The sequence below is a fragment of the Sceloporus undulatus genome, chromosome 2 (genome assembly GCF_019175285.1).
Source record: "Sceloporus undulatus isolate JIND9_A2432 ecotype Alabama chromosome 2, SceUnd_v1.1, whole genome shotgun sequence".
In the NCBI taxonomy this organism is placed as follows: Eukaryota; Metazoa; Chordata; class Lepidosauria; order Squamata; family Phrynosomatidae; genus Sceloporus; species Sceloporus undulatus.
The window spans coordinates 168,091,501-168,162,376 of NC_056523.1; the positions used below are offsets into that span (position 1 = coordinate 168,091,501).

Below are 70,876 nucleotides of genomic sequence, written 5' to 3' on the forward strand. Positions count from 1 at the left end.
TTATCAAAATAAATGTTTTGTCATGAAGATGCGAGCTGGTACAGATAACAGAAGCAGAACAGAGCATTCAGATCGGGGCTCAAGGAAAAGGAAAGACCAAATCTTCACTGTAGCCACAGTGCAGACAGATGTTTTCCACCACCACCACCATGACCCTTTGCTAGCAACTAGTCCTAGAAAGTGTGTAAAGTAGTTCTCACCTCCCTCTTAAATAATAACAATCATCAGCTTAATCTGATATATGTTTGTTCAGGAATGCTTCACGCAGGGGACCTGCCTTGATCATTGCATTTAAAGAAGGGTTCAGGCATCTTTCTCTTCCACCAGATGCTTCATTCGTATGTTGCAGCTTGAATTTGTAATATCCCCACCTTGTTCTTACTGCAGAAAATCTATAGGGAAAGCTAAAATAGCAGAATGTCTTATGACTGGAAGCACGTGGAGTCCTCTATCCTGTGACCAGTGAGACTCCTTATCAGCATGCACAAGATTGCATCCATACTCACACACATCTGGGATTACAGAAGGAAGGAATAAAAGGATAGTCAGAGCAGACAGGATTCAGAAAAACTTAGATCTTTAGTTTATTTTCTAAGTTTTCCCACACTTTAGTTATTCTTGCGGTTAAATGTGCAAGTTTCACCGACAGAATACTTTTAGCTTCATCTTCTCTCTCTCGACCCAACCCCTTTGTAGCATAGGTTCCCTGAGGTATTTTCCACCAACAAATGTTCTTCTAGAGCTGAACATGGACAGATGATGGCTTACACCAGCAATGCTAATAAGAGAGAGAGAGAGAGAGCGCAATAGACACACACATTTGGGCTCATGCCATCTCAAGCCAATTTACATGAGGGATTTTGGGGTTTTTTTTAATTCCTAACCCTTAGCAGCTATCTTTGTGTGAGAAGTCACCTGCCAAGGGGAGAGACAGCTCTATGGAAAAGCCCCATCTAGAAAGAGCCAAGCATAATGGGAAAGGCATTCAGAGAGAGAGATGACACTTCTCCATTCCGGGGTTTTCTTGGGGAAGGACTTGGCAGACACACTAGACCAGTGGAATAATAACGAGGTCTGCATTTAGCAGTGCCCTTGACTGTAAAAAGAACAGGCAAGTAACCCATACCATAAATGTCCAGACACAAAGTCATTTTGGACCACAGACAAGACATATGATGCAGTCACTTTGCTCAAACTTAACCACACCTCTCTCTGAACTCCGGTCAAGTTCAGCCTGTCATCAACAAGGAGCAAGCACATGCCTTGGCATGTTCAGGAGTGGGAAGGGCAATCTGTAGCACATGACCCATCATCCCACCTTTGGAGGAACAGCAAAGGTTTGTCAGTTGATGTCACTGAGATACCATTAACAGTGCAAACCTATGTCTACTTGGAGGTAAGCTGTTGCATTCAGTGGTACTAATTTCCAGGTAAATAAAAATAAGGTTGCAGCCTAATTGTCCCAGAAGGTGAAATTAGCTATTTTGAGACTGGTCAGTTATCAGCTATCTTATGTAATGGGACAGAGCAAGAGACTCGATAGTTTATTTTAAGGTAGAGAAAGAGAGAAGGTAACAAACCATCTCACACCAGGAAAAGTTGACCAGGATGTAAAATGAAGAAGTCCAGTTAATTAAGACCCTAGTAACAAGAAAAAAGACAGAGATGCTTATTCACAGCCGGCCTCATAGCTCATGGCTTCTCACGGAGCCATGGAAACTGTAGTTTTTTGAATAGCCATAGGAATACTGGGTGCCAAATTACAGTTCTCAAGATTATTTAGGGAAAGCTGACACAGTTAAAGCTATCTAAAATGCAATTGGCACTTGTAGTATAAAATAGGACCAGGTGTCTAATGCTACATCCACTTCTCTCTTCCTATCCCTTATTCTTTGTGTTTTATGATTCATTTAGATTGTAAACCTGAGGCCAGGGGGGAATCAAATTATCAATTTGCAAACCACTCTGGAAGTTGTTTTGGATAAAAAGCAGGACATAAAGGCCTTAAATAGAAATCAATATACTCCCTGACTGCAAAACAGAGAGAGAGAGAAAGAGAGAGTGAGAGAGAGAGAGATATTTCGGGTTTGAGCTGTGTTCAGTTTTGTTTACCTGAGACAAGACAAACATCATGCAGGAAAAGTACAAAGTATGTCTGTCATTTTACCCTTCATAATCTCTAACGTATTTCTCAAATAGAATATAATTTACTGTCTTCTAGAGAAAGAAAGTTATTCTATCCACAATGTTCAAAAGAACTTTTGCAAGTGGTGGCACAATCTCCACTACAATGTTTAAATGGCTAAATAATTCAGGCTTTTGGCACCAAAATGTATGCACACTTACTCAGAAGGAAATTTATCAGACTGTATTTTCCAGTAAACATACATAAAACTGCAGCCAAAGACACAGCACAATCCCTACATTAAAGTATGGCAACTCTAATATCAAACCACTCTTTGTAGCACTTTGCTGTTTATAAAGAGAAAGGACGAGAAAGAACTTTTAGTTTTCATATTACTAGAATCTAAGAGTGGGGATTTTGTAGGGTCTTTCACATTTGGTTGGGCTGCAGCTCCCCTCATCTTTCATCATTGACTATGCTAGGTAAGGCTAACGGGAGCTACAGTCCATCTGGAGGGTCACACTAATAGTTTTGCTCTTTTAAAGCAATGCCATACAACTACAGAATCTATTAGGTGCCTGGCATCCTCCTAACCTTTTGCATGCTTATGTCTTGGCCACATGGCACGTGATTCCAGCAGCTGAGGAAAGGCCCTTCCTCCATCCCAATAGCCATTATGCTAGCTTCTGAAGGAGAGAACAGAAGACAGCATTTACCAGACAACCATCTCCCTGCACCGCTACCCTCTTTTCCTTGTGTTTCTTGGGGTTTTTTAAGATTGTAAGCCTGAAGGCATGGAACTTGTCAAATTAACAATTTTAAAGCCAAATAAATATATAAATAAGTGTTCTCTGGCTCCTGTCAACTTGGCTATCCCCCTTTTGCTCCAGGGGCACTCAGATCTGGGTAGGAGCTGTGCTTTTTTACTTCAACCACCCATGTCCTGACCTCTTACAGTCAATAGTTTCAAGTTAGAAAGCCCGCTGTAGTTTACTCCATTTATCATCACAGTCAATTATGATGGTTTAGAGAAAAGGAACATTCTGCACCTCATGCATTTCTCTAGCTCCTGCTAATCTTCCTGTTTAGCCTTGCATCAGTGGCAGATTAATCAGTGTATAGTACACTGCTATGTAAGGACTATTCCTAAAGGACTTTTGGAAAACAATAAATCCAATTGGCCTTAGGTTGAGCCCAATGAATGGGGCTTTTTTGTGGCTGTTAAGGGGCAGCTCTGCTTAGACAACTACGTACCTACAGTTGGCCTACAACTCCCATTAGTTCCACCTAGCATGGCCAATTATAAATCATTGAGGCAGTTGTAGTCTAAAATACCAGGAGGGCCAAAGGCTCCTTGGCTATTCTCTAGACCAGGCACAGGCAATTGCATGGCAGGCCTGAGCTAATTTTTATCCTGGTGCCCCACCGCAATGCAACAGAAATTATGTGGCATCATTTCTAGTCACCATTTTCAGCCAATTTGCAGCCTAAAAACAAGTTTGGAGCTGAAAAGTTCTAGTATAGGAAGAAAACAATTCACCATGCATGCAGATAGTTTTCATGTTTTTGCTGGTTTTAGAGTAAAAAAAAATCATCTGGCAGCTACCCAAATACTGAACAGCAATGTTGGGGGCTGCATGTGGCCCTTGGGCTGCACATTTCCCACCTCTGTTTTATACCCAAACATAATATAGGGTGCTGCCTCAAAATGCTAGCTCCTATTAGACAAGAGCCAGCATGGTGTAGTGGTTTTTGTTAGACTAGGATACTGGGAGAACAGGGTTTGAATCCCTGCTCAGTCACGGAAAGCACTGGGTAACCTTGGGCAAGTCATATTTTTACAGCTCAGAGGAAGGCAAGGGCAAACCCCCTCTGAACAAACCATGCCAAGAAAAATATGTGATAAGTTCGCCTTATGATTTGAAGGCATAACAAAATTACAGGAAGTTTGCAGAAGTTTCTCCAAAAAATGTATTTCGTATATTCCAACTGTCCTAATTTAGCAGCGAGAGACAGCCCTGATTCATCCTGTTATCCCACTTTCTCAGCTGTTTTTAAAGTGTCCCAGTTTCTCTTCCCTATTCCTTCATCCTTCAAATGCTGCAAACTGAGTTAAAAGGGCAAAAATAGCTTGCACTCATTAACTCAGTGGGGCAGGGGAGAGGTATAGTATTGTCCTTCCCAGAAGGCTCAAGCAAAAAAGGATACTGCTCTAGCCTCTTCTAGTTCTAGCTTGGTGTGTTCTTCCTCACTAATAACCTTTGCCATCTTAGACACACTCCGAGGTTGTCTGGCCACACATGTTCCAGGTCCTATCTGTGAAACGTTAGTGGGTATGATATTCCATCTGCAATTTGTTTGGAGGAGGGCTGCTCAGAATACTGCTACTGGTTTAGAAGGAGGGAGGCTGTTTTCTCTCCTTCACAAATCCCACCACCATCTATCACCTCACGCCGTTTCGGAAGCGTTCCAAACCCTCCAGAGTAAGTTTTTGGGAAACACAAGAAATGGCAGAAGAATCAGCCAACATTTCTTTTCCCCTGCTCAGCCAGCAGAAGAGTTCGGCTGAATTGAAAGCCTGCTGCTGACAGGAGGAATCCTTCTCTCCACAGGAGACTTTCCCTAGATCCAACCCAGCAGACTCAAGTGACGCAGCGCTTGCAGATTCATGTCTGTGTGTATCTGTTGCCTCGGAAAGTGAGGTATTCAAAGAGTGTCAAGTTGTAAAATCCTGTCACTTGGCACAAAGGCTTACTTGAATAATGAAGAGTTGTGAAACTGTATTATTATTCCACATCAGAAATATTTACAAGTGTCTAATCATGGAGTATGTTTTTGCTTATCAATTACTGAAGGGAACACACTGCATAAGAGAGGAACAAACAAAATGTAATTATCCTGTAAAATTTATACTGGGCTGTTAGGAATAAGTCCCACTAAAGTATTGCACCCAAATCTAAACATAAATTCAAGCCTTTCAGACTTTTAAAGCCAATTTACCAGAGAACTGGTAAAACATGAAAATGACTGAGGAGTAAACCTCAAATTGACTTCTGGGGAGAAGGGGACAGATATTGTTCTCTCAGGAAGAGTAATTCTTCCTAGGGGAAACCTTTTAATCCTTTGCAGATGACCCAAGGAAAAAGTCCCAGTCCACTCTCCGTCAGTTTTTAAAATCTGTAAACCACATTTGAAGGCTCTTTGTTTTATCATTGTAAGTATAAATAACATTATTATTTATTTTAAGCCTAGTACTGCTAGTTTTCAAAACAGCAGGAAGGGAAAAGTGAGACTCATGACACGCAAGGCTGATAAGCAGGAAGCAAATACGAACATTATTGTTGTTGTTGTTGTTGTTTATATATCTACGCGACGCTTTACAGGCATCATAAAACCAACATGTAACAACTGCCTGTGGTGCACAATCTAAAAAGTCTTGTTGTAGCTAAACACCACCTGAAAGTATGCATTTCAGTTAAGTGTGAAGCGGAAGGCTTTCACAGGCAGCATCCATGGGTTTTTGTTAACCATTAACAGTGCACAGACTGCTGTCTTCATGAAGGGCCCTCGCCCAAAAGCGTTTCGCTTGGTCTGTATACAAAGAACCACCTTCTCTCTTGTAAAAAGCAACACCTGCCAGCCTCATAACAAGGGGCAAGCTTTCTATGGTAAAATACCCGAAAGGCACCAGGTTCCCGTCTGTTCTTGGAAGCTAAGCAGGGTCAGCCCCGGATAGCCCTTGGATGGGAGTCCGACAGCGAGCCCCAGGTGCTGTGGGCTCTATTTCAGAGGGCAGGACCTGGCAAAACCACCTCTGAGGATGCCTTGCCCGAGAAAACCCTCTGAAGTTCATGGGGGAGCCATAAGTCGGCAGGGGACTTGAAGGGAGGCTGCTGCGCGTGCGCACACACGCTTATACTCAGGGTCACCTGGCAGCAGCCGAGCTCGATGACGTCATTAACACGGAGCCCCGGCTCTCCGCCTGCTCACCTTCCCCGCGTGACAAGAACGTTCGCTCGCGCGCACGGATGACGTATTACGTAGGCGAAGTTTTTGTCTTCTTGGGGGCTGGTGGAGACTAGAGGGCGTTGCGCATGCGCACCCGGTGGTGATCGACGTCTTTGCTTCCGTGGAAGCGAGGGCGAGCAGCATCAGGCTTATAAATAGGAATAGGATGGAAATGCGATCTTTGTATGCTGTGTAAATGTATATGCTATATATATACATATATACATATATATATAGCATATACATCAGATCTCCATCCTCTCTCTCTATATATATATATATATCCATCATGTATAATGCTAGTCCCACCTCTTTTATGTAACAGGAACCTTCCCCCAGAAAAGAATAAAAACGAACTAATGAATGTATCTATATCTGTATTATATAATGTGTGTATGTGTATATATCTATATAGACATGATATCCATAGATTATATATGTGTGTGTGTGCATTTATTATATATAATACTATATAGAGCCAGTGTGGCATAGTGGTTTGAGTGTTGGACTAGGACTCTGGAGACAAGGGTTTGAATCCCAGCTCAGTCACTGGGTGACCCTTGGGCAATAAGTCACACTCTCTCAGCCTCCTCAGGGGAAGGCAAGGGCAAACTTCCTCTGGACAAACCTTGCCCCTCAAAAAGGACGATAGGTTGCCATAAATGGGAGATAACTTGAAGGCACACAGAAAAACAAAAGCACCCTAGTTTCACCGGAGAAACTGCTGAAGGAATACACATACACATTATATAGCGTAATATATACATATACTGTACGTATGCGACCCGAGGACCTCGCTGCCACCGTCCATGCTTGTCAAGGCCTCAGCAGACGAACCTCTGGTTTAAAGGGTGAGGCTAGTTCTGTGCACGCTGCACTCCACCAGAAAAATCCATTGCACAGGCTGGAAGGACACATCGAATATAGTGTGTGTGTGTAAAATATTATGTTTTGTTTGTTGTGTGCCTTCAACCCATTTCCGGTTCATGGTCAGCAGCTTTGTCCAGAGGAGGCCTGCCCTTGCTTGCCTTCCCCTGAGGAGGAGGAAGAGGAGGAGGCTGAGAGAGTGTGGTTTTGCCCAGGGTTCACCCAGCGGCGGGTTACATAATTATCTATCACAACGCAACTACGCCCTCAGCCGACAGGAGGCAGCAGAGAGCTAAACGCCTCCGTCTGAGACCCGGAAGTCTGCGTGTCGTGACGTTCGGCTGCGGTTTGTTTTCTTGGAACGTACTAAGAATAAGAGTGGAGGGGGGGAGGAGGAAGAAGAAGGCAAAGAAGGGCGGAGCCTCTCCATAAACAATCCCTAAAGAGGAGTACGTGGAGCCGTCGTACTTTAATTGGGTGCGGCGGGGGGGAGAGTAATCTTGGTTTGCTCCGAGAGTGTGGTCTTTGGAGTGTCCCCCCCTTTGGTCCTCAGTTGGTCCGGTCCGAGGATGAAGGTGTTCGCCAGGAGACGCCAGGTGAGCCTCGTTCTATTCCAAAACGGGGGGCGCTGTTAGATGTTGCCCCCCTCGCAAAGGGCGGTGCGCGCGGCCCCTTCTCCGTTGCCATGGTTACCAACGGCCTTTCTCTCTCCCCCCCCCCCCCCCCTGACCTTTTTAAGGCTGAGTGGCCTGGACTAGGCGCCTGAAGGAGGCAGGCAGAGCCATGGCTGTCACCACTCTTATGTCAGCCTTCCAGCACCTGGGTGACACGGAGCCCTCTCGCCCAGGGTTTTGTGTCAGTTGTGCTGGAGGGCTTTGAGTGTTGGACTCTGACTCTGAAGGTTCAGGGTTCAAATCCTGCCTCAGCCACGTAAACCCAATGGGTGACCCAGGGCAAGTCACACTCTCTCAGCCTCAGGCCATGGCAAACCCCCCTCTGAAGAAACTTGCCAAGAAAACTTGCCTTAGGGTTGCTGCAAGTCGGAAAGGACTTGAAAAGTACACAACAACAACATGCACAACAGCAAATAAGTTTTGTGCTGCTGCTGCTGCTGTTGTTGTTTTAACCGCCTTCCAGTCAGCCCTGACTCACTTCGGCCCTCTGGATGAGACATCTCTCAAGTCTCCCTGTCCTCTGGCCTGTAAAACAAAACAAAATGTGAATATGTTAGTCAGAATCCACCATACATTAAAAACATAAAGGAATATATATGTCGCTTACTGATAACAGACTTTGGTTCAGTTGTGCTTCTCACCTTTAGGAGTTTATCACACGAAGGAGATCGGGCGTTTATCCCATGAAAATCCTGGGAAAATCACGTAATTACACATAACAATTTCACAAAACCTGCCATTAAAGGGGTGACAAAGAAGCATTAATGCACATCTTTTTACTTTCGGGATTTCAGCAATAATGCATTTCCAGTATCGCTTTATTTGCGCAATTGCATGTGGTAATCATCCCCACAATTACTCACCATTTCTGCTTCATTTGTGGGATGCTTCAAATGCCCTTTAATCTCTCCTTAATGCCAAAATCAGCCCCAGTGTGATCAACTCTTAGACTATACTGGTTGTTCTGTTTATGTCACATCTTTATTACATCCAACCACTTCTTTGACATGTATATATATACCTCTTATCCTAACCCTGAATTTAAGACAATTTACTTTAAGCATCTGAAACAAAAGCAGCTAAAATCTACACACAATCTGAAATTTGTGTACCAGATTCAGATAGAAATTCAAGAACACAGAAGCTAAACGCACGTATCAAAAGACTCTGTTTCATAATGTGTTTCTTCAGATAAGTTTCAGCGATATGCCTTTATGTTCTTGCATTTGATATGCCCTATGCATGCTTAAGCAAAGGCGTGCTATGTCCAGTGAGGTTCCTGTATGATTAGAATTGCTGCCCAACTGTGTTCATTGAATTTGGGGCGGGTGGGGAGGAATCAGTGCAAAGAGTATCGGCCGTTAGAAAATACTTTCAGCTATGTATAAAGCACATGTAGCACTTGTAAGATAAGTTTTTAGTTATGTTGATTAAATATAAGCAGTATGTACTAAATCAGATTCAGATCAGTGTAGGATACTATATATTTTTCCTCCACTACTGAAAATGAACAGATTTTTCCAGATTTTTAAAATTTCCCCCATAAAACCACACTGAATACAGCAGCAGTAATATATATGTATGTGTGTGTGTGTGCGCACACACACACACACAGCCAAGTTGGAGAACTAGGGAAACTATACTCTGAAACAAAACAGAGGGCATTTCTGCAGCACTTCTAATATTTGAATAGAATATTTTGAATTCTGTACAGCTTTTCCTGTCATAGCAATACTGGGGTGAGAAATGTTGCTTCTTCCAAAATCCCCTCCTTTATGTCCTATACAGATAGACAGATAGATAGATAGATAGATAGATAGATAGATAGATAGATAGATAGATGTTATGTCCTTCCTATAAAAAGGACGAACTGGGCAACACTTCTCATGACTTTCCAGAAAATTCTGGGATATTGATATGTAAAACTTTCAGGGCTGGTTTTTTTTTTAATGTTGTACTATGTAAATTTTAATGGTTCGTATTTTAACATGTTATATTTTAATTTTTACTGTTTTAACTCTTAAAATTGTTTAATTGGTTTTTAAATTTTATATTTATATATTTTAATATTGTTGTGCTGTTTTTAAATTGTATTGTTTTGTATTTGTTGTTTGCAGTCTTGAGTCCCTATGTTGGGAGAAAGGCGGGATATAAGATGATAACAACAACAACAACAACAACAACAACAACAACTTTAAGCCCTTCTTAGTTTTGCATATTTTAATTGGTGCCAGTAGAGTATTTGTTTTAATTGTACTGTTATCTGTCCTTAGGTGTTGGTGAGGAGCAGCTTGGAAATGTGAAATAAATCCCTGTACAGTTTTTGTGACAACCTCTAAGGCTGCTATACCTCTGGCTTAAGGTTTGCCACCTTTTCCGTATTTCATAGATTCATAAGAGTCTTAGAGCTGGAAGGAGCCACAAGGGCCATCTTGTCAAACCCCTGCCATGCAAGAGTACATAATCACAGCAGTCCTGAAAGATGCCCATCCAGCCTCTGCTTAAACATCTCCAAAATAGAGAGTCCACCCCACTCCCAAAGCTGTCTGTTCCACGGTTGAACAATGCTACAGTAAAGAAGTTTTTTCCTAATGTTAAGGTAGAATCTCTTCTTGAAATCTTAATCTAATGTTCTATTCTCTGGGGTGGCAGAATAAATCTGTCTTCTGCGTTACATCTCTTCAGATATTTAAAGATAGCTATCATGCCACCTCTCATTCTTCTGTTAACCAAATTAAACCCTAATTCGGTCCTCATGGGGCTTGGTTTCCAGACCTTTGATCATCAAGATCCTGCTTCTCTGGACATGTTCCAGCTTGTCAATATTCTTCTTATACTATGGTCCTCAAAACTGGACACAGTATTGCAGGTGAGGTCTGACCAAAGCAGAATAGAGAGACACTACTATTTCCCTTGATTTGGACACTATCCTATTGATGCATTACAAAAAAATTTCATCATAGCATTACAAAAATATTTCTGTTTTGCCAGTTTATTTGAATAATGTCCAGGACCCAACAGGATACTTTAATATCTAATACCAGTAGAATTGGAATTTACCTTCTTTCCCACTTCTGCTGTAGCCTTCTGTAGCTTAAGAACCTGCTCCATAGGGACCCCTACCCCTGTGGAGCTGTGTTATAGATTGGATGGGGTAGGGATTGCTGGAAGGAGGGCATTGCCAATTCTGGAAGAAGCAGGGAGATCTATCAGAAAATACACCATTGAATCCTGGCAAGTAGCTCAATTACAAGGTGCCCGTCATCTACTATCTGATGTTAACTGAGTGTTGAGTAATCTATGCAAATAAATGAATAAATATGCAGTGTATTCAAATTTTCCAACCTGAATCCACATTGGAAACCACTAGGGGGCAATCTAAAAGCTTGTTTGAAACTTACTACAGTACTTATTAAATCTCTGTCAGTTACAGGTATTAAAAGAAGGCACTATCTCTTACTTTCTTCTAAGACAGTAGTAACCAGGCAGTGTTTTAGCTGTGGTCAATGACATGCCTGTAGAAGACACGTTCTGGTTGCATGTGTCCCACCACTGCCATCACACCTGTTGAATTCAGAGACATAGCCTTGTTAGTCTGGAAAATCCCAGTCTGCACACACCACATTCCAAAACTCCCTCCACCATTCATATGGTCATCCCCTCATCCTGGCATTAGGCAACACTTTTCCTCCTGCTTTTGTCCCTCAATGACCATAGTTAAAGCTGAACTCAGTCTCAAAGGTAGTACAAGTGATTCCTTTGTAAACCATCATACCTTTTCTTGATTAGAACTCTTCTTTATACAAGTCAAAGGAGTGAATACCACTCAGTTGACTGCTTAATTCCTGCAATCCCATAAAACCCATAGAGTCCATCCATCTAGCATGTGGCCTTCCTCTCCTCCTACTTCCCTCCACCTCTCCCAGCGTTATATTGTCTTTTTCAGTGAGTCCTTCCTTCTCATGATGGTACAACAGCCTCAGTTTGGTCATCTTGGCTTCCAGTGAAGTTTCCCACTTGATCTGCTCTAGGACCCATTTGTTTGTCCTTTTGGCTGTCCGTGGGATCCTCAGCACTCTTCTTCATACCACATCTCAAATGAATGGATTTTCTTCCTATCTTCTTTCTTAACTGTCCAGCTCTTACATCCATACATGGTAATAGGGAATACAATAGCTTGTATGATTCTAACTTTTGTGCACAGTTGTATATCTTTGCATTTTAGAATCTTTTCTAGTTCTTTTATAGCCACCCTCCCCGTTCTCAATCTTTTTCTGATTTCCTGACTGCATTTCTATCAATGTTTGAGCCCAAGTATGGGAATTCTTTTACTATTTCTATTTCTTCATCGTCTAGGTTGAACTTGTGAAGGGCCTCGGTGGTCATTATTTTCCCTGGAATTCCCTGGTGCACTCCATTAGCCATTTTATGTTTGCAATGTGGTCCCTAGTGCCTCTTCCTTTCCTGAATCCTGCTTGAACCTCTGGAATTTCTCTCTCCATGGTTGGAGTCTATGTTGCAAAATTTTGAGTATGATTTTGCTTGCATGGCAGATCAGTGCTATGGTCCTACAGTTGCTGCAGTCTCTTGTGTATCCCTTTCTGTGGATGAGGATGGTCACTTGCAATCTGTTGGCCATCGCTTTGTTTTCCATATCTGTTGACATATGTTGGGTAGCACTAGAGTTGATTTTGTCAATGTAGATTGCAGCAGTTCAATTGAAATATCATTTGTTCCTGGTGATTTGTTTTTCGCTATTTCTCTTATTACAGTTTTCACCTCACTTTGTAGAATTTGGGGTTCATCTTCATATGTCACTTTGTTCCATGTGTCTTTCATTTTGTCATCTCTTTTGTATAATTCTTCTGTGTATTGCATCCAACATCTTTTTATTCCCTCCTGGTCTTGGATTATGTTATTTTTATTGTTGTAGATTGTCCTCCTTTGATTTCCCAGATCTTGTAAAACAGATCTCTTGTTCTTCCCTTTTTGTTGTTGTCTTCTATTTCTTTGCATTGTCCATTGTAGTAATTTTCTTTATCTTTCTGCACAAGCCATTGCACTGTTGCATTCATAATTCTTAGTTTGTTCCTATCTCTATCTTGTTTTTCTTCTCTTCTTTTCTTTATTGCTTGTAGTTTTTTTCTGTCATTCATGTTTTTTCTCTACAGTACACCCTGAAAATCAGGGGGGTGAGCTAAATCCTTCAACCCTTTGAAGCAGATTTTGAGCTGCAGAAAGGAAAATCATCCTCTAAGTTCTGCTAGTAGAAACAGTTCTAGTAGTGTGGAGTCTAGCGCTTGATGCTCCCAATGTCCCAGGCAAGGGATATGTGGCCCCACTTTTCCCCCCTGTTTGTTCTAACTTGTCTTAAAGACTTCTTCTATGTAAGATGCAAAAAAAGGAACATTGTTCCTAAGCCATTAGCATTTGTGTAGAAAAGGGAGGTTTCTTTTGGCTTTTGTGCCTTTCTGCTGCATTAATGCAAAATCAACAGTCTTCTAGAGCAGAGCTACTCAAAATGATGGTCTATGGACTGGTGTTGGTCCACATGTACTAGCTACTAGTTCCTGGAGAGAAAGTTTCCAGGAAAGAAAGGAAGAGTTCAAGCCATTGAGCCTAAATATAGTACCAAATATAGTCCCTGGCACGTTAGAGAAAAAATGCCAGTCCCCCACATTAGATAGGCTGAAAAGCACTGTTCTAAAGTTAGTCTTGAAGACTAACAGCTTTATTATAACATACATTTTCATGGACTACAGTCTACTTTATCATATACATAAAATGTGTGCCCAATAATTTACACATACACGCACATGCACATATACGTATACACGTTAGAAAGGGAATTATAATCAGCGAGATCAGAAAGTAGTAAAATATAGGAAGTATAGAGAGTAATCATTATCTTGTGAGAACCAGCCATTCCCACAATAGTTGTTAGGTTGATAGCACAGATAATGTTCCTTTGTTGATCTGAATATGTGGTATGATTTCAAAAATATAAACACTTTTTCCCTATTCAAGCCATAATTTGATTTTCTCACATAACTGAATAAGTGATGAATGAAAAAATGGGGGGGGATCCAATGTTGCTGTTTAATTTTGATCTCCCAAATTTTCCTCTTTTCCCTTAATCACACAGCCAAAGCCCATTCTTCCTTGATTATTTTCCTTTTAAAACAACTATGTATATAGATTTTACTTTCCTTTAAAACTTGTGTGTGTGTGTGTAGCAGTTAATATTGGATATTCCTGTCCTCCATTTATCTGTTTTGCTTTCACTCTTGTTTTCATTAGAGAGCAGCTTAGCTGTTTACCTTTGCAAAAGCCAAGATGAACTGTCGTTCAGAGGTGCTGGAGATATCAGTCGAGGGTCGCCAAATTGAAGAGGCTATGCTGGCTGTGTTACACACAATACTGCTCCATCGCAGCACAGGGAAGTTCCATTACAAGAAGGAAGGAACCTATTCTATTGGAACAGTCGGCACACAAGATGTTGACTGTGACTTCATTGATTTCACTTACGTCAGGGTCTCTTCAGAAGAGCTCGACCGGGCATTGAGAAAGGCTGTTGGGGAGTTCAAGGTAAAGGTTCTTGGTGCTATGATTATTTGATGAGCAGTTTTTTATATCTGTGCGGGGCTGTTCAGGAAGATAAAGGTCTGTTGTTTCAGAATTCAGCCCCAAGAGTCTTGCCTGGTGCCAGAAAACTGATTACACTGGTTAGCTGGTTGTTTCTAGGCTCAAAGTGCTGGTTTTAACTTACGGTATAAAGCCAAGCCCTAGAAAGTATAAAAATTGGTTATTTTTGGAATCTGTTCCTCCTTTAAAAATCTATCCAAGAATTCCATTCCTCTTCTGTGTCTTTTTACTAACTTAGATACAAAGGTGAATGTGAAAGCGGTTTTCTTAGTTGCACCATCCACATTTTGGAACATGTATATGTAGCTACAATACTACCTTCATTTTGTTGAGCTGTAGAAACAGGATTTTGTTCTAGTGTATTTTTAATTAATTATTTCTTCTTTTAAGATGATGTCAACTACTGGTGGTTTCCTATGTTGCTATGTTCTAATTGTTATTATATTTCATTTGATTTTGAATTTCATTGAATACCTTTGGCTTAGGACAGGATGTAATAAATGGATTGCAGTCATAAGTAGAATGCCTTTATATGGCAACAGCTCTGCACAGGGAATTATTATTCTTAGTACAGTACAGGTAACATTGATTTCTGTATGTTGTGATGGAAACTTGAGGAACCAATGGTCATTGTTCTTTTCTCTTTTCCCAGGATGCGCTGCGGAACTCAGGCAGTGATGGCATGGGACAGATCTCTCTGGAGTTCTATCAGAAGAAAAAATCACGATGGCCATTCTCTGATGAGTGCATCCCTTGGGAAGTTTGGACAGTCAAAGTGAATGTGGTGAGCCTGGCTAATGAACAGGAGCGGCAGATCTGTCGGGAGAAGGTGGGTGAGAAACTCTGTGAAAAAATCATCAATATTGTGGAAGTGATGAATCGACATGAGTACTTGCCCAAGATGCCTACACAGTCTGAGGTGGACAATGTCTTTGATATAGGGCTGCGGGATGTCCAGCCCTACCTCTACAAGATTTCTTACCAGATCACTGACTCACTTGGAACCTCTGTCACTACCACCATGCGGCGCCTCATCAAAGACACCCTGGCACTTTGATGTCAATGCAATGCTGAATCTGACATTATTGGGAAGCAATATGAACAATTGGCTTTCTGCCCTCACCAAGTCCCTAAATTAAACCAGCTATTCTCCTAGAAAATCCAGGAGTATTTATATCCCGGTGCCCTATTCTGTTTCATGAGCTCCACGGTCCTTTCCAGACAAAGATGAAACTAGCCTTATGCATCAGCTCTCTACATCTCAGCTTTTCTCACTTATAATAGGAAATTAAAACTAGGAAGCCTTCTTGAGTCTTCTTTTCCATTAGTCTTAGCTCCATTAAATGAATTCCAGTATGTATCTTTATAGGAAAAATGGGGTGCATGTTTCATGAGTCTTTTCCTAATGTAATCGCTGATCATTCCAAGGCTGGTGCTCTTTGTGAGCCCTAAAACTTAGTTTAGACCAAATGCCTTGATTTTATGATTATGGGATCTTTTGCATATGGAAATCTGATAAATTCGGATTATCTTCCATGGTAAAATGTACGCCTTTCTTGCTGATAACATACCCTTTTTCTTTGATCCGCTGTTGGCTTTAGGACAGTTAATCTGATTAAAAGACCACTGTCTCTTGTTTGCATGAATTCCAGGGCAGCCACATGTAAACGACTCAGAGCCCATATTATTATTGTGACTCAGTTTCAGGAAGGAGCCATTTCAGCACATCTCAAAGCCACAGTTTCTGTTTCTTAATAGAGTTTGGAAGGGGGAGCTTGCATTTCTAGAGGATCTAAAGATTCTCCGTGTCTTGTGTATGTTTTTCCTTTGTAGATTATATATTAAAATAATTTGAGAATTAAACAAAAATCTAAAAACATTGCCGTTCCTGTAATAATTTTATTCAGTACAAAAGTAGCTTTCAGAGAACATACACTAAAGATGTTCCCAATTATCCCAAGCCATTCAGTTTCTATCTGACTGGTTCATATGCATATAAAACAGTTTTACTTCTCTGGATGACAGCTGTTTAGTTTCAGCTGCTCTCAATTGTAGAACATAAAAAGAGCCATGCTGGATCACTCCAAAGGCCTATCTCAGGGGTAGGCAACATGCGGCCCGGCGAGGCCTTGGGACCGGCCCCAGCCCAGTTCTGCCGCCGATTGCCGCCGGGGCCTTTGGGGGGCAATTGTCTATAGAAGCCTCAGAAACATGCATTTATATTAACATTTTTTTTTAAAATCAGCAAAAAAATTTTTGCGTGTCCTCCATTTTTTTTAAAAAAAGTGTCTTCCATTTGAAAATTTTGTCCTACATTTGTCCTGGTTTATTTATGTATTTAATTTTTTTAAATTATTTAATTATTTATTTTTTGGCTTCGGCCCCCCAGTTGTCTGAGGGACAGCAACCCGGCCCCCGGCTCAAAAAGGTTGCCTACCCCTGGCCTATCTAGTTCAACATTTGTTCACACAGAGGTCCATCAGATGCCTGTAGGAAACCAAGACATGAGGGCAACACCACCTTTCTGCCTGTGCTCCCCAGTAACTGATGTTGGAAAGCATCCTGCCTCTGGTAAGCTACGGGGATATATATCCCTTATAATGAATAAGATAACTGGGTCTAATGATAGTGCACTCTAAAACTGTGTCTAATGATAATGAATTCCACAGTTTTAGCTATGTCCTCTTAATCTCTTTCCATTTGCTTTCAATGGATGATCCTGGATTCTAGTATTATGAAAGAGGAAGAATATACAGTGGTACCCCGGGATACGAATGCGCCGCGTTACGAAATTTCCGGGATATGAAAAAGCTCCATTGAAAAAAACTGTTCCGGGATACGAAGGTTTTTTCGGGTTACGAAATTTTTTTCGGCGCGAAATTCAAACGCGACCGCTAGCCGCGCTTTGGAAAAGCCTTTTTCGGCTTGCGAAATGCATCGGGTTACGAACGCCGCGGCGGAACGAATTAATTTCGTAACCCGAGGCACCACTGTACTGCAAAATGCATTATGTTAAACGCTTCATATTACCTTTTTTCTAAAAGCCTCAAAAGCCATTTTTATGAACCTTTTATGACAGCCTTTCTTCCAAGTGCATTGGTCAAAATTGTGCTCACAGTGGTCACACAGTAGACTTATATACAGGCAAATTTGTATTTGCAGCTCCCTTTCTAATTGTGTCCAGCTTGAAATTTGCCTTTTTTGAAACATCAGCTTCACACTTCAGCCAACATTTTCATTGAAAATAGTTCTGCAGAACTGAAAGTTAGGAAAGTCTTTGCCAAAGTGAACCTGAACTGCTGAAATCTATGTTCAACTCAATCTGTCTATTAAGTTCATAAAGTGACTTTGGGACACATCCTAGGTTACCTTATAGAGCTGTGAGAATTAAAAGTGTGTGTGCAGGCGAATTATGTGTGACATTGTGAAGTCTTTCAGAAAGTACAGAATGCAAAGATGACAAACAATAAATAGTTGGTTATGGGGCATCACTGAACACTAGAAGAATGAGAAGGAAAAAATTGTATCTCTATGGCATTTTCTGCAAATAAATTAAGATTTAACATTAAATTACGTTAAGTCTGTCCTCTCCAGTCTAATCAAGATGTAATCAAAATCTCTAGGATAGATCCTGAAACTAATAATAATAATTTTTAATAATAATTTTTATTTATAGACCGCTATTCCGCAATGATCATAGCGGTGTACAGTAAAATTGCAAAACAATACAAAAAATAAATAAATTGCAAGGCCTCTCTCCTCCTCAGGATGGTGGTTGGAGGAGGGCTCTTTTTCTTCCAGGCCAGGCCTCTCTCCCCCTCAAGATGGTGGTTGGAGGAGGGCTCTTTGTCTTCCAGGCCAGGCCTCTCTCCCCCTCAAGATGGTGGTTGGAGGAGGGCTCTTTGTCTTCCAGGCCAGGCCTCTCTCCCCCTCAAGATGGTGGTTGGAGGAGGGCTCTTTGTCTTCCAGGCCAGGCCTCTCTCCCTTCACGATGGTGGTTGGAGGAGGGCTCTTTTTCTTCCAGGCCAGGCCTCTCTCCCCTCAAGATGGTGGTGAGGGGCTCTTTTTCTTCCAGGCCAGGCCTCTCTTCAACATCAAGATGGTGGTTGGAGGGGCTCTTTGTCTTCCAGGCCGGCTCTCTCCCCTCACTATGGTGGTTGGAGGAGGGCTTTTGTCTCTTCCAGGCCAGGCCTCTCTCCCCTCTCAAGATGGTGGTTGGAGGAGGGCTCTTTTTCTTCCAGGCCGAGGCCTCTCTCCCTTCAAGAGGTGGTTGGAGGAGGGCTCTTTTTCTTCCAGGCCAGCCTCTCTCCCCCTCAGATGTGGTGTTGGAGGAGGGCTCTTTGTCTTCCGGCCAGGCCTCCTCCCTTCAAGATGTGGTTGGAGGAGGGCTCTTTGTCTTCCAGGCCAGGCCTCTCTCCCCCTCAAGATGGTGGTTGGAGAGGCTCTTTTTCTTCCAGGCCAGGCCTCTCTCCCCCTCAAGATGGTTGTTGGAGGAGGGCTCTTTTTCTTCCAGGCCAGGGCTCTCTCCCCTCAAGATGGTGGTTGGAGGAGGGCTCTTTTTCTTCCAGGCCAGGCCTCTCTCCCCCTCAAGATGGTGGTTGGAGGAGGGCTCTTTTTTCCAGCCAGGCGCTCTCTCCCCTTCAGATGGTGGTTGAGGAGGGCTCTTTTCTTCCAGGCCAGGCTCTCTCCCCCTCGAGCTGGTGGTTGGAGGAGGGCTCTGTCTTCCAGGGCCAGGCCTCTCTCCCCCTCAAGATGGTGTTGGAGGGGGCTCTTGTTTCCAGCCAGCCTCTCTCCCTCAAGATGGTGGTTGGAGAGGCTCTTTTTCTTCCAGGCCAGGCCTCTCTCCCCCTCAAGATGGTGGTGGAGGAGGGCTCTTTGTCTTCCAGGCCAGGCTCTCATCCCTCAAGATGGTGTGGAGGAGGGCTCTTTTCTTCCAGGCCAGGCCTCTCTCCCCTCCCAAGATGGTGGTTGGAGGAGGGCTCTTTCTTCCAGGCCAGGCCTCTCTCCCCTCAAGATGGTGGTTGGAGGGGGCTCTTTGTTCTTCCAGGCAGGCCTCTCTCCCCTCAAGATGGTGGTTGGAGGGAGGGCTCTTTTGTCTTCTCCAGGCCAGGCCTCTCTCCCCTCAAGATGGTGGTTGGAGGAGGGCTCTTTGTCTTCCAGGCCAGGCCTCTCTCCCCTCAAGTGGTGGTTGGAGGAGGGCTCTTTTTCTTCCAGGCCAGGCCTCTCTCCCCTCAAGATGGTGGTTGGAGGAGGGCTCTTTGTCTTCCAGGCAGGCCTCTCTCCCCCTCAAGATGTGGTGGAGGAGGCTCTTTGTCTTCCAGGCCAGGCCTCTCTCCCCTCAAGATGGTGGTTGGAGGAGGGCTCTTTGTCTTCCAGGCCAGGCCTCTCTCTCCCCCTCAAGATGGTGGTTGGAGGAGGGCTCTTTGTCTTCAGGCCAGGCCCTCTCTCCCCCTCAAGATGGTGGTTGGAGGAGGGCTCTTTTCTTCCAGGCCAGGCCTCTCTCCCCCTCAAGATGGTGGTTGAGGAGGGCTCTTTGTCTTCCAGGCCAGGCCTCTCTCCCCCTCAAGATGGTGGTTGGAGGAGGGCTCTTTTCTTCCAGGCCAGGCCTCTCTCCCCCTCAGATGGTGGTTGGAGAGGGGCTCTTTTTCTTCCAGGCCCAGGCCCTCTCCCCCCTCAAGATGGTGGTTGGAGGAGGGCTCTTTTTCTTCCAGGCCAGGCCTCTCTCCCCCTCAAGATGGTGGTTGGAGGAGGGCTCTTTTTCTTCCAGGCCAGGCCTCTCTCCCCCTCAAGATGGTGGTTGGAGGAGGCTCTTTTCTTCCAGGCCAGGCCTCTCTCCCCCTCAAGATGGTGGTGGAGGAGGGCTCTTTTTCTTCCAGCCAGGCTCTCTCCCCCCTCAAGATGGTGGTTGGAGGAGGGCTCTTTTTCTTTCCAGCCGGCTCTCTCCCCCTCAAGATGTGGTTGGAGGAGGGCTCTTTTCTTCCAGGCAGGCCTCTTCCCCTCAAGATGGTGGTTGGAGGAGGGCTCTTTTCTTTCCAGGCCAGGCCTCTCTCCCCCTCAAGATGGGTGGTTGGGGAGCTCTTTTTCTTCCAGGCCAGGCCTCTCTCTCCCCCTCAGATGGTGGTTGGAGGAGGGCTCTTTTTCTTCCAGGCCAGGCCTCTCTCCCCCTCAGATGGTGGTTGGGGAGGGTCTTTTTCTTCCAGGCCAGGCCTCTCTCCCCCTCATGATGGTTGGAGGAGGCTCTTTGTTCTCCAGGCCAGGCCTCTCTCCCCCTCAAGATGGTGGTTGAGGAGGGCTCTTTTGTCTTCCAGGCCAGGCTCTCCTCCACTTCAAGATGGTGGTTGGAGGAGGTCTCTTTGTCTTCCAGCCAGGCCTCTCTCCCCCTCAGATGGTGTTGGAGGAGGGCTCTTTGTCTTTCCAGGCCAGGCCTCTCTCCCCCTCAAGATGGTGGTTGGAGGAGGGCTCTTTTTTCCAGGCCAGGCCTCTCTCCCTCAAGATGTGTGGTTGGAGGAGGGCTCTTTTTCTTCCACGGCCAGGCCTCTCTCCCCTCAAGATGGGGTTGGAGGAGGGCTCTTTTTCTTCCAGGCCAGGCCTCTCTCCCCTTCAAGATGGTGGTTGGAGGAGGGCTCTTTTTCTTCCAGGCCAGGCCTCTCTCCCCTCAAGATGGTGGTTGGAGGAGGGCTTTTTTCTTCCAGGCCAGGCTCTCTCCCCTTCAAGATGGTGGTTGGAGAGGGCTCTTTTTCTTCCAGGCCAGCCTCTCTCCCTCAAGATGGTGGTGAGGAGGGGCTCTTTTTCCAGGCCTGGCCTCTCTCCCCCTCAAGATGGTGTTTGGTGGGGGAGTGGCTCCTTTGTTTCTTCCAGGCCAGGCCTCTTCCTCCCTCAGATGGTGTGTGGAGGAGGGTCTTTTTCTTCCAGGCCGGCTCTCTCCCCCTCAAGATGTGTGGTTGGAGGAGGGCTCTTTTGTCTTCCAGGCCTGGCTCTCTCTCCCTCAAGATGGGTTGTTGGCGGAGGCTCTTTTTCTTCCGGCCAGGCTCTCTCCCCCTCAAGATGGTGGTTGGAGGAGGGCTCTTTTGTCTTCAGGCCAGGCCTCTCTCCCCTCAGATGGTGGTTGGAGGAGGGCTCTTTTCTTCCAGCCAGGCCTCTCTCCCCTCAAGATGGTGGTTGGAGGAGGGCTCTTTGTCTTCCAGGCCAGGCCTCTCTCCCCTCCCGATGGTGGTTGGAGGAGGGCTCTTTTTTTCTCCAGGCCAGGCCTCTCTCCCCTCAAGATGGTGTTGGAGGAGGGCTCTTTGTCTTCCAGGCTCCAGGCCCTCTCCCCCTTAGATGGTGGTTGGAGGAGGCTCTTTTTCTTCCAGGCCTGGCTTCTCCCCCTCAAGATGGTGGTTGGAGGGGCCTCTTTTTCTTCCAGGCCAGGGCCTCTCTCCCCCTAGATGGTTGTTGGAGGAGGGCATCTTTTTCTTCCAGGCCAGGCCTCTCTCCCCTCAGATGGTGGTTGGCGGAGGGCTCTTTTTCTTTCCAGGGCCATGGCCTCTCTCCCTCTTAAAGATGGTGGTTGGAGAGAGGAGGTGCTCTTTTTCTTCCAGTCTAGGCTCTCTCCCTCAAGATGGTGGTTGGAGGGGAGCGGTGCGGGGGGGGGTTCCTCCTTTTTTCCATGGCCTGGCCTCTCTCCCTTCAAGATGGCGTGTTTTGGAGGAGGGCTCTTTTCCAGGCCAGGCCTCTCTCCCCCTCAAGATGGTGGTTGGAGGAGGGCTCTTTTTCTTCCAGGCCTGGCCTCTCTCCCCCTCAAGATGGTGGTTGGATATGCTTGCAGATCCATGTAGTGGTCTGCCCTGATTGAAACAAAATGGCACCATGTTCTTCTGTTCTGGCATTTAATTTAGTATATTTCATATAATGTAAATGAAATGTTCCTTGAAAAATTAAGCCATCACATTATACACATTTCCTGGCTCTTTGCCTGTTGGAGTGGGGAGCCTCTTGAAACATTAATTCCTTCTTCCCACACTACTGCTAATATGTGGGCAGTAATATTGTTCATACCAAAAAGGGAATAAGAACCCATCACGACTCTGTAACATAGCCCACACTATAGCTGCAAATGCAGGAGAATCGCCTGGCAGAGCATAACCCTGCTCTTGAAAATTAGCTGTGCAAAAGGCAAGGCAGGATACAGATGGCAACAGCTGGAAGTGGCTGCTGACAATACCTCTGTTAAGTACTTTTAAAGCAGTCATGGAAGGAGTGCCACAGCTTTTCCCTGCAGGAGAACAAGAGCTGCCAGAGGCCACTCCATCCCCCTTGGCTATTGGTTGGCAGCCAGGGTCTGCCCAAAGCTGTCCAAGTTTTCTTGAGCACCTGTGATTAAAGAATCTGCTTGCAGCCTTGTCCAGTGGGGCAATAGCTGCCATTGCTTCTCCTCTAAGTGTGCAAGAGCAGCCATAGGGCTCCCAGGCATAAGCACATGACCAGCAAGTGACCTGGGGATGGGGCAGAGATTAATCTAAGAACCTCCAGCTGCCCTTGAATGCCTGAGAGGACAAGCCCCCCCTCACTTCCTCTCACACACACTCAGCATAGCTATGCCAACAGTTAAACTCCATCAGCATCATTATTAGATGTTGGCCAATGAATGCTTCTACATGAGGCATGCAAACATGGAATTGGATTAGAATTCAGAGGCATAGGTGTGCTACTCTGGAATATCAGTATGCAAGGGATCTTGCAGCACCTTTGAAACTGTGCAAAAGAAGTTGTAGACTTTCATAGACTTAGTCTACTTCCTCAGACATGCATTTGAAAAAGACCAAATCTAAGAATGACTATGCTACAACTTCTTTTGCACCATTAGTCTCAAATGTGCTTCAATATTCCTTTGCATAATGGAATTGGAATATGTAACACAAATCAAGCAGGCATGGGATTACATTGTGTTGAATCCACTCAAATCAACAAGGCTGAGCCTGGCTATAAAATGAAAGCCCTTTTGCTAGGTAAAACTACACTGGAGAATTACACTCGTCCCTCCACATTGGCAAGGTTTAGGGGCACAGGACCCCCGCAAATGGAAAACCACAAACAACAAAAAAACTCCATGTTTTTACCTGAGAAGACACCTCTCTAGGAATCTCTAGGTCCTCCAGTGCAACTCTGTGGTCAACATCTGCCAGACATTGTCCATAGAATTGCACTGGAGGAGCTACAAAGGCCTAGGGGAGTTTTTTGGTTAAAGTTGACCATAGAGTTGCGTTGGAGGACCTAGATATTCCTAAAGAGAATGTATTAATAAAATCCATGAATAATCAAATCTGCAAAATCCAAAGCCGCAGATACGAGGGATAAGTATAATGCAGTTTGACTACTGCTTTGACTGTCAGGTTTCCAGACTCTGGAATTCTGGGATTTGTAGTTTTTGTGAAATATTTAACCTTCTAAGATAGCTCTGGTGCCACAACAAGCTACAAATCCCAGGATTCTGTAGGATGGAGCCATGGCCGTTAAAGCAGTATCAAAGTGCACTAATTCTCCAGTGCGGATGCGACATTGCATTCATTCATTCCATAGTTGACTTTTCAGTGAACACTGGAATCGGAGGCCCCTTCGCAAACCCTTTCAATGGTGGGCGAACACTATAGAAATACCTCCACATTTCCAGCAAGGGCAAACCTAGGACACGTGCCCAATGCCTCCCTTCCTTCCTACAAGCAGAATGACCTTAGACATTGTCCCCACCTACTTTCTACCCATTGGCTAATCGTGTCCGTCAGGGGGCGGGGAGTGAACGTTGTCCAATCAGCGAGCGTAACGTTGATGACAGACATGGTGTCTAACCAATAGCCAAGGCGCAGGTTCTGAAAAGCACACCCAGAGCCGAATAAGGTAACGCGAGAGGCGGGGACAACCCTATCTCCCGCCCCTTTTACGTCCAAGCGTCCTGAGCGGACCTCAACCCTTTTCCAACCAGCGACCGCTTCGTCATATGAGTGACAAGGCGTTTACCCAATAGGCGTGAGAAAGTCGAGTCTCCCAACCAATAAGAGAACAAGGGCCCACCCTCTTCCCCACCCGCAGTGATCGAGGCTGCTCAGCCTCCGCTCTCCCAGTCAGCAAGTGGGCGCCATGTTGGGCTTCGCGGGTCGGTGCTGCGCCTCCTCGGCCGCCTCCCTCCTGCGCGGGGCGCGGAGCGGGGCCACTCCCTTCCAGGACCTCCTCCGGCTCCGCAATGGCGCCACCGCTGCCGCCGCCACCGAGGCCCGTAAGTCCGGCGCCGAGGAGGGAGGCGAGAAGGGGTCACCTTGGGGCCTAGCGGGCCAGAGGGGCAGCTTGGGCGAAGGGGAGCGGTATCTGGTTTGGGGCCGCTGTAGCTGCCCTGGCTGAATGCGAGGGGGCTTCTGGGCCTGTAGCGTCATGAAGCACGGAGCCTTCTCTGTCAGAGAGCGCTCTGGGGCCACGATGAACCCCAGTTCTCCCCAGGATGCCCTAGCGCTGAGCCAGGGCAGCTAGAGTCCTCTCAAACGGGGTTCCTTCTGCAGTGCGTGCTTCGACCCGAGGAGCCCCGCGAAGGGATGCATCCGTCGCAAGGCGCGGCTCAGTGGGGATGCTCCCCTTTTTCGGTTGGGCCTCCATTTTGCAGAGGATGGCGCGGGGGATCATTGCCAGAAAGGGGGGCCTGGGAGCCTCTCCCGGTGGCCCTTGTGCCGGTCAGGGAAGGCGAAGGCAAGCCCCATGGGAGGGCGCCCAAGGGCCCTTGGCCTCTGCCCTCCCTGATCTCGCAAGTGATCTTCCCCGCTTCCTACTGCCTTTCCTGTCGCCATTGCCTTTTCCGATGACACCTGTCCCTCCATATTCGCTAGGGTTAGGGGCACAAGAGCCCAAACAACAAAAACACCGCGCTTTTACCTGAGAGGAGACCTCTCTAGGGATCTCTAGGTCCTCCAGGGCAACTCTGTGGTCAACCTCCAACAGACCCCGGAGGAGCTACAGAGGCCTAGCAGAGTCTTCCCTCTAGGAATCTCTGGGTCTTTCAGTGCAATGCTTAGTTAAAGTTGGCCATAGAGTTGCCCTGGAGGACCTAGATATTCCTAGAGAGGACGTATTAATCAAACCCATGGATAACCAAAGCCACAAGTGCAGAGGGATGGCCAAAGTACCACAGCCTCAGTTTAGTCACCTTGGCTTCCAGGGAGAGTTCAGGCCGCATCTGTTTTAAAACCCATTTGTTTGCCACCTTCTTCTTATCATATTTATTTATATCCCGCTCTTTTCCCAGAACGGGGGCTCAGAGCAGCTTAACAACGTTAAAAAACATAGGGAAAAGTACATTAAAAAGGAATTAAATTATTACAGTACTAAAACATTTTAAAATGGTACAACGTTCTTGGCCTCCTTGGCACACAAACACCTAAATAAACCCATCGTCTTAATCCAGTGATTCCCAAGCTCTGGCCTTCCAGGTGTTTCTGGATTTCAGCTCCCAGAATCCCAGAGCGTTGGCCAAGATGGCTGAGGCTTCTGGGAGCTAAAGTCCAAAACATCTGGAGAACTAACCTTTGGGGATTGCTGCTTTAAGCATCCCCGCCTCCATTTTGCAGGGGTGCCCAGCTGGCAGGGTTTCCCTTTATACAGCTGGGAAGAAAGCTATTCTGGAGGAGGTTGTTGCCAAGGTGAGCTCTTGCACAGCGTGCAGCAGGTCGAGAGGCCTTGGGAATCTGCCCTGGGACCCTTCCAAGCCTCCCTGGCCTCAGCTGCTCTGCTCAGGTCCAGAGCCCTGTCCTCCCTGACCTAGTCTAGCCATGTGGCATGTGGCCTTCCTCTCTTCCTACTGCCTTCCCCCTTTCCTAGCATCATTGTCTTTTCTGATGATTCATTTTTCCTCACAATGTGGCCGAAATATGACAGCCTCAATTTAGTCACCTTGCCTTCCAGGAATAGTTGGGGCTCCATCTGTTCTAGGGCCCATTTGTTTGTCTTCTTGGCTGTTCACAGTATCCTCAGCGCACAAAGACCTAAATCCATCAGCTTAGTCCCAAATAGAGGAGAACTGCTGAATGAATCCCTTGCAATGTGGATTCACTGGCAATTGGATTTAGGCTAGGTGTTTTGGTCTCCATTTTGTAGGGGTGCCTGCTTAGCAGGGTTCCCTTTTACACAACAAGGAAAGAATTATCTGTTCTGCAAGAAGTTGTTGCCGAGGTGAGCTCTTACCACTATAGTGCCACTATATTCTTCTCTGGTCAGGCCCCACCTGGAATACTGTGTCCAGTTCTGGGCGCCACAATTCAAAAAGGACATTGAGAAACTGGAGTGTGTCCAAAGGAGGGCGACTAAAATGGTGAAAGGGCTGGAAACCATGCCCTATGAGGAACGACTCAGGGAGCTGGGGATGTTTAGCCTGGAAAAGAGAAGGTTAAGAGGTGATTTGATAGCCCTGTTTAAATATTTGAAGGGATGTCATATTGAGGAGGGAGCAAGCTTGTTTTCTGCTGCTCCGGAGACTAGGACCCGGAGCAATGGATGCAAGCTACGTACAGGAAAAGAGATTCCACCTCAACATTAGGAGGAACTTCCTGACAGTAAGGGCTGTTCGACAGTGGAACACACTTCCTAGGAGTGCAGTGGAGTCTCCCTCCTTGGAGGTCTTCAAATGGAGGCTGGATGACCATCTGTCGGGGATGCTTTGATTTGGATTTCCTGCATGGCAGGGGGTTGGACTGGATGGCCCTTGTGGTCTCTTCCAATTTTATGATTCTTACGTGGGTGGTGTAGAACGAGGCCTGGAGTGGTCTCCTGTGGCTGCAAGTACTTTGCAGTTTCCATGTGCACAAACCAAGAAGTGCCCCCTTCTTGCTAGAGGGAACCTGGTGGGTGTGAGGAAGAGGCTGGGTCTTTGTGGGAGCCTTTTGTGTAATGGGATGAGGGTAGTGGTGGACAGTGCAGAGGGACAGTTGCTATCAATATTATGAGGAACATGGGGGAGCAGGTTATGATTTTACTAGCTTGGCAGGATTTATCACCTTTGATGGGTCAATGTGGAGTAGGTGAATGCATAAAAGCACAAAAAGCAAATTGGATGAAAACCACTGTTTTAGTATATCGTTAGGATGCATCTACACCATAGAGATAATTTATGCCATGGTTTCATGTTATAGAATCTTGGGATTTGTAGTTTTGTGAAGAGGCACCAGCATGGTTTGACAAAGAAGGCTAAAGACCTTGTAAATCTACAAATCCCAGGATTCCATAGGATAGAGCAGCAACACTTAAAACCGCATTATTTCTATAGTGTAGATGCACCCTTAGACTATGATTCTGAGTTTGCATTCATTCAGAACTAAAGGCCCAATGGCTGGAAACCATTTGTGGAGGAAGCGCATAAACGTAAGCATAGGGCTGTATATAAGGGAGAGAAGCATTTCCCAATTCTATTTCCTGGAGTTTTTGAACTATATGTCCCATCATTGATAATGATGGGTAATGCCAACTGGATCTGATGGGAGGTAGAATTGAAAACATCTGGAGGAGCCTAGGTTCAGGACAGCTGTGGTTTGTCATTTTAAGTTTAGACCTACACACTGCTGGACCAAAGGCTAATACTGATGCCAGGGGTACAAGATGGCATGTCCAGCATAACAGATCCCCACACACACAATCCACTGAAAGCTGGGTGTTTAAGGGCTCTGCCTTTTGAACCTAACAAATCATGAGTGTCAAGAATTCTCTGCAGCATGAAGGGGATTCTTGATACTTGAGGCTTAAGAGGTTGGGAAAGCTTACACATTGATGTAGTGATAAGGTCAGTGCCCCCACCTCTATGCTATACACTGAAGGAATGACACTTAGTCTCATCTTGAAAGCAGTCTGTTCTGCATCCTGGTCACTGCACCATTGAGAATTTTAGGAAAAGGTCACAGGTCATGCCCTTAAGAAGCTAGGGGGAGGATACAATCAGAATCTTTGTTCTGAGACTATTTGGGTCAAAAGGGAGGAAGTCTTGAGCTTGACTCCCTGGAAATATTTTTTTCCTTTGTTGGTTGTTAGAAGTGTAAAAGAAAATGAAGATTCCTCATGCAGATTAATTGACTTACCTTATTTTTGTGATTCTGTAGGCCGAAACTATGCTGCACAAACAGCTCCTGCTGCTAAAGCTGGAGCTGCTACAGGGCGCATTGTTGCAGTCATTGGTGCTGTGGTGGACGTCCAGTTTGATGAGGCCTTGCCACCAATCCTCAATGCTCTTGAAGTACAAGGCAGAGACACACGACTGGTGTTGGAAGTGGCACAACACTTAGGTAAGTGTCACTGGTGTACTTGCCCTCTCTGGTCATTATTAAGTCTTCCTTCCTTGATGATCAATAAAAGATGACTTTCGTTCTTCTGAACTTGCTGAAGCCATATTTATGATCTGAGAAGGAAACTGAATCCACAGCTAACCAAATGACAAATGAGCACAAGACCATGTGAGCTAGCAACATTGATCTGTGTTTTAAGTTATTAGTCTCCAGCTTGTACTGTTTTAATGCACAAGTGAGTGCTTATGGCTGATGGCAGTGGCATTTATGACCTGGCAGTTTTCTTGATAAGAAATACTTTATCCCTTTGGGATTTTTGAACCTAGAGCCTTGGGATACTAAAAATTCTTGCTTCTCTACTTATTCCTGCAGCCTAGGTCTTGACATCCAGTAGGAATGAATTTTGGAGTCTGATTTATTTTGTTGAAACAGTTGTTTTACTGAAGTCCTGTTTTTTCTCTGAGCTGCAGCAGTGTTGCATGAGATGTTGAATGGTAGCTTTTGGTCTCTGTTGTCTGTGAACCTTAAAAGATAGAAACACATATTTTTTTGTGTGTGACAGGTCTTATCCTTTAATTAGAAGCTCAATTTCTTTTAATGCATAGATGCAAACTTCAGTAAAAAAAAAAAAGGGACTCCAGTAAAACCACTGTTTCAACATAATAATTCAGACTCCGGAGCAAAGTTTCTCTTTGCAAATATGAGACTCTAAGTCATCAGCTCTAGTTAGCAGCATTGAGGAATGATGGGAGTTGCAGTCAAATATCTGAAATGTCCTGCATTCTTCAGCCCTGGTCTAATAGCTTTATTGTTGAAGATAAGCACCAGGGAGTATTTCTTCGAATACTGGCCAGTATTTCCACTGTTTACATGGTACCATAGTGGGAAGGCCATCTTCTGTAATGTTTCTCTTCCACTGCAGGTGAGAATACTGTTCGTACCATTGCTATGGATGGTACTGAAGGTCTGGTGAGAGGCCAGAAAGTTTTGGATTCTGGTGCACCCATTAGAATTCCTGTAGGACCTGAGACTCTGGGCAGAATCATGAATGTCATTGGAGAACCAATTGATGAGAGGGGCCCAATAACAACAAAACAGTAAGTGGGAATCTACAAAATTAATGATAAAGCAGTTTATTGTCCAGTAATTAAAACATTCATTGAGTAATCGTAACATTTTAGAGAATCTCTTTTACAATTTTAGTATGTGACTATTGAGACTAGATAGCAGAGCCCACAGTTCATACGGTTGTGAAGAGTATGTCGGTATAAGGATTTCAGCTTTCATTTTGCACTTTTTTTCTTTTTCTTCTTTTTTTAATTTTTAAGATCACTTCTGAACATTATATTTGCAACAAAATTATGCTAAATTCTAAATAACTAATATGAGCTCTCTCCATGCATAGATGATGGCATGCTTAATATTGTTAAAAGTGTAAACTAACAATGACCACAAAGAATAACAAAAAACATAAAAGGAGCCATATTATTGCCTAGCTTAGGAGAATTGCAGGGTTACACTGAATACTAGGACTCCATTGTCTCTAAGTATTGTGTGAACATACAGACAAAATATAAGTTCCTTGAAATGAGGTTAACTGTCTCCTCTAGATTTGCTGCTATTCATGCTGAGGCACCAACATTTGTTGAGATGAGTGTTGAACAGGAAATCCTTGTCACCGGCATTAAAGTTGTGGATCTCCTCGCTCCTTATGCCAAAGGTGGTAAAATTGGTAAGTTACTCAAGCCAGTCCATCCATGTGAGATAAGTCCTGTAAGGGGATGTGACAGTTCCTGACTTGACAGTCTCAAGTTCCTTCACTAAAAACTAGACTACAGTTAAATTTTGATATACTGTGGCTGAATTTTAGCTTTGCTTCCTTCACTGATGAGTAAATTCAAGACTTTCGTTCTCCTGAGATTGCTGAAGCAACTCTTCTTTCTGAGAAGGAAAAGCAGGGTAATATGGAGATATTGGGGAAAATATAGAGATGCTAAACAAGCTTTCTTTCACAGGTCTGTTCGGTGGTGCTGGTGTAGGCAAGACAGTATTGATCATGGAGCTGATCAACAATGTTGCTAAAGCCCATGGTGGCTACTCAGTGTTTGCTGGTGTCGGAGAGAGGACCCGTGAAGGAAATGATTTGTACCATGAAATGATTGAATCTGGAGTCATCAACCTGAAGGACACCACATCCAAGGTGAGTTTAACTAGTCAGGAGATCCAGGTGAGAAAGGACTTGAGTTGGATCCAGAGTTAGTCCTACTAGGAGCAAACCCATTGAAACAATGGGACTAGTTGGGTAAGACTGCCAGAAGTTCATCTGACTCTAATTTGCCTATTCTTAATATGAATGTATCAATGTCGTCCACACTGCTTCTAGCTCTTAAAAATGTATTATTGTTTCGCTTCATGTGCCTTGAAGATGAAGAATGCTTACCTTGGTCTTGAACCAACAATGGCAGCAAAGTGGCAACATTACTAAAGTGTAAAGATTGAAAATTAATTCTTGTTAGAATTTTAAGAGGCATAATCAGGAATCTGTGTTCAACAATAATACTTTTATAAGCCAGAATTCAATGGATAAACTTATGTGAACATGTGGAGAAAGAGTGGATTGGGTTCCCTTAGTTTCATTATTCATACAGAAATGAGTTGCTGCATTGTAAGCAAAGGACTACACTGTTTCTGGGTGTTTCCATTGCATTCATTATAATGCAGTTGGAAATCTACAGTCACATAATGATGTGCCAGAGGCTGGTTCACTATTAATTTGATTCTCCTTTCATGTCTCAGGTTGCACTTGTTTACGGACAGATGAATGAGCCACCTGGTGCTCGGGCAAGAGTTGCTCTAACTGGATTGACTGTGGCTGAATATTTCAGAGACCAGGAGGGCCAAGATGTGTTGCTTTTCATTGACAATATCTTCCGATTCACACAGGCTGGATCTGAGGTAAGCTTGGATAGACTGATGTAGGGTTTTCAAACCCTTATCCCATCTCTGGGTGCATCAAATGTGCACTTTCCACCTTTAACCAACCAAATGTGGACACTGCCACCACAGATGCCTTGTCTGAAACCAAGCTGTCAGAATGACAGCAATTCCAGAGGACAAAATGTATTTTTTAAAACTTTAGAACAACAGATTTATAAAACTTCCACACTCTTATCTCAAGTAAAAACAGACCTTTAACAGTCACTCTACTCAAACTCATTTCTTTCACTCCAGCCCCAGTTTAACCCCTCTCAACCTTTTTTCCTTGTTGCATTCTGCTCAAACCCCAGGCTCAGGCTAACTGCCATGCAAATCTTAAGCATTCCACCAAACAGCATCCCCTTCAATACTCTATTCTTTTCCCTTGCCCAACAGCTAATCCTCATATGCAATAAATGAAATAGTATTTTATATACAAATCCATGACATCACAACTGTCCTTGATCACAGGTGTAAACTAATCTGCTATTCTGAATGTACTGGACTAGTAGTGACTAATAAAAATATACGGCTCCAGTTTCTGATTAGAATCTGGAAGGTGTCTCTGGTCTCTCAAGAGTGTTTGCTCAAGTTGTAAGATGCTAAGTTAAGGAAGCATGTCAGAGAATATAATTTGGTTGATTTAGAATCAGTCCTGAGTTTCTTGGATCATAAGACTTTGGCTTTAGAGAGAAGAGGGGATCTTGTATTTTCCAGCTATGCTGCATATGCAGGACTAGAAAAATGACCTATTCGTTTTCTCCCAGGTGTCAGCTTTGCTGGGCAGAATTCCTTCAGCTGTGGGATACCAGCCTACTCTAGCAACTGATATGGGTACCATGCAGGAGAGGATCACAACAACTCAGAAAGGCTCTATCACTTCTGTGCAGGTAGCAACTATTCTGCTCTAAATAGGGTTAACAGTTCCACAAAATTATGCACATGATTAGTTTTCTTCTGTTCCAAAAATCACGTCTTCATTTCCCCTCACTCCAGCACAGCTACTTCCAGTGCAAGCAACATTATTAAAATGGCTTGTTTCCTCGGTATGTATCTTTACTAAGTTTATTCTCTCCTTCCTTATTCCACACTCCATAGGCCATCTATGTACCTGCTGATGACTTGACTGATCCAGCACCTGCAACCACATTTGCCCACTTGGATGCCACCACTGTCCTGTCCCGTGCCATTGCTGAACTGGGTATTTATCCAGCTGTGGACCCTCTGGATTCCACCTCACGTATCATGGATCCTAATATTGTGGGGCAAGAGCATTATGATGTCGCCCGTGGAGTGCAAAAAATCTTGCAGGTGAGGAGCAGGTGGACAAAGGATTGAATATTATTCTATCTCCAGAAAAATTACTGCTCAGCATTGAGGGTAGGGTAGGTTAAGGTGGAAGAGAGATTTTGTAGCAAGAACCTTTATCTGTCTTAATCAACTTTTAAACTTAATAAACTTTTAAACTATGACAGTTTAAAAGTCAGAATGTAAAAAGAACTGATGCATAATTTTGACCACTCCAGAACACCTCTGTTGGCTCCATCCATGTTCTTGTTTGCTCTTTCTAGGACTACAAGTCTCTCCAGGATATCATTGCTATTTTGGGTATGGATGAGTTATCTGAAGAGGATAAATTGACAGTGGCCCGTGCACGTAAGATCCAGAGATTTCTGTCCCAGCCTTTCCAGGTAGCTGAAGTCTTCACTGGCCATGCAGGCAAGCTGGTACCCCTGAAGGAAACCATCAAAGGTTTCCAGCAGATCCTGACAGGTAAGAATTTTTTTGATAGCTTATAAAACATGGGTGGGCAAATTTTGTGGACCAGTTTTCTGTCCTTAGGATCCTCTGGGGGCTGCATAGTCTGCAAAAATGCCAGCATAAAAACAAGAGGCTGGAAGCCCCTTCTTTCCTTGGAAAAATGAGTATTTTTGATATAGAACTTTGGAGGGGGGTTGCAATCTGTTTAAAAGATGAATCACAGTTTCAAAAGGCTTTCAGGAGAAGCAGAAAATAAGGGGCCAGAGACTACAAAAATACCTTGCAAGACAACTTTTTGTCCAGTAATACAATAAAGCAGAAGCGGGCAAAGTCAGCCCAGTCACCACATATTACCTCTGGAACCTCTAAATGCACCATTTTAAAAAAACTGGTTAATTTTCACCTGAAAACTGGCCAAAGGCTCCGAAGTGCCCACAAATGTAGCAGTGTGCTTTTCCCAATCTATAGGAGTCCACCCCACCCACCCCCACCCCCGAGGAAAAAAATAGATTAAAATAAGAGCTGGATGTGACATTGCATCAGCTCAGGCAACCTGTCAGGCAAGCACAGGTGCAGCAAATGGCTCCAGCTCTTCCACATTGGTTGCCTATAGATAGTAACTTTGGAAGCTTTTCAATAGCTGCTAGTTGATTCATATCACAATTCATCTAACGGCCAGAAGGCAAGCAAGACACACCCAAATAGCAGCAAAACCTATTCCGCTTAAATCAGTCCACTGCTTTTTCTGAACAATCCCAGCTGAATCTATTGTTTGACTGTACATCTTTCTTGTCCCTTGCAGGAGAGTATGACCATCTCCCTGAGCAGGCTTTCTACATGGTTGGACCCATTGAGGAAGCTGTGGCAAAGGCTGATAAGCTGGCTGAGGAGCATTCATGAGTCGCTTGCTAAGTTAAATCCTGTTATCAAATTTCCATTGGTTCATATTGTTGAGGTTCCCATCTGGAAAGCTGTGTAACATGTCTGCAGAATATTTAAACATTTCCAATAAAATATCTGGTGAGATCACAGAAGTGGCTTTTGTCTTGGTGCGAGTGGCACACAGGGCTAGAGGGGGAGAACATGCAACATACCTGCTGCACCCTGCTGACTCTTTGTTTGACTGACAGTCTGATGGTAAGGAATTTTTGTTGAACAGGATTAGAAATCGGTACTGCACTGTTAATTTCAGTGTGCTGGTGGTCTACCGCTGCACAGTAGATAGCTATTCTGCAACTTTGTAGGAAGGAGACATGCAAGTGCCGATTCCTCCTGATGTCGCTGTTCACTTTTCAAATGTGACATGACGGGCCTGCTTGTGCATAAGGTTAATTAATAATGCTGTCTTATAGTCAGGTGTTCATCTGCTCAAGTACCATTCATGTGTAACCTCACACTCCACCAAACCTCACCCCTGCAATCTTCAATTCAGGATGGTAGTTGGAGCACTTTCTTTAGAACTACAACATCCCTAAAACACCGTGTATTGGGTGTGTTACAAACTGCAGTGTGTTCTAAATAAACATGGTATCAGGAGCAGTTAGGAATGCATTGGGTTTAATTGCTGTCTTCTCTGTAAGGACCAGACAAGCAAAAGAGGGCACTTCTCGTAAATAAATACACTGTATGGATACATCTCTCTCATAGAACCTGAGCCACATAGTCTTTAAAAGGCATAATTAAAATAGTGCTGGGCTACCATACAATCCCTAGTCTTGTGCAGCATTAACAAAATTCTGTGATTATTTAAATTCCAGAGGCTTCCTATTAACCCTTGTGTGAAAAGAAGCCCTCGTGGCACAGTGGTTAAAAAAACGTGTACTGCAGCCACTAACAAACCACAAGTTGTGAGTTTAATACCAGCTAGGGGTTCAGGGGCAGCTCAGCCTGGCATCCTTTCAAGGTCGCTAAAATCGGTACCCAGCTTGTTGGTGGCAATTAGCTTACAAATTGTAAACCACTTAGGGAGTGCTGTGCATCTAAATGGAGTCATCTCCAGGTAGTATTAGATAGGTGGGTTAAGGGAATAATTTATGTCTGCCATGGCCATACTTTGTAAACTTGATCCTAGCAGGGGATGTGGTGGGGCTAGGGCATTGGGCTCTACTTTTAAGGGCTTTTGGCCAGGTGCAAGTAGAGTGAGTGATAATTCTCTTAGCATGAAGGTTGGTGATAAGATGCCTGTACAGTTGAGATTGAAATTCTTTAATAATCCTTGCTGCATTGTAAAAAGGAATCAATACTACTTCGTCTGGTAGCCGTGAACTGCAAGTAATGTGAGATTAATTTAGCCGAAGCCTTTGAAAGATCAATAAAAATTCCAGTGTCAATTTCTTAAGCTTCCTGCTGCATTTTGGCCCAAAAGACGGAAGCACCAAGTTTCACATCCTCTTGATACCATTTCAGAAGCACAGAACAAGTCATTTAGCTGAGGATTCCCTTTTCAATAACGAGTTCATGTGCAAATGGGACTCCTTGTTTGAATGAGCCTGCTTCAAGGTGCCTTTTGTGGCTAAAAAGAATCACTACAATAAATGTTGCTTGCTCTGGCATTTACAAGGGCCATAGCTAGCCTTATTGAGGGCTGTTTCTGCACAGCATTGCATCATGACAGAGTAGGTTTTTCATACAATTTACAGCAGGAGTGGGGAACATTTCAGTTTCCACGTATTTTTGGACTCCCAACACCCACCATCAGTTAGCATTGGCCATGCTGGCTTGGATTTCTGGGAGTTGTCGAACAAAATACAGTATTTGAAGGGCCAAGTGTTCTCCATTCTTCAGTGTTCTCCATTCTTCATAGACAAGCTAGTCCTATGGAGGTTTACTCAAGGATCAAGTATTCATTTTTGTTGTGCACGTTCCAAGTCATCTCTGACTTATGGCAACCGTAAGGCAAACACATCACAGGAGTTTCTTGGCAAGGTGTGTTCAGAGGGGCTTGTCATTGCCTTCCTTTGAGGCTGAAAGAGTGTGCCTTGACCAAGGTCACCCAGTAGATTTTCGTGGCTGAGCAGGGATTCAAGCTCTGATTGTCAGAGTCACACTCCAACAAACTACTGCGCCATGCTGGCTTCTCCAAATATTCATGCTTGAAAGAAAATATGCTTAGACTTGAAGCCTGAAATATACCCTTTATAGGGAAAGGGGAATTAGCTATCTAATTAAGACTAGGCTCATAATCCCAGGATTTTTGTTTTTATTCATAATTTAACAGATCAAGCAATTTTCATGCATTCCTTAATGCTGGCCTACACAGTCAACAACAGAACTAACAGTCATAATTAAGTTTATCCTTCTGTAGTATTACTTACGTTACAATACTTGCATTGTTTTACAGTATTTTTGGGTTGATACAGTATTTTCATATCAGAGACAGCATACTCTTAGTCAAAGACGATCAGAAACCCCCTCTGAACAAATCTTGTCAGTAAAAAACCATGAGAGGTTCAGCATAAGTCAGCAATAACTTTTGAAGGTACACAACGTACATATGCACACATTGCCTCAATATCCTATAGATGCCAGATCCTGTGTGATCGGAGAAGCTAAACAGAGCCAGTCCTGGTTAGTGCTAGAAAGGGAGACTGCCTAGAAGTCCCAGGTGCTGTAGGTTGTATTTCAGAGAAAAGCAATGGTAAACTGCCACCTCTGAGTCTTCCTTCATATTTTACAGTCTCCACACACACACATCAATTCATCCACCTAAGAGCTGGTTATAAGAAAGAAAACCTTGCATTGAAATATGTTGCTTTCTTCCCTTAAAAAATGGATTGGAAGGTTTATGCATCTGAAAAACTCTTTGCTGCGTGGGAAGCTGATGACGACACAGACAACACAGCCAGTGTTAAATCTCCAGCCCTGCTGCCTCAGAGATCCTTCATTGGAAACGTCTGCTGTTGCTGCCTAGCAGCTTTTTTCCTGCTTGGCCAGCAGAAGCTGCTGACTGTCAGCAACACTCCACCACACCGGGGGCTGCAACCAATGGACAGCAATTGCATGTACATTTCTATACCACTTAGTGAACTCGGCACTCTCTAAGCAGTTTACAGTCTGTAAGCCAATTGCCCCCAACCAGCTAGGTACTCATTTTACCTACCTATGGAAGGCTGAAGTGTCCTGGCTGGCAGGGGGTCTTGGGTTAGACTGGTGCAACCACCCCACTGGGTGTTCACACACACACCCTGAGTTGTCATGCCATGTGGTGTGCTGTCCCACTAGTGACACCACTGCCTGTAGCCTCACCAGTTCAGGGTCTGCACTAAATACTGTTTTGCCCCAGGTTGCTGCAGTAGAACTTCATCTCTGGTGACCTATTGATTATGGCTGGAATTCACAACTGCAGTTACAAATGGGTAGTTGATTTACATTCATGGCCCCTATGTATTCATAATGTTGGAATTACTGCCACAATTGTAAAAGCCCCCCCCCCCATCCTGCTTTCCCTGGCAACAGCCCCTGTGAGCATTGGTGATCTGTTTTCCTATTAGACAGAGCAAAGCATACCGACATTTACAGTACATCCCTCTCCTGCCAGTGATCACAGTGTGAGGAGGAACTGCAAGCGTTCCTGCTTCTGACTGAAATGTGTGCAGTTAGACTAGGGCTGCTGCCACACTGCAGAAATAAAGCAGTTTGACCCCACTTTAACTCCCATGGATGAATGCTATGGAATTCTTGGATTTGTAGTTTATTGTGGGTGGCTCCAGATATGTCACAAAACTACAAATGCTAGAATTCCATAGCATTGTATCATGACAGTTAAAGTGAAGTCAAATTGCTTTATTTCTGCAGTGTGACAGCAACTTAAGACTTCAGAGGCCTGGTTTTTAATCCCGTCTTAGCAATGGAAACCCACTGGGTGACCTTGGGCAAGTCACACTCTTCCAGCCTGAGAGGAAGGCAATCTGAAACCCTCTTCTGAATGAATCTTGCAGAGAAAGCCCCGTGAGAGGGTCATCTTAGGGTCGCTATAAATCACAAACAACTAGAAGACACAAAAAAACCCATGCGCACACACACACACACACACACAGAGTGTAAATATCCTGAAGATGCCAGATCCTGTTTGATCTGAAAAGCTAACCTAAGCCAGTTCTTGCTTATATTGGAAGAGGGACTGCCCAGGAATCCCAGGTACCTTAGGCTGTATTTCAGAGAAAGGTAATGGTAAACCACCTCTGAGTCTTCCTTCTCTAAGAAAAAACTATGAAATTAATGGGGTTGCCATAAGTCGACAGGCAATGGAAGGCACATATGTTATAATCTCTCGCTCTACACACCTCCATATTCATTCATTCTCCCAAGAGCTGGCTATAAGATAACCTTGCACTGAAATACGTCACTGTTTCTCCTTTATTCAAAAAAGGAAGGTTTGTGCATCTCTGAAAAACACCTCCTTTCTGTGTGGGAAGTTGCTGATTTGCTTGCGCGCTTGCTTGGCAAGCTGTGAACCACCAGGGCAACAGTGCCAGCAGCATTGCATCTCCCTGGAAATGTCTGCTCTCTTGCTGCAGAAGCAGCCTTGCCACGTGGGCCCTTCCATTCCACCTCCACTCCCCTTTAATTAGCAAGATGAGGAGGCCTGTGTTCCGCCGATCAATGGGAAGAGGTCAGAGTACTCAGTCTCCAGCACAGTAGAAGAACAGAAAAAGCCAGCCTCTGAGTTTTTCCCTTTTGAGTTCCAGCTTCCAAAGTCTTCTCTGCTGAGTGCTAAGAGAAGAGAATACTGTTCCCAGTCATCCACTAATTACCCTCTGCCCACCAACACCTTTCAACTGGGAGATGGCATGGGAGAGAGAGTTGGCACTGGGCTCCTGGCAGCTAGGCCTGGCTCAAACTAATCTCTCTGCTCGAGTTGAAAAGCTCCCCCCAAAAACACACAATCATGGAGGAAGGAGACCATGGACCTTATCACACATGGGGGGGGGCCTTGCAGCTACGATCCGCAGTCACTCCTGTTCTAGCAATGCAAAGCGTGATGTTTTTCCACACCAGATCCAGAGTCACTCCTCTCTAGCAATTCGGATTGAGGTTAAAACGTGATGTTTTTCCACATCTGGTTGCCTTTCTGTTGTCCTTCCGAAGTGAGGGAGAAGAGAAGTCAGTTCGATTCCAAGCCAATCACGTGATGCGGACTCAAGCAAAGGGGAGCGAGAGCACATTGTATTACCACACCAGAGCATACTGTAAGGGGTCAACGATTCGAATCGGCACCCTTGCACATGCTCAGTGGGGCTCTGGACGCTGCCCTCCTTCCCTGCCCCCTCCTTAGCTGTCATCCTTCATCGGGGTCTAGGAGCAGTCAGGGGATGATGGGATAGGTCGCTGGGGGTTGCTGGTGCCAGGATCAGGATGCAGGAACAGTCAGGGGATGATGGGATAGGTCACTGGGGGTTGCTGGGGCTAGGATCAGGATGCAGGAGCAGTCAGGGGATGATGGGATAGGTCGCTGGGGGTTGGCTGGGGCTAGGATGCAAGGATGCAGGGGCAGTTCAGGGTGATGAGAGAGGTCGCGGGGGGGTTGTGGGGGCGAGTATCAGGATGCAGGAGACGCAGGGATGATGGGATAGGTGGTTGGGGATCCCTGGGGCCAGGATCAGGATGCAGGAGACGCAGGGATGATGGGTTAGGTGGCAGAGGGGGCGAGATGGGGATGCAGGAGCAGTCAGGGGATGATGGGTTAGGTGGAGAAGGGGTGAGATGGGAATGCAGGAGCAGTCGGGATGATGGGTTAGGTGGAGAGGGGGCGAGATGGGGATGCAGGAGTAGTCAGGGGATGATGGGTTAGGTGTCAGGGTGAAGGAGAGGAGCAGATGGGGGTCTAGGAGAAGGCAGGGATGATGGGATTGGTGGGAGGCTGAAGGAGTGGAGCAGATCGGAGTCTAGGAGAACATGGGGGATGCAGGGGATGATGGGATTGGCTGGTTGGCAGAGAGGAGGAGATGGCATAGAGGAAGAGGAGGGGGATGATGGAGCAGGACGCAGGAGCCAAGGGGGGTGGCATCGGAGTGCTTTTCCACACCAGACCAAATCGCAGTGCAATCGGAGGTAGCCTGGAAGCGAATTCTCTGAAGCCACTTTTTTCCCTGTTTTAACCAAAATGAGGAGTGACTTCAGAAACGCTGCTGAAGCAATTTGCAAGGGGCTCCCATAGAAATCAATGGTGTCTGATAAAACAGTCCCTTTATGAGGTGAAACTGCATCATTGGAAGTGCAATCACTTCGGAAGTGAGCTGGAACTGAGCTACAAACCACCCAAAAGCTCTGTGTGATATACTCCCATCACTCTGCGTGTGTGTGTGTTTTCTCCCCAAGTAGTCTCCCCTATTTGCAACTCTCATTAGCAGAAATATTCCAGTCTGAGACCTCTTTGACTGCCCTGGCTCAGTGCTAGAGAATTGTGGCATCAGAGCTCAGACAGTGAAGGCTAAATGTTTCACAAAACCTCAGTTGCCGGAACTCCCTAGCATTGAGCCAGAGCAGTTAAAGCAGTCTCGAGTGGATTATTTCTGGGGTGTTTGGGACCTCTGATTTATAGAGGTGGAAATGACACTAAGGGCCATCAAGTCCAACCCCTTTCTGCCATGCAGGAACACACAATCAAAGCACTCCTGACAGAAGGCCATCCGGCTTCTGTATAAACACCTCCAAAGAAAGAGACTATCACTCTGAGGGAATGTGTTCCACTGTCCAACAGCTCTTACTGTCAGGAAGTTCTTCCTAATGTTGAGGTGGAATCTCTTTTCCTGTAAACTAAGGGCCTTGACAGACAGGCCAAAATAAGCTGTTTTGGGTCACTTGGGAAGTGTGTTGTTTAAATGACATATGCATCCTAAGAGACCGGAAGTTGCACCAAAGGCATGCTCTAGTCCTAAGGACTGGAGTGCAGCTTTGGCACAGCTTCTAGCCTCTTAAGATGCACTGTGTCATTTAAACAGCATACCTCCAAAGTGACCCAAAGCAGCTTTATTTTGGCCTGTCTGTTTGGGCCCTGAGTTCTTCATTGCAACTGTGAATTTCTCCCAAGTGGAATCTAATCCTACTCTTAGTCCAATAATATCCAAAATCTACAAAACAGAGATAGAGTGGGCTCTCTTTATTCACCAGTTCTTTATCCATGGATTCAACCCTTCATGGCTTGAAAATATTTTTTAAAAATATACATCTCAAAAAGTAAAGCTTGATTTTACAATTTTATATAAGGGACAGCATTTTACTACACATTGTATTTAATGGGACCTGAGCATCCATGGATTTTGATATCTGTAGAGGTGGGTGGGAACCGAACTCAGCAGATACAAAGGGCCCACTGTACCTTTATTGAGCCAACCAACATGCATTAAATACATGTCACAGGTTTTCAAAGCTAAGTTATACTACTTAGTGGAGGAAAGGGAAAAGATTGCAATTAGGGTGGATAGGAACTTAAGCTACACTACACAGAGACACAAACACGCAAACAGGACTTTCAGACCACACTATAAAATGCTAGGGCTTGGAAAGTAACTTTCTACAAGTAATTTGCTCCTGTTATTTGTTTTAAATGTTCTAAAAGTAACTTGTTGCCATCACTGGCTGTTACATTTTAAAGTAATTGGTGATACTTGCTGACTTGCCTGTTACTTGTTGGCTGTTCCTTTTCACTACTAAATGGCAAGATCATTCCTTAAAGCTGAAGGCTTCTGGTGCCAGAAGCTGCCATTTTTTCTCTGTTTGGGTAAGGCTTCTGATATCATGTAATGCTAGGATGGGAACTGTGTGGCCTGCAAGCGACATGCAGCCCTTGGGAAGGGTCCAATGCAACCCTTGGGAACTCCACTGACCCTCATAAAACCTGTGACATCCACAAAAAGGTTTTCAGCCAATAAAAGAAAAGCATCCTACTGGTCCTCATTAGGTTTCATCAGATAAGTGTAGAGGTTTTGAGCATTGAACTATGACTCTGTAGAACAGAGTTTGAATCCTGGCTTGGCCATGGAAACCCACTGGGTGACCTTGGGCAAGTCACAGTTTCAGCCTCAGAGGATGGCAATTACAACCTCTCTCTGAAAAAACTTGCCAAGAAAACCCCATGATAGGTTTGCCATAATTTAGAGATGACTTGAAGGCACATAACAACAACAACAACAACAACAACAAGCAACAACAACCCCTCCCAAAAAGGTGACCAGGAGTGATGCAACATCACTGTCTTCCAAAATTGTGCCATGGCAAGACTGCAACCCTCAGGAGGCGCTCAAAACAACACGGTTCTTCTCCCTGTGACCCAGAGCATATAAAACCATGATGTAAAGGAAGACTTAGTGCAGGGAACAATGTTCCGTCTGCAGGCCTGCGTAGCTCCTGGATCACCCCTTCTCCCTCCTTGATCCCTCCTTTCTACTGTGGAGAACAGAGATCTCTTCTGTTAGCTCCAATCTGTGATCACAGATAAAAGCAGGAACTCCCCTGTATGCTGCCTTCCCTTCCAAGGGAGAGAGAAAACGGTGGCTGAAGCAAGCTGCTCTCATCTAGTTCCTCCAAGTGCCATCTGAGAGTGTTTTTCTTCTCTTCCCCCTTCTTTGTGAAGGAAAAAGGAAGGAAGAGCAAAGCTCAGCCATCCTACAGGCTCTGGCAGAGTCTCATGGTCTGGGCTCAGCTGATGGCTGCAGGCATAGGCTGTGTGGAAAAAGCAAAAAAGTTGTGAAGCTGGATTTCCATCTGAAGAGTCAAGTGGAGAAGCAACACTCCACAATTTGGCCAGGGAAAGACCCACTGCCCAATGGGGAGACAGAGAGGCATGCCCAGGTGGCATCATCCAGGCTGCAGGAGCGAATTTGCCCATTATCCAGATAGGGTTCCTCTTTCTTGGCTTAGAGTACAGTACATGCATTCTGGGGTAAAAATACACAAAAAAGACAGTTAGTGTGGTGCCTTTATCCTTTTCCTTTCTCCAAGGTGAGGGATTTGATCAGAATGCTACCATAGGAGACAGTGTATCTCTACCTCCACCCGCTTCTGTGTACCTGATCCAGATCAGGGATCCTCACCTTCAGTTTGCACTGTCTCAAAAAGATCCATTAATGTCCAAGCGCCACTAGTAATCTAAGCAAGAATACTTAAGAATCAAACAGCAACTGGAAACCCCAGATGCCACACAGATGTTGTTAAGTCCAATGCCAGCTTTTATTAGTTGAAAGAAGCAAGCAAGCTAGCCAATTTTATCCTCCACTCATCACAGATTCTTTTTAACCTTTTAGAATCAGGACTAGGTGGTCAGCCAGTGTATAGAGTTCCAAGTCAGTGTGTTCTTTCCCAACTTTAAAGGAGCTATCCAAGCTGCTGATCCTGTTGGGAGTTAGGGTTTAGCCCCTTGGATAGGGCATTTAAAGTTTGAATTAAAATCTATGGCAGATTCAGTACTCCATTAACAGAAGCTACCAGCTACCCAGATCAGGGCTTTCCTCAGTTGTGGTGCTGAGTCTCCTTACGGCTGAGTGCCTTGCTTGTTCCTTGTAAGCACATTAAATGGTAGAGGAAACATTTCTTCCAGAGGCCTCTTGTGAGAGGGGATGGAGGAGTGAGCGTGAGAATGTGAAATGGGAGACTTGAGACATCTTTTTCAACTGTGTGTAATAACTTCCACAGGGCAGGAATGAAACTCAGATGTGATATAAAAGGATGAATTTGACAGTGAGACCACTGGAGACATGATGTGTGGGGTGGGAATGGTAGTTTTATTCCAAAGGCAACCCATGAGAAAGTCCAGAAGTCATAGTTACAGACTGTTCTCAATACCCTCTCAGCTTGTAGCAGGAAGAAGGGGAGATTAGTGGGTGCTATGGGAGAAAAGCGCTTTATAAATAAAGGAGGATAATAATAATAATAATAATAATAATAATAATAATAATAATAATAATAATAATAATAATAATAATAATAATAATGGAAAAGTTAATTTTCTAGATTATTGCTTCTACATTGGCCATGCTGGTTCTGGTTCAGGTGAGACATCTGCAACAAGAAGAGACAGTCAAGAGGTGATATGACAGCCCTGTTTAAATATTTGAAAGGATGTCATACTGAAGATGAATAAAGTTTGCTCCAGAGACTAGGACATGGAACAACAGATTCAAAATAAAAGAGATTTCACCTCAACGTTAGGAAAAATTTCCTGACAGTATGAGTGGTTTGACAGTGGAACAGGCTGCCTCAGAGTGTGTCCTTCTTTAGAGTTTTTTAAACAGAGACCCCCATCTCTTGGGGGTACTATGACTGTGTATTCCTACATGGCAGAGGTTGGACTTGGTGGCCCCTCAGGTCTCTTCCAACTCTATGATTCTAACATACACACATTACAGAAATAATACTCTAGGTGCCGTCTGGAATGTGAATACTATACCAGGATGGCATCTGAAACTAAATCATGATTTATATAGTATTTGCAGCTGGCAGAAAATGCATCTAATAGGGCAGTGTTACTCAAAGTGATAATCACTGGTCCCATACTGGTTCCTGAGCATTAATCTGCTGACAAGTTTCCAGGAAAGAAATAACAATTGTACCCAATAGGCACAAATTTTGTGCTGGTACCTGCCATATTGAGGCCGCCTCCAGCAGCCTGAGAAGCACTATACTAGATTATAATTGAAAAGGGGCACATTGGATATACTGTTTCTACATCAATTATATTGTCTTTCAATCGGTCTACAGACCTAATTCAAAGGGATACTGAATGCTATGGATCCAGCATACTTGAATGGCCACATTCTCTTATATGAAGCTAGCTACAGCTTTCCTTGGAGGTCCCATGCTATGAATCCTCTCTGTATGATGTATGGTGGGTGACTGCTCAGATCAGGGCTTTTCTCAGCTGTGGTGTTGAGCCCCCTTAGGTTTCCTTATAAGAACATTAGATGAAGAGGAATCATTACTTCTGGAGGACTCTTTGAAGAGTAAATAAAGAAAGGAGTATGCAAATGTGGAATAGGACGAGATTCCTCACTTCATACTCTTTCACACTACACAAGTATAGTGCCATGATTTAATATGAAATAAAGGAAAATAGATCTGAATAGCTATGGCTTCACCTTGTGACATCCAGGGTGGGGAGGCGAGCACCAGAGGAGCTCTTTGGCTGAAGATATTAGTTCCTCCCTAAATTGTCAACCCCAGGGTTCCACAGGATGCAACCACAGGGATTAAAGTGGAATCACAGTGCAATAGCTGTGTGGTGCAAAAGGGCCCCTGGTTTGGTGGGTTAAAAATTTTTTTTAACTAATGACCAGAGCATCAGCTCTGGGGCAAACATACTTTTTCAACCTTTCTTTCTGGGGCATGGTGGGGAACAAGGAGACTTTGGATCTAGTAGATTCAAGGCCTCTCTTGATACACCCTCAACACACCTGTTTGCAATCCTCAGTACGCTGCTTCTAGTACATCTGCATCTATACAGTTTGCTGCCAAGGTTATGGGCCTCAGTGGTTTCCAAACATTAGTCTTCCATGTGTTTTGGACTTCAGCTCCCAATATGTCTGTCTGTTGTCCAAATTATCTAGGACTTCTGGGAACTGATGTTCAAAACACCTGGAGGACCAAAGTTTGGGAACCATTAGGGTTTTAAATATTTCACCATCAGTGTCATGTCACATCTGTAAAACCCTACAGCAAAGGTAGAAGATGTGTGGCCCTCCAGTTGTTGTTGAACAGAAGCTCAATCCTAATCAGCCTATAGATAATGGGAAAGGGATGCTGGGAGCTGCAGTTGCACAACATTTGAGGGGGTCACAATGGCTATTTCTGTCATATCGCCTGTTAAAAGCCAGCTAACAGGCTGTAAGGCTGGAGTTTTAATTCTGAATTTATGCAAGAATTAATTTGTCCAGCTGCTTCCCTCATCCATTCAGTCTCTTTGCCCTCTTCCCCACAAATGGCAAGTACAACATTAATTTCCTCCGAAGGCTTGCCAAAGCATGACCATCTTTCAAATTCACACCAGAGCTTTCTTGTTGGAGGAGGAGGAGGATAGAATTAAAGAGAAGGATGATTTCTGGGCAGAGCTAGGCCATGTTATCTTGATAAATTATTGAGCAGGGGATAGATCTCTTGTGTTACAGTGTAGCAAAAGGTAGACAGCTCTTACACTGGCCATAAAGTATAACTGCCTTGGGTCGTACATTGCAAGATAACACACCCAAGTGCTTTTACAACCTGCCCTATAGCAGTCAGGATGACATTTAAACAATTGCCCCTATTCTCCAATCTTGCCTCCTCTGGGACTTGCTGAAACTGGCAGTTTCAATCATTATTAGCATATGATATTATATGCTCAACAAGCACTTAATTGCCTAGCTCTGGAGAGCTGTACATCACCCCAAGAGGAGCTGCCAACACAGATTTCCTGAAATTAGAAGGAGGGAGATAGAGAGGTACAGATGATGTTAAAGCAAACAAATTTGCCTAGTTCTGGTTTAGGAAAGGCTTCATATGATAAACCATGGGTTAGTTTAAGTTTTCCACACACATCTTGCCACTATTTGGTGCAACCTGAAATACAGTGGGCCCTTGATATCTGCTTGGGTTTGGTTCCCAACCCGCCCCCCCATGGATACCAAAATATGTGGATGCTCAAGTCCCATAAAATACAACAGCATAGTAAAATGGTGCCCCTTATATAAAATGCACAATCAAGGTTTGCTTTTTGCAATTTACACACACACACACACACACACACACACACACTCTCTTAATATTTGTAAGCCATGAATGGTTGAATCCATGCATAAAGAATAGAACATCACAGAGCTTTTTCTTCATTTGCAGCCTTCTTCCACACATAGGACCTGTGGCTTAGTTGCTAGCACACGTTTGAGCTTCTGCAACTCTCTTTCAAGAAAACTGCCCTGACCTAACTCTGCCTTTACAAAGCACAGTGGTAAACACTGGTTGTCCACCCAGTCTCCTCTGGAGAGGGGCAGGAAGGTAAAAGGGCACAATTAGCACTGAATACCACTGCTCTTTGTTTCAGGGTCATTCAAAAAGAAATCAGACTTTCAGATTTATTTGGCCCCACTTCTCTGGATAATTTTCCAAGTCCTATTTTACACTGAAGTGGAAGATAAGTCTCAATACTCACCAGTGAAAGTACAGATGGGAATCATAACAAGGCTCAGAAGTGTTATTTTTTGGACTACAACTTCAAGAATCCATTTTTTCCAGACTCTGATTCACAATCATACACTCAGCCACTCTTCGTTTTTCATCGGTGAGTCCCATTCTACAGCTGTGAAATGCTGAGGCTCAGAGTTCTCTTCTACATTAAAATAGGAGGAGTGAAAGGGATTATAAACATCAATTAAAAACACAACCCATTGCAGAGTTAAATCATGCTGCACTTAATTCACTGATTTCAATTAGCTTGAATGCAGTTAATTCTAGCATGTGTATTGACTCAGATGTGTAGATATTAGTTTGGAATTTACTCATTTTCAAGATCCATATTCCACTATGAATGTGTATTATTTAGCAAACATTATGTGCTTATTTGACTCTTAAGTCATTCACAGACAAATTAGACTAGTATTATTTGATAATCAATATGTTAAATTCTTGATTATGTCGTATCTATTATGTTATCATGTTTTAATATTGCAGATGGTATTACTTCTAATGACATTTCATTTTGAAATTAATTTCAAATATGAATTCATTTAATTTATTCACTTAAGCAATTATTAATGTTTGATAATCTAAAGAGAATAGAATATCCAAGGGTATTTCAAAGTGTGTTTAAAGAAAGATGTGCTCTAGTTCTCTGCTAAAACCAGCACATCAAGTAGTGTTAAAAATCACTGAGGGGACTCATATTTTAAAAATTCTACCATAAAATGTAATAATAGATCAAAATAAAGACTAAACAACAAGTAGTAAAGTAGCACAATCATGTGAGGGCATACTCACAAGTAAGACCATTAGTCTTCTGCAAAGCATATTGTCAATTGTATACAAAGGACAGCAGATTTCGTAAGCATTTGACACAAGACTCTATCAGCCCTCCAAGAACCTCCCATGCCTTTGTAAGGCCCCAGATGAGTCTTATTCCACAAAGCTGGCTCTGTCACAGGGAAGGATCAGCTGACATCCTCAAAGATTGTATGTATTCCTGAAGTACATGGCTGAGGAAGGTCTTTGGTCTACATGATAACTAGGCTGAAGCATGCATGAAATAGTTGCATGAAATATACATATTATTTCCTTTTCTTTTGTATTATGGAATATCCCTGACTCCATATCTCCCTCCTCCCTTATCTGTTGTCTCTCTGAAGCTTACTGTTGTGGTGGGAAAATGTTTAGCCCACCAGATGTTGATGGACTGCAATTCTTTTGACTACTTACCATTGTCAGTGAAAGCTAGGAGTGATGGGAGATGTAATTCAACAGGTGAAAGAAAGGCTGCATATCCTATCTGTAATGGGGTGAGAGATTTAACCATGGCTTGACCAGGGATCCTCTTCTTCTCTGACCAGCTGCAAGGGAGTCCAACCACATTTAAAGTTTATTAAATCTGTTTTGGGAATGTTTCACTTACAGGGAACAGACACTGTTCCAGAATGTGAAGGGCTCTTTAACTGGGGTTTTTAAACATTGCAACCACTACTGTTATCCAGTTGTACACTAAAGCTGTTTAAGCAAATGGCTTGCTAAATTATCAAGATCTTCTGCAGGCCACTTGTGTGAGAGCAGTTTGCATTCCCAGTATCTCCCTCCATTAGGCAGCAGCAAGCTGGGCTATGATTGGGTGTCTTGAGTATAAATGCTGTATATTGAATGTCATTTTAAATGGATTATAAACTACTTTAGATTGTACACTTGCAGAGTGGCCTGCTTCATTGCTTGGTGTTTTAACTTTTGTATCGTTCCTAGATCTGTGACTGGTTTACAAATAATGTGATGGCTACGAAGGCTCTTTGGATCTGCACAGACTCTTCCTAATGTCTCTTTCTTGCCTAGAATGTCTTGGAATTTTCCTTCTCTTCCTTGCCCCTAGTGCTCCTTCCACGCCAACCTCAGAGGTTCTGGTGCTCAAAATATTACCTGTCTTATCTGCAGCCTTGTGCATCAACCTTTCTTTGAGTCCCTACATTTTTATATCTTTCTTCTTCATTTGCCCTGCTTTGGGTCTACCATGAGTGCAATTCACCAACTTTAACAAAATTAACCACACTTTGCCACTGTTTCCTGCTTTGGTCTTGATGCTTCTGGATTGATTTGTTTATTTTTCTGCTTGGCTCCCTGGCTTACATGTAGTATTGACCTGATGAAAGTATACTTTCCATGCTCCAATCTTGAAGAGACTGTACAAAATCATACTCAGTTTGATACCAGAGTATGGTCTTCCTACTGAGAGAGGAGTAATATAGGTCCTAGATGTTGCTTAGGTAGATTGCAAAGTTGATTCAGGTCTCAGGGGTGAGAAAATATGCCTCCTTCTCCTCTTTTTGGAGCAATTCCAAGCAGATTGACAAAAGGATGGGATATTCAGAGATGGGATCACTACAGCACAATTACAAAACCTGACACTACTTGGAACATGTCGTGTTCAGTATAAAATTGTACTGAATCCTAGATTATTGGAAAGGATCACTAATGGTCAAACTTTATCAACAACACCTAATGTTGCAGTGAAACCAAGATGATGATTATGATGATTTACTATTATTACTTTTCAAAAAGCGGAGGGGTGGGGGAATCCCTACCAAAGAATCCACACAGGAATGTTAAGTATTATATATGTTTCCTGTCACTATAAGAATTAAGATGCTCGTTGAGCTTGCCTTTCAGTTACAGTGGGCTCCCCAAAAATATGCCCCACTGAATTTAAGGGTGGGAAAGCTAGGAGCCTCATTAACCCCTCAGGAGACCTTGGAGGGCCAAACCTCTCTGCTACATCGGTTCCTAAAAAATAAAAAGCACAAGTGTCCTCTAGTCTAGAGGGCATTCGGGGGCACAAAAGCACCTTTTTCGCCCCCAAATGCCCTCTAGAGGACATGAGGCCATTTTCATCATGTTTTGGGCCCTTACTCAGCTATTTTAGATCCAGGAGAGGGCTTTCCCTTTTTTTAACAACATGAACTGAGCAGAAGTAATTTCCTATTCACTTCCTATTTCAAAAAAGGCCCCTCTTGGGCCTAAATTGGACCCACGGTCTGCAAAATGTGATGGAAATATGCCCTGGGCCATAGTGGGCATATTGCGGGATTTTAAGACAATTGGGGGGCGGGGATATTTGCAGAACTTGTTTTTGATCCCTGGGAGGGAGGCAAGGGGTTTCTAAATGTGGTGGAAATGTCTTTCACACCACCTAGAATGACATTATCTAGAGCAAATACATCAGCCCATCAGCTGTACTTTTCTCACCTCTGGAGTAGTAATTAAAAGTGTTGCATTTAGAATTCTCAGCCAAAGAACTCTTAGGCCTCACTGAACTAGAGACCCCAGAATGCTCCAGGAGGCAGAAGTAAAAGTGGAATAGCGGCACTATAAGGGTGTAGTGTGGCACTTGTGTGGAAGTATATTGGGAAAACTTGAATGCACACTGGGCTTCAGTTTCTTTCAGCCATGTGCTTGGTCCACTCACTGTCTCTTAACCTAACTGGGGTTTTGTGAGGATGAAGAGGGTGGTTAGAGAACCATGCATGGTAGCCTTGAACTCCAAAGCATTAACAAGAAGAGTTGGGAACTTTCAACCACATTAAATTGGAATACAACTCCCATAATCCCTACCATTGGCCTCACTGGTTCGGACTTCTGTGAGTTGTAAACCAAAGCATCTGGGGGAGCCAACGTTTTCCCATCCCTCATGCTGTTGTTATTGTTGGGTGCCTTCAAATCGTTTCCAACTTATGGCAACCCTAAGGCAAACTTATAATGCGGTTTTCTTGGCAGGTTTCTTCAGAGGGGGGTTGCCATTGCTATCCTCTGAGGCTAAGAGAGTTTGACTTGCCCAAGGTGGCCCAGTGGGTTTTTGTGGCTGAGCGGGGATTCATATTCCAGAGTCATATTCCAATGCTCAAACCACTACACCGTGCTGGCTCCATCACCCATAGCCTCTGTAATTTATATGTCTGTTCTAGGCTGCTCTTGATATGGGCTATTATATGGCTCCCGGATGAGGGAAATATCTGTCAGGGCTGGTCCTGCCACCAGGCAGAATGGGAGCAGACACAGGGAGTGATGGCAGCAGTCTGTCGCTATTTCTTTGAGCCCACTGGCCATTCCTCTCTCTTGGAGAGCAAAGCTGTGTCTGTATCATCATGAAGTCTGTCTATTCCCTATGCTAGATGGCTGTTCTGAGGGAGGGGAGTCACACTATCCTGTCAGAAAAATGGAAGTGAACTTCATCTGCCATTCCACTACATGGAAGGGGATGGGCTGTAATTATGTTTTGGCCCGATCCCCTTATCCATGTTGACATTTTGCCCCCTTAGTTGTTGTTAGCTGTCTTCGAGTCAATCTCTACTCATGGCAGCCCTGTGAATGAGACATCTCCAAACCCCTTTATCCTCTTACTCTCTGTTCAGGTTCTGTAGGCTCAAGCCCATGGTCTTCCTGATTGAGTCTATGGACATTATCAGACAAGGGAAATTGGAAGTATAATCCATTGGCAATCCGAACGCAATCATGGGGTTTCACATTGCATGATAGACTATCACACGCAATTTCAGGCAATGGGAAGTCAGTCCGAACGCAAGCATGGGGTTTCATGGTATTGCGTGAGAGGTGATCATATGCAATTTCGGGCAATGGCAAGCTATTTTCAGACAATGGGAGTTTGAATGCAATTCAAATTCACGTAAATTCACTGAACTAGCAAATTCACGTGAATGCGTTCAGGCCCCACTTTCTTTTCATTCGAAATTAAGAGAAATTCCTCCCGTGTGATAAACTCCTACCTATCTGGCATGTGGTCTTCCTCTTTCTACTGCCCTCTACCTTCTCCAGCATTGTTGTCTTTTCTACTCTCTTTCATATAAGCCTGACAGAGACCCAGGCCTGACTGAGTAGATTACACACTCCACAAGATTGCAGGACTAGGTTTTCCCACCACACTGAGGAAAACCCAGGAAATGCAACTCCACATACCTTAGGGTTGCCATAATTGTTACCTAGCATTGACAATACAGCCTGAGCCTAAATATCTTTACTTGAAGTAAGACCTTCTGTATCCAGGAGGATTTACCTCTGGCTGGTTGCCTCCAGAAGATTGGGGGACTCTAATGGCTACTTCTCTTCTGACAAACTGTCCCCGAGGACGAGGTGTCAGTCCTGGAAAACCTTTTTTACCAACAGATCATGAGGGAGAGGAGGAAAAAGTTCCCCCACTGATGGGTGTACAACCACCCAAGGGCATTTCTAGGGGCGGTTCAGACCGCACTGTGTAACATCTCAAAGTGGATGTCTCCTGGTGTGCCTGCGGGAAGATATTGGTTTCTGGTGTGTACTGCCGCACCTCTCCAGATGCAGACTAGGGAGTATATCACACGGAGCTTTTGGGTGGTTTTGTAGCTCAGTTCCAGCTCACTTCCGAAGTGATTGCACTTCCAATGATGCAGTTTCACCTCATAAAGGGACTGTTTTATCAGACACCATTGATTTCTATGGGAGCTCCTTGCGAATTGCTTCAACAGCGTTTCTGGAGTCACTCCTCATTTTGGTTAAAACGGGAAAAAAGTAGCTTCAGAGAATTCGCTTCCAGGCTGCCTCCAATTGCACTGCAATTTGGTCTGGTGTGGAAAAGCACTCCGATGCCACCAAGGCGTCCTGCTCCGTCATCCCCCTCCTCCTCCATGCCATCTCCTCCTCTCTGCCAACCAGCCAATCCCATCATTCCCTGCAAACCCTGCGTCCTCCTAGACCCCGATCTGCTCCACTCCTTCAGCCTCCCACCAATCCCATCATCCCTGTCTTCTCCTAGACCCCCATCTGCTCCTCGCCTTCACCCTGTCACCTAACCTATCATCCCGACTGCTTCTGCATCCCCATCTCGCCCCCTCTCCACCTAACCCATCATCCCCTGACTGCTCCTGCATCCCCATCTCACCCCATCTCCACCTAACCCATCATCCCCTGACTGCTCCTGCATCCCCATCTCACCCCCCCTCCACCTAACCCATCATCCCCTGACTGCTCCTGCATCCTGATCCTGGCCCCAGCAACCCCCAGCGACCTATCCCATCATCCCCTGCCTTCTCCTAGACCCCATGAAGGATGACAGCTAAGGAGGGGGCAGGGAAGGAGGGCAGCATCCAGAGCCCCACTGAGCATGCCCAAGGGTGCTGATTCGAATCGTTGACCCCTCACAGTATGCTCTGGTGTGGTAATACAATGTGCTCTTGCTCCCCTTTGCGTGAGTCCGCATCACGTGATTGGCTTGGAATCGAACTGACTTCTCTTCTCCCTCACTTCGGAAGGACAACAGAAAGGCAACCAGATGTGGAAAAACATCACATTTTAACCTCAATCCGAATTGCTAGAGAGGAGTGACTCTGGATCTGGTGTGGAAAAGCACCACGCTTTGCACTGCTAGAACAGGAGTGACTGCAGATCTGATCTGCATCACCCCCCATGTGTGATATGGTCCTAGGACAGACTGAAGGATCAAGTCCACCTGCCAGGGAGCAGAAATGAAGATGGCCAAGACACTGTCAGCATGCCATGGGACACTCCCGGAAACCACTCCCTTCACCAAATAGTTCCTGGACCCCTTTGGGTGGGTAGACCGGGAAAACTTGGAACATATACAGTACCTTTAGGTGTCCTAGTCCACCTCCCTGCAGGCAAAGTGGTCAGCCTATCTTCCTCAGTGGCTCAATCTCCTCCAGTGAGACCCTTGCCTGGGGAGAGGGACAGCATGTCACCATACTGGTGTGACATCAATCCTAGCCACTGAAAACACCCTCTTATTTTTGGAACATTTATTTTCACATGGCAAAGAGAGTTCTAGGTTAAGCAGGCTGACCAGATGCCCTCCCTTTCCTGAACATGTCCTATATTTCATCTTTCTGTCCAGGAGGAATTCCAAAAAATCCTCTATTTTGAGCAGGGCTAAGCAGCATGAATTTATCTTTATATGAGTGTTTTTCACTTTTATTTTGGAACGTCTTACATCTGACGATACCTTGCCCTCTTTTGCGGTTAGGACATATCTGGTCACCCTGAGGGCAAAGAACAACACCCCAAGGTCAAGGTGACCAGATATCATAGCTGCAAAGGAGGACAATGAGCCACAAAATGTAGGCCATTCAAGAAACATGTAGGCCATTACAAAATAAAACTGGAAAAAAACCCCCATAGAAATATAACTTCGTTTTATTTGGTTTATTTGCAGCTCTTATTATGTACACTGTATTTCATTATTTACAGAACCCAATTTTTCTGATGAACTTATCTATGTTGAAATCCTTTGCTGGCTTGCAATACCAGTTTATAAAACTCTTTTGAGTCTTGCTCAGAATGGTGGACATTTTGGAATTCTTCCTGGATGGAAACTAGAAAGGCAGGCCAGGTCTTCGAAAAAGGAAGGCGTCTGGTCACCCTGCCCAGGGTGCATAAAACATCCAAGGGTAGCCATGTTGACCATATAGCAAATCAATAGCATCAAGAATTCACCAAACAGTGATATCTTTATTGGACCAACCAAAATGCACAAAATACATGTTGCAAGCTTTCAAAGTTCCACTGGCTTCTTCATCAGGCAAGGTGTTAAAAACCAAAGAGGAGGGGGGAAATAGTCATAGGCCTGCATTTTGCTGTTTTTGGTCCAAAACACGCTGCAAAAATAATCCAGTGTGAAATCCTTTTAACTGCTCTGGCTCAACGCAAGGCAATTCTGGGAATTTTGTAGTTTTGTGAGACATTTTGCGTTCTCTGTCAGAAAGCTCTGATGCCACAACAAGCTACAATTCCCAGTGGTAGAATTCAAAGATATGGCTGTGTTAGAATCAGTATGCAGAGAGATCTTGTAGCATCTTTGAGACTAATTGAAAGAAAGACGTTGGCAGCATGAGCTTTCCTAGACATAAAAATGCATTGGAGGAAGGAAACTTTGAAGCCTCATGCTACCAACGTCTTTCTTTCAGATAGCTCCAAAACTATCTGAAAAAATAATCAAAATAATCTGCAAAAATAATCCAATTTGAGACCACTATAACTGCCCTGGCTCAGTGCTAGGGAATCCTGGGAATGGTAGTTTATTGTGGCCCCAGAGCAATCTCTGAGAAGGCTAAATGTCTCACAACAAAACCACAGTTCCCAGAATTCCCTAGCATTGAGCCAGGGCACTTAAAGCAGTCTCAAACCGGATTATTCCTGCAGATTGTGTGTTTTGGGACCTTTGTTCTCAAGTTCAGCTGGTCTGGAGAGGTCTATTGTAGGCTGGCTCCTCCTCCTCCTGGCCATGTGGGAGATCCTCAAAGTCCAGGGAAATTTAATATCCATTTGCAACACACAAAAAGATGCGCCCTACTCCCCCCCCCCCCACCCCCCCACCTCCCCCCCTCTCCTTGCAGTCGCCCTATGGCCGCCTGCCCCTTTAAATCCTTCATCCCTCTGCCTCTGCCTGCTGCATGGGGCTGCTGCTTGGGGAGGAGGAGACAGCCACAGAGGCATCAGGAACAGCAGCCTGCTGGTGACATCAGCGCCAGGGCTCCAGCAGCAGAAGAAGCCACCTGCTCCCAGCAGCCAGAGCCCCAGCAGAAGGAGTGCTGCTGCTGCTGCTGCTGCAAGCAAGGGTCCCCTTCTCCATTGCACCCCCAACTCCACCCCTACCTCTCCAGGCCTCCAGGTAAGGGGGCACCCTTTGCAAAGGCTGGGTGGGAGCCCCCCGGGGAAGCCCAGAGGATGCCACCCGCCGGGCGGGTCTCCTCCATCATCAGGAGAGGCACCCCCTCCCTGCCTCTCTCTGCCTCCAGCTGCTGCTCCTCCTGCTGCTTGGCCTGCCCCTGGGTCCCAAAGCCAGAAGGGCACCAGGCAGGAAGTTGGGCCACCTCTCCTGCCACGCTTGCATCCTAGAGTTGGGAGAGACCCCCTAAAGGCTCTCCAATGCAGCCCCCATCTGCCATGCAGGAACTCACCATCAGAGCTCCCCCTGTGACAGGTGGCCCCCCAGCCTCTCTTTAAAGGCCTCCAAGGAAGGAGGAGTTCAACCATCCAACAGCTCTCACTGCCAGGAAGTTCCTCCTAATGCTGAGCTGGATCTCTTTTCCTGAGCTTCCATCTGTTGTTCCGGGTCCTGTTCTCTGGAGCAGCAGAAAACAAGTTCTAGTCTCCAGAGCAGCAGAAAACAAGCTTGTTCCATCCTCAGTATAACACCCCATCAAATACTTATACAGGGTTTTTCGGGCTCCGTGATGGTGTTCTGGAAGAGTTTATTCCTGACGTTTCACCTGCATCTGTGGCTGGCACCTTCAGAGAATGGAGGTGTGTGTGTGTGTGGGGGGGGGTATATACACACTCAGTGTGACCCACTCACCCTGAGGCTCTGCCATTCACCAACAGGCCAAGACACAGATCACATGTAGATCACCTCCTCTCAAGCAAGGGTCACACAGTGTATATACCCCACTCTCTTCCATGCCAGCATTCTCTGAAGATGGCAGCCACAGATGGAGGTGAAACGTCAGGAATAAACTCTTCCAGAACAAAGCCACATAGCCCAAAAAACCCACAATAAACTGTGGGCGCTGGCCGTGAAAGCCTTCGACTTCACACGTAATACAGGGCTAGTGGGGCTGTTGCAGACTGTTTGGTACAAGCCTTCACTGCTATAAAGTGGGAATTCAATTACTTATCTTTGGGTTTTCCCCCCACTTTCTTTTCCCTTCTTGTAGGATGATAGTATGTTGGAGGGGAGGGGGGTTCCAAGCAAATTTCCTCTCCTTGCCCTTAGTCAACTCTTTTCAGTCTCTTTTCCTGTAGTTTGAATTCATTGCTCTGCGTCTCTGGGGCAGCAGAAAATAAGCTTGCTCCATCATCAATACGGCAGCCCTTCAGATGTTTAAACATGGCTATCATATCACCTCTTAACTGTCTCTTTTCCATGATAAACATACCAAGCTCCCTAAGTCTCTCCTCATAAGGCATTGTTTCCTTGAAAGTCAGGAGAGAAGGAGCATGTGGAAGGAGGGAGGAGGAATGGTGGCGTCACTAGTGGGGTGCAGGAAGTGTGGCCTATACCAGGTGACACACCACACCACTGCTCCTCAAACATCTGCCTTTGGGCGGAAATGGGCTCTGGCATTCACCTGTGTCCCATTAAAATGCTGAAGAGATGAGATGAGTGGGGTCAGGCTCAGTGGAAGAGAGAGGAGAGGCCCCAGGCATGTTTTTTTAATTACTGTAAAAACTAATTTTAAATTTTTAAAAAATTAAACATTTTAAACATTCTTTTAAAATGTTCTTTAAAACATTACCTTTTCACTTCAACCCTATGAAGCTATGTATATGTAAAGGCATTGGGGCTGTGCGTATGATGTTGTAATTTGAAGATATAATTTTAATTTTGCTCATTATTTTTATGTCACAACTATTACCATGGCATTTACTGATATGCAGGAATTATGATTAATGAGGAGCATTAGTACAAAAAACATGACTAAGCATTCTATATGGTGTGGTATAGGAGAAGGTCAAGGGGGGGGTGACACCATGAGTTACTGCACTGGGTGACCCCAACCCTAATGATGCCACTGAGCCAGGAGAGAGAGACATACTACAAGCTGGCAGTGCAAGCGACTGGCTGGAGGTGCTGTGTTTTCTCCTCCCCGCTTTGCTCTTCTACAGACTACCATTCTCAGAATTCCATAGCATTGAGCCATGGCAGTTAAAGTGGTATCAAACTAGATTATCTCTGCAGTGTGGATGCAACCTGTTTAATAACCTGTGAGTTGGCCTTAGCTTTTCTTCCAGCCTCTGAATGTAGGTATTTTTAATACCCATTAGGGTGCCCCTTTTTGGTATCCTCTAGATACCATGGGTTTTTCAGACTTGCCTGTCTTGTCTCAGGCTATTGGGTTAACAAGTTGGTGATTAACTGCAGTTCATAAGCCCAGTTCCTCTGAGCTGTGGGTTAGATGCTGTCCTGGGCTTGTATGTTCTCTTAGTGGTGAGAAGAGTAATATCTAGTGCGCATAGTGGATTGGTTTCTTCTGTATATTTAAAATGCAGAATCATACCAGATAGTGATGCAGTTTATCATAATTTTCCTTTGTATGCATAATTCAGCATTTTTTTAAAATTGCATTACTTCTTTTGTTTTTTCCAGTCATCATGAGGAGGGCCAATGAACTAGCCAGAGTTCTGAAAGCATTTCCCCAAGCCCAGTGCTATTCTGCTTTGGCTATGTCTTTTGGCAGACATTTCCCACACAGATTTTCAGGCATATCTTTGCAGCCACAAGGCTAAAAAAAGAGTGAGTGAGCTGAAATTCTCCGGAAGTTGCTTTCTGTTCCCAGCACAACATTGCGTGTTTTCCTTGTGTTCTGCCAGAACTGCAGCACAAGGAGCAGTTCTCCTTATAAATGAGGGGCAAGCCCTCTTGTGAACTCCTTCTTTTAAATATGTAAAGGAAGTAATATTTTCTGCATCTTTGTGGAAAACAGTCTTTTGCAACTTCTTGGATATGATGGAGTTCTAAGCACCTAGGGATATCCAACATATGGGACAAAATTGACTAAAAATAAGGTATGGATTTCTTGTGCTCAGAAAGGGTGGGAAAGCTTGAGATGCATTGTGCTAGTTCATTGTTAACTGCTGAGGAAGCTCTAGTTGTGGTTTGGCATGGTGTCTCTGGATTTTCAGTGTTTTGCAAGCAGACAGCAACTAGTTTGAAGTGGGTTTGCCAATGGCAGCTGTGATAATGAGGGTTTGACGTGACTGTATTGTGAGAAACATAACTATAATCTATCTTCACCTTCAGCATCTAGCTAGATAGGGGAAAGTATATCAAGTGAAAAATAGAGAAAATAGAGACATTGGCCCCATACAGACAGGCCAAAATAAGACTACTTTGGGCCACTTTGGAGGTATGCTGTTTAAATGTTGCATGCGTCCTAAGAGCTCAGAAGCCGCACCAAAGCCATGATTCAGTCCTAAGAACTGGAGCACAGCTTTGGCGCGGCTTCTGGACTTTTAGGACACATGCATCATTTAAACAGCATACCTCCAAAGTGACCCAAAGCAGCTTTATTTTGGCAGTCTGTATGGGGCCATTGTGATTTGCCTATGTGTTTAGAAGTTAAAACCATGATTCGTGTTCTCAATAGAAAAGTGATTACCTCACACCATGATTTAGCCATCCTTGGGACAGGGAGAAATTGGAACAGCCAAAGGAGGCATGCACAAGTCTGATGGCCAAGCCACAGTTACACTCTTGGGTCTGAATCAGCTGTGAAGGTTGTACAACAAACCACAATCTGAATAAAGTCTATGGGTGGCATCAAAGTAATTATGATTGGTGCAGTTATAGCATCACTGGAGTGAAGCTACGCTACAAATGCTTGTAGGTTTTATGGCCTGGTTTTATACATGTGTATTTGAAAGTAAATCTCATTCACTGAACCTAAAGGATTACTTAATTATGCAAAGGATTGCATTCTTAGAAACATAGTGTTTTATATATAACAAAAGTTCCAGCTGCACTGATAGGTGCACACCTGAATCAGGAGTGAGCATAAGTGTCAATCTATGAACATTGCACCAGGGATTCCTTAAACCAAGTTGAGGAATCCTTGGCCCTTCAAGTGTTTTGAATTTAAACTTCTCATTAGTCTTATCCAACGTGGTCAATGGTAAAGGTTTCCCACCTCTACTTTAATGTAAGCTTGTAAATAAACAACCTCATGCTGCTGGTCAAAGAAACTCAGATTAACTGGAAGAGATTTTTTTTTCTGGTTTTCAAGACCACGATATGCTTCAAACAATTTCATAACAGAGATACATGTGAATTGCTGAGATAATACCTTACTTCTGTGGGCGAGTACAGACATCAACAAACCAGCATCCTGCAGATATTTTGGCCCCAAAAGGCGTGGAATTATGGCATTTGTAAATTAAAATATCTCAAGGAATTTCCTATTTTTAGGACTTTAGGAAAACATTGTAACATCTGGAAATAGATTTTCAGGTGGCACAGAAGGATACAGAGGTAGTAGGGAAGTTTAAGGTTGCATCTGTACTGCGGAAATAAGGCAGTTTGACACCACTTTAACTGTCATCTGCAGTGCAGATGCAGCCTTAAACTTTCCTATCACCACTGTTTGCCTCTGTGCCACCTGAAAATCTATTTCCAGGTAATTTTCAAATTTCTAAAATTCTGGGGCAAGTTTTTATTTTGGGGGAGGGGAGGCAGGTTCAGAGGGCTTGTTGTGTGCTTATTGTGTGTATAAGTCATTTCTGGCTTATACAGAGTTTTCCTGGCAAGAGTTGTTCAGAAAGGGTTTGCCCTTGCCTTCCTCTGAGGCTGAGAGAGTGTGACTTGCCCAAGGTCATCCAGTGAGTTTCTGTAGCTGAACAGGGATTCCAACCCAGGTTTCCCACAGTGCTAGTCAAGCACTCAAATGAATACACCACACTGGCTATCTACCACTTGCCCCTCCAAATTAAGTGGTGAAGGCACCCCATCTGATCCTGGACTCTCACTGTATGCATTTGTAGTTATATGTTATAAAAACATTCAACAATCCTTAATACAAAGGGACTTTGGTCTTGTGGCAGCTGCAATTTTCTTCTTCAGGTAAAACTATAGTCTTGCAATACTTTATAGATTAACACATTATTTCAACATTCCCTTTTGTGGTCTGGAATCTATTTCCTCAGATGCAGAATGTGTTACCCTGATTTAGGAGGTTTCAGGATGCATCTGCAATGGAGAAATAATGCAGACACCACCTTTAATTGCCATGGCTCCATCCTACAGAATATTGGGAACTATAGTTTTGTGAGGCACCACACTCTTTGGCAGAGAAGGCTAAACGCTTTGTAAAACTACAAATTCCAGGATTCCATAAGATGGAACTACAGCCCTTACATTGGTGCCAAAAACTACATTATTTGAAATGGTAGCATAGATGTACCTTAAGACAGTGATTCAAATGGATGGACCAAGTTTCCTTAAGTACTTGTGGGAAGGTGAGGCGCAAATGTTTTCCATACATGGAATAAATGAAGCACTAGAGACAAGCCCTCTTAGGCTTGTTTGTAATGCCCCAACAAGGGTGTGGGTTTAACTCTATGTAGTTGTGTATGCTTCAGTGATGTCTATAAACACGGCATGTTTTCCTAGGTGGTGGGTGTTGTCACCTGCCTGACTTTATGAAGAAGCAATCTCTTACTTTTCTAGGACCCCTTATTTTGGCCCCAAGATGAAATGACATTGAGAGAGGAAGTAGGATTTTCTGTGCAGGAGTTGAAAAGCTATGTTTAGGGATGAGGCAAGAGGGATGCAATTTATGAATCTGCTTAAAATATATTTAATCCAGTTGCTCAGTTGGTTGGCATACAGGAATTGGTAATAATCAAGGGACATTGTGGAGAGAGAGATTTCATGAAGTTTGAGAAAATACCTCTTCACTCAAATCCTGCCAGTTCACTGGTCTAGTTTTAGACACTTTTGACATGGTACACAGGAAGTTGTTGTTGTGTGTAATTTATGTCTCATGGCGACCGATTTATGGACGCTAAGACGAAAACTCCTGTCACAGGGTTTTCTTGGCAGGTTTCTTCAGAACGGGATTGCCATTGCCATCCTCTGAGGCTGAGAGAATGTGTCTTGCCCAAGATCACCCAGTGGGTTTTCATGGCCAAGCTGAGAGTACACAGGGAGATACTTACATATTTGGATTGATAAGATAACACAGAAATAAGCCACTGTTTCCTCCAGGCATACTAATATGAAATAGCTTTTAACATGCTTTATGGTGCAATCCTATGTATTTTTAACAGATATTTCAGGCTAGGAATGTAACTGCAGAGAAGCAAAATAAGCAGTTAGCCCTTCCAAATAAAAATACTGCTCCTCCCCAAATCTTCTTTCATTCTCTAAATCTGGAGCATTAAAACTTCAGCTGAGTATTTAGAAATGCAATTTAAGCATCCCAAAAACAGGAACAAAAGATATATATATATATATCCATCCATATCCCACCCTTCTCCCAAAGCTGGGACTCAGGGCAGCTTACAACATTAAAAGACACAATACATTTGAAACATAGATAAAATAGATTTAATTCTATTTTAAATACATTTAAAATAGAATTAAATGGCTACAATAATTAAAACAATTTCAATGCGAAAATCAAGTTTAAAAAGATTAAAATGCCTAAAATACATTAAAACAATATAATGACACCGCGTCATATGCCTTAAAAACTTTCTGTTTTAAAAGCCTGTCTAAACAAGTAGGTCTTAGCCTGCTGGCCGAAGGATAACAAAGAAGGGGCCATCCTGGCCTCCCTGGGCAGGGAGGTCCAGAGTCTAGGGGCAGTCATGGAAAAGGCCCTCTGTCCTGTCCCCACCAGCTGTGCTTGTGATGGAGAGAAAGGCCTCCCCTGAGGATCTCAGAGCCTGGGCTGGCTCATATAGGGAGATACGGTCGGCCAATTAGCCTGGACCTGAGTCATATCGGGCTTTATAGGTCATCACCAGCACTTTGAATTGTGCCCGGAAACAGACTGGAGGGAGTGGAGCTGTTTTAACAGGAGCATTGTGTGATCTCTATAACCTGCTGTTAGCGGTCTGTCTGCAGCTCTTTGGACCAGCTGAAGTTTCTGAACACTCTTCAAAGGCAGCCCCATGTAGAGTGCATCACAGTAGTCCAAATGTGTAACCACAAGACATGTACCACTGAGGCCCGATCCGGTGTCTCAAGGAACGGGTGCAGTTGGCGCACAAGTTTTAAATGTGCAAAAACACTCCTGTTCACTGCAGAGACCTGGGCCTCCAGATTCAAAGCTGAATCCAGGAGTACTCTCAAACTGCGAACTTGTGTCTTCAGAGGGAGTGTGACCCATCTTACACAGGCTGGATCCCTATGCCCTGGCACCAAGTTACCAAGGCAATGTGGATACAGCAAATAGAAAGAGTTCTAGCTGTGAAGGATTTTCAGTTTCATTCTCACTCTCTGCAGTGCTATAAATCTGGGGAGGAAAGGAAAAGTACATCTAGGAAGAGCAGGAGTAGCTACACCCCTACCTCAATCCCACTGTGCTTAGTAGAGCTTGCATTCATGTTTAATTGCTCGAGTGATGCAGACATTAGAAAGTTGGATGAGGAATGGGAAGACGCAGGTTCAAATCTTCATTCAGCCATTATGCTCACTGGGCTATCATGAGCAAATCACGGGCTGCATCCACACTGCAGAAGTAATCCATTCTGACACTGCTTTCACTGCCATGGTTCAATGCTATGGAATTCTGGGACTTGTAGTTTTGTGGGACATTTAGGCTCTGGGGCAACAGGATACCACAATCATAATCAGGATTGTTGTGAAGATAAAAATTGGGAAGAGGCCATGACTTTTATCTCCTTGGAAGAAAAGGAGTCTAACTAACTGAGCAATCAGTAAGAAAATCTTGACCTCAACCTCTTTTGCAAGTTGACTTGAGGGAGGAGGCAACACAATGTCCAGTTCTGGGCACTACAATTCAAAAAGGATGTTGAGAAGCTGGAGCATGTCCAGAGCAGGGTGACAAAAATGGTAAAAGGTTTGGAAACCATGCCCTGTGAGGAAAGGCTCAGAGAGTTGGTTATGTTTAGCCTGGAGAAGAGAAGGTTAAGAGGTGACATGATAACCCTGTTTAAGTATTTGAAGGCGTGTCATATTGAGGATGGAGCAAGCATGTTTTCTGCTGCTCCAGATAATAGGACCTGGAACAATGGATGCAAGCTACAGGAAAAGCGATTCCACCTCAACATCAACTTCCTGACCGTAAATGCTGTTTGATAGTGAAACACACTCCTACTTTGGAGGAAGTCCTTTGATGATGCCTTTCTGGATGGCTGTGGGTTTTAACTGGATGGTCCTTGGGGGTCTCTCCCAACTCTAGGATTCTAATTATCCCACTTTTGTGTCCATCTCCCCATGTCCAGGGTGACTAGAGGTCCTCCTTTTCCAAGACATGTGCTACATTTCTACCTTCTGTCCAGGAAGAATTCCAAAAGGAATTTTCAGCAGGACTAAGAAGTATGAATTCATATAAAAGTTTTTAGCTTTTCCTTGGCCATGCATTACATTTTTTTTCTGGAATGTGCTACATTCGATGGCGCCTTGTCCTCCATTGCAGTTAGGACATCTGGTCACCCTGCTCATGGCTGCATTCACACTGCAGGAAATTATCTGATTTGGTCATTCCCTTGGCTCAAGGCTATGGAATTCTGGGAATGGTAGTTGGTTGTGGCACCAGAGCAGTTGGAGGCTGCTTGAGCTGGGCAGCTGAAAAGGGATGTGGCAGGCTCCAGCAGGTGGGCAGGAAGAGGCGAGTTGTTCTTGTTGTGTACCTTCAAAGGTTACTGCACTACACTCTTACAGCACTGCTATTCCACTTTAACTGCTCTGGCTGCCTCCTGTTGCATTCTGGGATTTGCAGTTTAAGAAGGGGCATTTAGAATTCTCAGCCAGATAACTTTTAGGCCTGGCTGAACTACAGGCTCCAGAATGCAACAGGAGGCAGCCAGAGCAGCAAAAGCGGAATAGTTGCACTATAAAAGGGTAGTGTAGTAATGTGGCAAGTGTGTGGCTTGCCTGCTTCCAGAGAGTGGTGTGACACCCACATCCACACCATAAAAAAAGGCCAAGACGGGGAGTTTCCAATGCCAAGCCAACTCCTTTCTCCTCCTTTAAGTAGCCACCCCTTCCCAGGAGAAGCCAACTTGGCTGTGTGCGTTTCACTTTCTGTTTTTGTTTTGCCTCTCTGCATCTGCACTTGCAAAGAATTGCTGCAGTCATATTTGTAGTGGTGGTGGTGGTGGTGGTGTGCCTTCAAGTCTGTTCCAACTTAAGTTGACACTAAGGCGGCCCTATAATGGGGTTTTCTTGGCAAGATTTGTTCAGAGGAGGTTTGCTCTTGCCTTCTCTGAGGAAGTGTGACTTGCCCCAGGTCACCCAGTGGGTTTCTAGCCAAGCTTGGAATGTAACCCTAGTCTCCAGAGTCATAGTCCAGTGCTCAAACCACTACTCCACACTGAATCATATGTGTCAAGTATCCTTTAAATAAATCCAAACTATCAGTCTAGAGATCACTGTGTGTATATACAGGCACATCCCCTCCAAAAAGCTGCTTACATCTTACAGTTTTCAGAGGGGTGTGTCTGCACTGTAGAAATGATGCAGTTTGACACCACTTTAAGTGGTGTAGCTCCATTCTATGGGATCCTGGGATTTGTAGTTTTACAAGGTCTTTACCCTGGCTGCCTCCACACTGCAGAATTAAATCTGTGACTCTAAAGGAGTCTCAGGCTAAATGTCTCAGAACTACAGTTCCTAGAATTCCCCAGCATTGAGCCAGGGCAGTTAAAGTGGTGTCAAACTGGATTATTTCTGCAGTGTGTTTTGGACCAAATAAATGGTTTCATGTGCTTAAGGTGGAAAGCTGATAAAATGTAAATATTTTCAAGAAAATTTTAAAAATGTAATTTTTGAAAATTGAAATTTTAATTTAAAAAATTGGGCCTCTCCTTTCTCCCCCTGAGCCTCACCCCACTCACCTAGGGTTGCCATAATTCACTACCACCAAACCAGGACAATATGTAGAAACAATGTAGGACAAATTTTAGGCCAAATGTAGGGCTAAATTTACACCCCCCCCAAAAAAAGTGTAAGATATTCAAGAAAAATGGAGGGCACAACCACCTGAAAGCCAGAAACATTAATAATTTAAAAAAACATTAATATAAAGCCTTATTTACAAAAAAAATGTTAATATGAATCCATGCTTCTTAGTCATGCTCAAAATGGAGGAGATTTTGACATTCTTCCTGGACAGAAAGTTGAAATGTAGCTCCTCCTCTCTGGAAACAACTTGAAGGTACATAACAACAAACATAACAAAATACATCTCAGTTTTGGGACCACTGCTATAGGTGAATAGGTTGCTCTCTATAGGCCAATAGTTTGCAAAGGATGCTCCACAAGTATAATTGCAGCAATTCTTGGCAAGTGTTCTGTAAGGGAGGACTCAGTATTACCATCTCTGACTCTCAGATGAAGGCTCTGGAGTGGAAAGAACAAGGGCTTGATTAAAGCCACCTAGTAGGTTCATGGCAGAGGTGAGATGTGTATCTCATTTATAATCTTTTATGCAGTGCATTACATAACAAGCACTGGACGTCTTGATTTCTGGATGAACGAAGCAAAACTAGAGGGTTTTGACAGGTACAGAACTCGAACCAGGTCACTGCTTTAGATCACACTGGCTATAGGTCAGCTTGGTCAAAGTGCATCTCTGGGCATGCATGTGGCCCACCAAGTGGTTTTTGCAGCCTTCGCTCTCTCCAGGCTTTCTGGACCACTCATTTTCTGGCCAAAAAACATGGAGGGGAGTAAATTGTGTGTGGGGGGGACTGCCTGTTCTGGGATCCTCCAGCAGAGACAGTTTACCTCTTAAGCACTTTTAGGACCCCCTCTGAACCTAACATAAAAACACCCCTTATTTTTTCAAAAATGAGAAATTGACTTCCAATCATTTCCAGCTTTGTTCCCCCACCCTCCACATTTTCACCAATCCATATGGCTTCCAGAGGGTTCCAGTAGCAGAATGCATGCCCCACAGATGCACTGGGATTCAGTTCTCCTACTCTAAATGTATATTTTTCAGCAGGTGATATGCACTCACCCAGAGCTCAGGTCAGGCGGGAACAGAAAAGACCATGCAAAAGGTACAATGCATCCCGCTCATCATCTAGAGGAAACATGTCATGTCTTGTCCAGTCACTTGGCTAAAGCCACTGTTTAGTGTCCCTACGGTTTATTTATTGAGTCTTTTGATGCTCTCGGGCATGTCAGCTGCTGTCAGGCAAATGGATTTTTGGACACTTCTGTTGAGGATTGACTCATCCATTGGCAGGGCTCTTGACAGTCCACACAGATGCAGCGAGTTCCAAAAGGCCGTGTCTTCTCACCTGGTATCTACAGTGTGTTTGAATGGCAGGAGACCAGTTATCGGAACAGCTGTCAGATATAGGGCTCTGTATCATTTCACTTCAAAGTGTTAAGCTAGCCCTAGAGATTATTTTGGGGAGGAGAGGTGGTTCAGACATGCAGACAACATTGATTTCTTATAGCTTATTTGTTCTTTCTCATAACTAGTTCATAACTCATCACTCTAGTTCATGCTCATAAGTAATTCATGACAGGTTCCACTGCATCTTGCAGGGCCACTTTTGGGGTCTGAATGATTTCTGTATGGTCCCAGCTTTTGAAATAGCTCAGTATAAGGTTTTCAATCATAAGACAACATGACTAGGGAAAAGACAATGATGCTTGGAAAAATCGAAGGCATCAGGAAAAGAGGAAGAATACATTACAGGTGGATTGGCTCAATCAAGGAAGACCCAAGTTAACAAGACTTGAGCAGAGCTGTTAATAACAGGGTATCTTGGATGTCTCCCATTCATAGGCTTGCCATAGCAAAGAAAGAAAGAAAGAAAAAAGCCCATTTGGCAAGACATAAAAATAGCATTTGCATTTCATGATGCACAAATACTGGACTTTGTTGTTGAGTACCTTCAAGTCGTTTCCGATTAAAGGCAATCCTAATGTGTACCTATCATGGAGTTTTCTTGACAAGAGTTGTTCAGAGGGGGTTTCGCCTTTGGCCTGACTTTCCTAAGGTCACCCAGTGGGTTTCATGTCCAAGCTGAGAATACAATCCAGAATCGTAGACTGACACTCAAATCACTATACCTCCCTGGCTCTCCAAATACTTGAGTCCTATAATCCTATTTCTGCCCCTTTACAATGGACAGTGAGGACACAACCTTAGCTTGTGAAATCTTGTTGCAGAAACCATGGTTTTCCACTATTTTCTGCTATATAGAAAGATATACATTTCATCCTGTACCCCTAAATTAAGGTGCTGCCTTCAGATGTGGCAGAGTGGCCAGTTTTGAAGTATGATCCCATGGCCAGTGCTGAACTACAATTCAGTTGTCAGTTCAGTCAGTGTGTGTACAAACACTCATGGACTCAAAGGTTCTTCAGGCAACAGAATGTCTTGGGGTGGCTATAGTGGTCAACTAGATAATGTTGCAACATGATCTCCTTTCCCAGATCTCCCTTCATGAAAAGAAAGGGTGTATTCTTCACATTTTATTTTTGTTTAAAATTCTCACATTTGTAATTTAGATTCTTCTTAAAAGGTGTGGTGCTGTGCATGTTATAATCACAATAATCCTACTAGGTAGATTAAGCCAAGACTGTGGTGACCTGAGGTCACTGAATGAGCTTGATTGCCAGTGGAGGATTTGAACTCAGCCCCAATCCTTTTATCATTCACGCCACACTGATTTTTGCATATACAGCCAGGCCCTTGGTATCTGCCAGGGTTTGGTTCCAGGACCCCCGTGGATACCAAAATCTGTGGATGCTCAAATTCCGTTAAATACAATGGCATAGTGAAATGGTGTCCCTTATATAAAATGACAAAATCAAGGCTTGGTTTTTGGAATTTGTATATTTTTTTGAATATTTTCAAGCTGTGGATGCTTGAATCCATGGATAAAAAAAATCTGTAGATACAGAGGGCTGACTCTTAACAATAAGCCTATGTAGTAGGTGATTATTTTTATCTCATTACATATGAGGACACTGAAAAGACAGTGACATTCCAGTGATGAAACAATTACTTGCTTGGTTCTTGCCTTTCTGGGACTAGCAACCCACAGACGGATCACTCAGATCTATCAGAATAAGGTAAAATAGCATTCTTGGGGAAACCCGAATATATTGTCAAAAAGAAGTGTTGGCAAATAAAGCTCACCTCCTGCCAGCTGGCTCAGTGCCCCCCTTCTACCCAAACATTAAGGTGACAAGATACAAGGACATAGCTGGCTCAGTTGTGAAAGTTGGTCATTCTGTGTTCATACTTCTATGAGACACAGGGTGGGGAGGAGGAGGAAGGGTTTCCCTACATCTGTTTGCCTTTCTGTTTCTTTCTGCCAGCCAGCCAGCCTCCCAGATCTGTTCCATCCCCCTCCCTGTGGCAGAGCATGCACAAAGATTTCTGCAACTCTCCATAACCTACTTTTGCCTCCAGCAATTGAGACAGGCAGAAACCTCTCTTCTCCACTCATTGGGTTAAAGGGGTGCGAGCGCATGCTGCTCTTGCCTAATGAGTCTGTCTGGTGCATCCAGCACCGCAGGGAGTCTGCTTCAGGAAGTGCCAGCCAAGCTGGCGATTAACTGCCAAGTGATGACCCACCATGCTGCCGTGGCTAGAATTGCAGCACCGGCACAGATGGGGAGGAAGTTGTTTACTGCTGACATCACATAGGCAGGCATTCCTAAAATGGTTGGAAGGAAGTCCCTTGTGTTTCCATCTGCAAGGTCATCAGGGACTCTGCCGCTAGGAATAAAGTGCCAGCTTGTGTGCATATTTATGTATACATGTCTGAGACAGTGAGCAATGCTCTTGCTACCTGGACAGTGTCATAGTATCTATGGCAAATACCTGGTATCATTTGCCAGTTTTCAATGTATTCAGGCAGTTCCCCACATTTCTAGAAGACTTTGGTTCAAAACACACTGCAGAAATAATCCAGTTTGAGATTGCTTTAACTGCCCTGGCTCAGTGCTAGGGAATTTTGGGAATTGTAGTTTATTGTAGTTTATTACCACAGCTCTCTGACAGAGAAGGCTAAATGTCTCATAAAACTACAGTTTCTATCATTCCCTAGCACTGAGCCAGGGCAGTTAAAGCAGTCTCAAACTGTATTATTTCTGCAAGTTGTTTTGGACTTTTCCCCTCTCAGCCCCCTTCAGGCATCAGTAGACTGCAACATGTGTCATTCATCTCCTGCCTTCTAGCTGGGGATGATTGGAATTGTAGCCATGCACATCTGGAGGGCAGCAAGGGTGGAAAAACTGCTCTAGAGAACACTGAAGTTTATTGAATTGTATGTTCACAGACCGAATCATATTTTAAAAGCTCTGGTTTGTGCTGATGGACATCTTTTCAGCAACATGGGTCTTTGGAAATCTGTGATGTCACAGTGAAAAGAAGTATATATGTGCATGTATGCCGGGGGTACTTTCCCCTATGCATTGAAGCCACAGCATGCCACCACACAAAAAGCACTGAAAATAGGAGCTTGTGGAGCTTATGGTTGGCTTGCTGGCAAGCTTGGGCACCAACACATTCTTGGAAATGACTTGAAGGCATACAACAACAGTGAAAGGGAATGCATAGTGCTGTGTAACACCCTGGCATCTTCTTCTTCTGCTGCTGCCCAAGAGGAGGAGGTTTAGGCCACATCACCAGATCTCTGCCTCAGTTTCTCCTGCTGCTGAGCAA

At 44.4% G+C, this 70,876-nt stretch overlaps 2 protein-coding genes, 1 long non-coding RNA gene and 2 other non-coding genes across 8 annotated transcripts; 4 read left to right on the forward strand and 1 right to left on the reverse strand.

Moving 5' to 3' along the window:
• The first annotated feature begins 7,316 nt into the window (after positions 1-7,316).
• On the forward strand, positions 7,317-16,198 carry ATG101 (autophagy related 101). 4 transcript variants are annotated; one of them, XM_042454647.1, is made up of 5 exons: positions 7,318-7,596; positions 8,322-8,379; positions 9,948-10,036; positions 13,975-14,262; positions 14,972-16,198. In XM_042454647.1, the coding sequence occupies exons 4-5, from the start codon at positions 14,011-14,013 to the stop codon at positions 15,374-15,376; spliced, it is 657 nt and encodes a 218-aa protein (XP_042310581.1). In that variant the 5' UTR covers positions 7,318-7,596; positions 8,322-8,379; positions 9,948-10,036; positions 13,975-14,010; the 3' UTR covers positions 15,377-16,198. The 4 variants fall into 4 exon arrangements, with proteins under 4 accessions (XP_042310582.1, XP_042310581.1, XP_042310580.1 ...); XM_042454646.1 differs by lacking the exon at positions 8,322-8,379; XM_042454648.1 differs by lacking the exons at positions 8,322-8,379; positions 9,948-10,036 and having other exon boundaries at positions 7,317-7,596.
• Positions 16,199-22,015: 5,817 nt separating this feature from the next.
• LOC121922928 lies at positions 22,016-24,294 on the reverse strand. The gene is made up of 2 exons (XR_006102260.1): positions 23,952-24,294; positions 22,016-22,142 (listed from the first exon to the last, which is right to left on the reverse strand). It is a non-coding gene; the product is annotated as an uncharacterized LOC121922928 (long non-coding RNA).
• Positions 24,295-24,375: 81 nt separating this feature from the next.
• Positions 24,376-34,366, forward strand: ATP5F1B (ATP synthase F1 subunit beta). Its single transcript, XM_042452878.1, has 10 exons — positions 24,376-24,565; positions 28,416-28,598; positions 29,521-29,695; positions 30,209-30,330; positions 30,614-30,798; positions 31,395-31,553; positions 32,342-32,464; positions 32,673-32,885; positions 33,146-33,347; positions 34,138-34,366. Exons 1-10 carry the CDS (start codon positions 24,430-24,432, stop codon positions 34,233-34,235), a joined length of 1,596 nt encoding a protein of 531 aa, XP_042308812.1. The 5' UTR covers positions 24,376-24,429; the 3' UTR covers positions 34,236-34,366.
• LOC121924554 lies at positions 28,646-28,720 on the forward strand. The gene has a single exon (XR_006102659.1). It is a non-coding gene; the product is annotated as a small nucleolar RNA SNORD59 (small nucleolar RNA).
• On the forward strand, positions 30,477-30,548 carry LOC121924555. The gene has a single exon (XR_006102660.1). It is a non-coding gene; the product is annotated as a small nucleolar RNA SNORD59 (small nucleolar RNA).
• Positions 34,367-70,876: the final 36,510 nt, after the last annotated feature.

What these genes read in the sequence shown, in the direction of transcription:
- ATP5F1B (XM_042452878.1), top strand. Translation starts at nt 24,430, where the DNA reads ATGTTGGGCTTCGCGGGTCGGTGCTGCGCCTCCTCGGCCGCCTCCCTC. An exon ending in TGCCAAAGGTGGTAAAATTG is followed by an intron (nt 30,331 to 30,613) that starts GTAAGTTACTCA and finishes TTTCTTTCACAG; the next exon opens with GTCTGTTCGGTGGTGCTGGT. An exon ending in GAGTGCAAAAAATCTTGCAG is followed by an intron (nt 32,886 to 33,145) that starts GTGAGGAGCAGG and finishes TGCTCTTTCTAG; the next exon opens with GACTACAAGTCTCTCCAGGA.
- ATG101 (XM_042454648.1), top strand. Translation starts at nt 14,011, where the DNA reads ATGAACTGTCGTTCAGAGGTGCTGGAGATATCAGTCGAGGGTCGCCAA. An exon ending in AGGCTGTTGGGGAGTTCAAG is followed by an intron (nt 14,263 to 14,971) that starts GTAAAGGTTCTT and finishes CTCTTTTCCCAG; the next exon opens with GATGCGCTGCGGAACTCAGG.